Source organism: Aphis gossypii, unplaced genomic scaffold (genome assembly GCF_020184175.1).
Source record: "Aphis gossypii isolate Hap1 unplaced genomic scaffold, ASM2018417v2 Contig00089, whole genome shotgun sequence".
Lineage (NCBI taxonomy): Eukaryota > Metazoa > Arthropoda > Insecta > Hemiptera > Aphididae > Aphis > Aphis gossypii.
Genome location: NW_026083010.1, coordinates 9006 through 81094, shown reverse-complemented (window position 1 = coordinate 81094; position 72089 = coordinate 9006). Strand labels below are relative to the sequence as shown.

The 72089-nt window shown below is 28.0% G+C and overlaps 6 protein-coding genes and 2 pseudogenes across 6 annotated transcripts; 6 read left to right on the top strand and 2 right to left on the bottom strand.

The window, feature by feature from the left end:
• Positions 1 to 6096: 6096 nt before the first annotated feature.
• On the top strand, positions 6097 to 7619 carry LOC126553177 (uncharacterized). The gene is made up of 2 exons (XM_050208344.1): positions 6097 to 6247; positions 6560 to 7619. Exons 1-2 carry the CDS (start codon positions 6097 to 6099, stop codon positions 7531 to 7533), a joined length of 1125 nt encoding a protein of 374 aa, XP_050064301.1. The 3' UTR covers positions 7534 to 7619.
• A 28021-nt stretch (positions 7620 to 35640) lies between these two features.
• LOC126553176 (uncharacterized) lies at positions 35641 to 36048 on the bottom strand. The gene has a single exon (XM_050208343.1). It carries the CDS (start codon positions 36046 to 36048, stop codon positions 35641 to 35643), a length of 408 nt encoding a protein of 135 aa, XP_050064300.1.
• Positions 36049 to 36930: 882 nt separating this feature from the next.
• LOC126553175 (uncharacterized) lies at positions 36931 to 42768 on the top strand (annotated as a pseudogene).
• Positions 42769 to 43948: 1180 nt separating this feature from the next.
• On the top strand, positions 43949 to 45680 carry LOC126553174 (uncharacterized). The gene is made up of 2 exons (XM_050208342.1): positions 43949 to 44114; positions 45517 to 45680. Exons 1-2 carry the CDS (start codon positions 43949 to 43951, stop codon positions 45678 to 45680), a joined length of 330 nt encoding a protein of 109 aa, XP_050064299.1.
• A 1633-nt stretch (positions 45681 to 47313) lies between these two features.
• Positions 47314 to 48091, top strand: LOC126553173 (uncharacterized; annotated as a pseudogene).
• An 890-nt stretch (positions 48092 to 48981) lies between these two features.
• LOC126553172 (uncharacterized) lies at positions 48982 to 49614 on the top strand. Its single transcript, XM_050208341.1, has one exon. It carries the CDS (start codon positions 48982 to 48984, stop codon positions 49612 to 49614), a length of 633 nt encoding a protein of 210 aa, XP_050064298.1.
• Positions 49615 to 50443: 829 nt separating this feature from the next.
• On the bottom strand, positions 50444 to 50995 carry LOC126553171 (uncharacterized). Its single transcript, XM_050208340.1, has one exon. It carries the CDS (start codon positions 50993 to 50995, stop codon positions 50444 to 50446), a length of 552 nt encoding a protein of 183 aa, XP_050064297.1.
• Positions 50996 to 69576: 18581 nt separating this feature from the next.
• LOC114123578 (zinc finger MYM-type protein 1-like) lies at positions 69577 to 70734 on the top strand. The gene has a single exon (XM_027986607.2). It carries the CDS (start codon positions 69577 to 69579, stop codon positions 70732 to 70734), a length of 1158 nt encoding a protein of 385 aa, XP_027842408.2.
• The last annotated feature ends 1355 nt before the right edge of the window (positions 70735 to 72089 follow it).

Sequence of the window (72089 nt, the reverse complement as noted above, 5' to 3'; positions counted from 1 at the left end):
GTGGTGGGAGGGGGGAAGGACGAGACATGACGGTGTAGAAGGACGAGACGTGGGCGGGGTAGGGGGGGAAGGACGAGACCTGACGTAGTAGAAGGACGAGACAGGTTAGGTTGGGGGGGGGGGGGGGAGGTGCGCGGGGGCAGCAGAACCGCTATTTATATCCTACTGATGAATAATGAAATATTTAAAATATAAATTAATGCATACGTATAATATGAAAATATAAATAAAATGAATAAAATATAAAAAAATAAAATTGGTTGAATTCAAATTCAATATTTAATATGTATAATAAAAGTTGAAAAACACGATCAGATTAAAAAATATATGATATAAAAACAAAGTTAAAAATTATTATTTTATTTGAATATTGTTTATATCATTATAGATTAATTAAGCTGCTAGTGAATCGGTTAGTCTTAGTGAACAAAATATATAAAAGATATGATCGTATTTATTTATATATTTTTTTAAAAATAATAAGTTATGTGTCTATAAAATATTTATATTATTGATTATAAATAAATATGTTTTAATAATTTACAAAATTTCAGTGAAATAAAAATCAAAATGAATTATGAAATATTTAAAATAAAATGAAAACATACGTATTATATGAAATATAAATAAAATGAATAAAATATAAAAAAATAAAATTGGTTGAATTCAAATTCAATTTTAATATATATTTATATATATATATATTATATAATAAAAGTTAATAAATATGACTTATTAAGTATGGCATAGTAAAACACGATCAGATTAAAAAATATATGATATAAAATCGAAATTGAAAATTATTATTTTATTTGATATTGTTTATATCATTATAGATTAATTAGGCTGCATGGTGAATCTGCTAGTCTTAGTGAATAAATATAAAAGATATGATTGTTTTTATTTTTTTATATATTTTTTAAAAATAATAAGTTATGTGACTATAAAATATTTATATTATTGATTATAAAAAAAATATGTTTTAATATTTTACAAAATTTCAGTGAAATAAAAATCAGATGAATAATGAAATATTTAATATCAAATAAATTCATATTACGCATAAATAAAAAAAAATAAATCAATAAAATATATAAAGTACATTCAATAATCTAAATTTTATATAAAATAAAAAATTATGAAATCAGTATTTTATTTTTATTAAAATATATTTTAGTAACATAGATAAAAATAATACTATGATACTATTAATTGATGTTGTTTAATTACAGGCAAAAACCAAAAAATAAAATAATTATAATTGATTTTGAATTCAGCAACTATCAACGTACAGATTTAATACTTATTTCTGCAGCTATATCACAGACTCACGTAAAATCTGAAATTATTCGTCTACGAGGTCGACCTTTAATAATATCACCTGATGGAAGAATAATATTAATGAATAATTATTCATATATAAAAACTAGAGATTTGCTACTAAAAATTTTTGAAAAGAAACCAGATCAGCTTCAAGTTATATTAAACGAATTACATTTAGCTATGAAATCAAAAACGTCGAACCTAACTACAAGCTTTTTAAAAAACTATCTTGATTTTAATAATCAAAATGCAATTATTTTACTATGGAATGGTAATTCAGATAAAAATATTTTACAAAGATTAGGTTTTAATACAAATATAATGTTGAATATGACTGCATATGATACTGATAATAATAGAGTATTTTATTTAAAATTAATTAATTTTAAAAGTAATGAAATTATATTAAACTATAAATTAGGTTATATAATTAAAAAGATGCTCGGAATATTGGTACGGTCTATAAAATTTATAACAAAAGAAATCAAAAACGCGGAATACTGGTACTCTTCAAAATTTAATTTTCAGGGGTCCTAAAATATTTACAAATTTACAATGTTTACTTAGGGTTTTGATAAATTACCATCGTCAACAAGTTAAATTTAAATAATACGTTAAAAACAAAAAAATAATGTTTTTTACAAAATGAACAAAACACACAAATTTTCAAGTTCATACAAAATAGCTTACAATTAAAATAAATATACCTACAATAAATACAATATATAATTTATGGTCAATAAAATAATAAAATAATAAATTAATAGTCAATAAATATAAACTATTTCGTACACTTAGCTATATTATTCAAAAATTGTCCTATATTAATTTCTTTATTCAAATAGCTCTCACATTCATTATGTAGTTTGTCTTGCAAACTATTTTTTTTTTTTTTTGAACTTTTAGGCATTAAGGTATTGTTTGTATTTGACTCAAAGAGTGTTCTTTCAATCCACGTTGTGGCTTCATCTTGTTGTATACATTTAACTACTAACCAAAATGATGGATTATTTGTTCCAACAAGTTTATTAAAATAGCTATTCCAACCTTCACAAAAATTATTTGTTCTGTTGCCATTATTTAAAGTAATTTCATGCACATTCCAAAAGTGGGGAGAAAATATTGGGCTCCCAGACTTCCCACTAACATAAATTTCATCAAAATATTTTAGTAATGGTAATAATTGTATAGGTATCGTTGTATATAAATAAACCATTCCATTATTACTTCACTAATGGGTAAAAATGCCAAAGCATTAATCATACCATAACTTATTCTTAAATCTATGTTATTTTTGTATAAAGAACATATGCCTAATTGTTAAGCTTTTCGCCATATAGATTGGCATAAATGAAAAATACACCCTTTGATTTGTACAATATCACCAAACACGTCATTTGTTGCACTCATAGCAGCAATTTCGAAATCCATAGTTACATATTTTGGTTTAGGATGTCGAGAAACTTGAATACATTTAATAATAATTTGTTGTAAAACAGTTGTATACGATTGTTTTGTCTTATTTGATAAAAACGCGTAGACGCAAGTAGATACTTTACTTTCATATTCTCCTCTTATCACGTAAAGTTGTTGAAAAATATTAGATGAGCACTTAAATGTACCATCCATAAACCATGATTCAGATTTTGCTAGAATATCTATTGCAAAGTCAGAAGCAAATATCAAAATTCTTGAATCAGGTTGCTTACGTTCAAATATCATGAATGGCCGAGGTTCCGCCCCCATTGTAGTTTTCCACTCTTCAGGAATATTGAAATCAGAATTCATTGGTTCTCTAGGTAAATTTTTATGCCGATAATTTCGAATATTTCGTTTTAACGAAGAAAAATTTCCGACTGCTACAGCTAGGTACCTAACCTCTATACAAATATAATTATAAAATTAAAACGATATTCTATAAATTTTTAAATAATAAAATAATTATTGTCTAACTTGGAATATTGTGCACGATAGACGACAATATTTGACTTGGGGTTTCTCATGTTCCTAAAGACTTATCTTTTATACTTTTTTTCACAACAATTATCTCCTCTATTTTATTATTAGCTGTGTGGTTATGTGGAGTTTCATTAGAATAATTTATGTACTGTAATTTAAGTTGTTTCCGTAAATATATAAATAAAAATATATTATAATTTAATAATATTATGACTTACCGGTTTGATCAAATTCGTTGTTACTTTTCCCGGGCATTTAAAATGTGTGTTTTGTGCGCACTTCCACCTTATAGAATTTTCATTTTTCCTCAAAACCACATATGAATAATTCTTATATACTATTAATTCACTACCTCTTTGACTTTCAAAATTGTTCATTGTATAATATGTATTAGTAAAATTTTTGTTTGAGTGAAAAATAGTACGTACTCAATCCACTATTGCAAATTATATAGTGGTGTACATAGTTCATGATATTTACTGATTAATAGATATTTATCGTATCTTATCATAATCTTATTTTATCGTACAATAACGATTATTTTCACTCGCAAAGTCATTCGAGGTTTCCCATCGATTGCCGGTAATATTAAAAATAATCGTTCATATTTTAGTCTTTTTTTTTTTAAGTTTGGGAAACCTTGACTATCGTGGATCGTACCAATATTCCGCGTTTATAAAGACCGTACCAGTTTTCCGTTTACCAATTAAAAATGGTAGATTTTTATCGTTGAAGGAAACTCGTGATTCAATTTGTAATCAAAACCATGATATAACTTATATACAAGACGCAGTTAGTGATGTAAAATTAACGAAATGTATTTTCAACTATTTATATGTATAAAAAACAATTATCAGTTTATATTAAGTAAAATAATAAAATAATATAAGTTCTTACAAAATACTAATATTGAAAAATTAACCTCATCCGTTAAAAATAATTACAATCGATTTTGATTTTAACAAATATTAACATGTCGATTTAATACTTAATTTCTACAGCTATATCGCAGACTTACATTAAATCTAAAATTAAACGACATTGAGAACGACCTTTCATAATATCACTTGATGGATGAATAAGATTAATGAATATAATATATATATATAAGCCAGAGATTCGATACTAAAAAAAATTTTGAAAAAAAACCAGATCAGCTTTAAGTTATAGCCTACTAAGTTAATTATTTATGTATAAAAAAGCAATATTATCAGTTCATATTAAATAAAATAATAAAATTATATTGACTTATCTTTAATAACAATAGATCGTTATTAGTAACACAGTAATATTTTAAAAATTAACCTCGATCGTTCAATGGTCAACGATATCGATTGTAATAATAATAAATAATGACTTAATAAGCATAAATGGTTAATACGTTTTTTTTATTTAGTAATAATAATTTATTTATTGTTATTTAATGGTAAATTTTATATTATTATTATTATTATAATTTATTTATTTTTAATTACAGTAAAATACAACGAAATGTAATATCAAAAAGAACACGTATGAACGTAATTGGAAGCGGACTTATTCAATTAAATCGGTTTAAAAAATTTTCAAAAACGTTTGTTTTAAAAAACGATTTTAATTTCATAGACTTTAATCAATTTTTTGACTACGGTTTTAAATGATTGTTTGTAAATTAAAAAAAATGACACAACAAACTAGTATTAAATTTAACTTATATCTCGACTGTGTTTATGTACATGTGTTAACACAGGAACACCGAGATATTTCATTTAAAACAGTGAATGTGTTGGCATATACAAATTCAAATTTCGAAAATTTATTAAAAAAAATGTTTGATAAAATTAACAAAGAGGAAAGTAATTTTGTAACTAAAGGAAGTGGTTGGAGTTTATATTCAATTGATGCATTACAATTAAGAATCAATATTGTAAACCCTTTAACCGGATCTTCTTATGTAATTTTACCAGAATGTATAAGGAATAAGAAAGCTGTTATAAATGTAAAAAATAATGATAACAAATGTTTCAAATATGCAATTTTAACAAAATATAATACTCGTTCAGATAAAACTAAATTTAGTAATCAATATTTTAAAATACTTGAAAAAAAAGTAGATTAAATTTTCATTGTATCGATTTTCCGACTCCAGTTAATCAAATTAAATCATTTGAACGTTTAAATAATGTATCAGTTAATGTTTTTAGTTTAGATAATAAAAATGTTGTTTTCCCGTTATATATGAATAATGTGGAAAGTAAAAACCATTTTGATCTGCTTTTAATTAATAATGGTATAACGTCACATTTTTGTTTTATTAATGATTTTTGTAGACTTATTCGTAATCAAAAGACGAAACATAAATCTAAATTAATTATATGTAAAAGATGTTTTACAGTTTTTAGTAATATTCCTTGTAAATTCAAACTATGGGGTATTGATGGGTTAAAAAAACATAAAAAAATTTGTGGAAAACATAAACTTGGAAGACCTGTAATGTTTGATAACGGTGATGACGATACTATTTATTTAAAAAATTTTAAAAGATCTCAACTAATACCTATAGTAATTTATTCTGATTTCGAATGTTATTTAAAACCTATAATAAACAACCAAGACATTTAAACTAAGACATTGATAACTCATAAACATAAACCAATGAGTTATGCATTTTACGTAAAAATAGATTATGACATTATACCTAAATATTTAATAAAAAAATATAAAATTCCAACAAAACTTCATGTTTATAGGAATCGTAATGCAGCAAAACATTTCATAAAGACAATGATAGATATAGGTTCAAAAGTGTATAATCTTTATAAGATAAATATACCCATGGACAAATTAACTGTTGATGAAGAGCATAAATTTCAAAATGCTAGATTATGTGAATGCTGCTTCAAATCATTTAAAAACGATAATTTATTTAAAGTAAGAGATCATAATCATTTTACAGGACGTTTTAGATCAGCTGTTTGTTTAAATTGTAATTTTGAATTAACTAATGTTTCATTTATTCCAATATACTTTCATAACTTAGTCTATGACAGTCATTTTATTGTTCGTGAACTTGGTTGTAATGAAAATGATATTCATGTAATACCTAATTCATCAGAAAAATATATATCATTTAGTAAAACTATTCAAGATAAATTCAATATAAAATTTATTGATACATTTCGTTTTATGTCAGAGTCTCTTAGTTCACTAGCTGATAATTTATCTGAAGACAAAACTAGATTTAGAGAAACATTAAAAATATTTTCTTTGTCGACATAAAATTTAGTTACATGAAAAGGTGTGTTTCCTTATGAATATATTGACCATCCTAATAAATTAAATGAAACTTGTTTACCACCAAAACAGTTTTTTTATAATTCATTAAAATATGAAGATATTAGTGATGAAGATTATGCGCATGCTCATAATGTTTGGAAAAAATTTAATATAAAAACATTAGGAGAATATAGTGACTTATACTTAGCAACAGATGTATGTTTACTTTCTGATGTTTTTGAAAATTTTAGAGATCTTTGTTTACAAACACTTAAACTCGATGCTTCACATTTTATGACCGCTCCAGGATTTGCATTCGATTGTATGTTAAAACATACTAATGTTAAATTAGAACGGCTTAAACAGTATGATATTCAAATTTTTCTGGAGAACGGATTACGTGGTGGAATTTGTCATTCAGTTAAAAGACATGTAAAAGCTAACATTCCTAATATTCAAAATATTAATTATGATTCAAACAAACCTGTAACGTGGTTAGCTTACTTGGACTGTGTAAATCTATATGGAAAATCAATGCTATCTGCTTTACCTCATAAAAATTTTGAATGTTTTAACGATTTGACAATAGATATAACACAAATTGAAGATGATGCTGAATATGGTTATATTTTAGAAGTAGATGTTATTTATCCAAAACAATTACATGACAATCATAATGATTTCCCATTTTTACCTGAGAATAAATGTCCTCCCAATTCAAAAGTAAAAAAACTATTAACAACATTAGAATCGAAATTTAATTATGTAGTTCACTATAGAAATTTGAAACAGGCCATCGTTAATGGATTAAAAGTGAAAAAAGTTCATAGGATTCTGCGTTTTTCACAATCTCGTTGGATGGCACCATATATAAATTTATGTACAAATATGAGGGTTAAGTCAAGGAATGAGTTTGAACGACAATTCTGGAAACTGTTAGTGAATAGTGTCTATGGAAAATGTAAGAAAACGTATGTCAATGTTTCTAGTATCTAACGAAAAAAAAGCACATCGATTAATGTCGAAAACAACATTTAAAGATCGAACTATATACACAAAAAATTTAATGGCCATTCATATGAATAAGGAAAAAATTAAATTTGATAAGCTTATTTATGTAGGATTTGCAATATTGGATATTTCAAAGTCGATAATGTATGATTTTCATAATAATGTAATGAAAAATATGTATAGAAATAAAATTAACATTGTGTATTCAGATACTGATTCGTTAGTTTACGAAATAAGAACTTCTAACTTTTTCGATGACATAAAACGAAAATTATTTTCTTACTTTGATACTTCAAATTACCCGAAAAATCACTATTGTTCTAGTGATCGTAGAAAAAATCAACCAGGTTATTTTAAAGACGAATTAAAATCTGAAATCTTATTAGAATTTATTACTTTACGTCCTAAACTCTATGCATATAAAACAAATAAAGATGAAGTAAAAAGAGCTAAGGGTGTTAAAAAATATGTTATTAATAATCACATGAAGTTTGACGAATATTTAAATATATTAAATGCATATATCAATAATTCAGCTAGTCAACAATTATGTAAATCCATGAATTTTATACAATCAAAACACCATTTTGTTTATTCTAAATCTATAGATAAAATTGCTCTTAGTGCGAATGACGATAAAAGGATTATTATGCGTGATGGTATTAATACTGTTGTAATGATAGTAATCATATAAACAGTGATAAGATCTATCTTATCACTGTGCAAGCATGTGTATAGTGTGTAAGATTTAGAAAAGACAGAATATTTATAAAATATATATTAAATGTAATGTTAAAATAATAAAGATATAATATAGTAATAAAAGTGACTTATATGAATATATAAAACAAATACTATTGCATATGGTCACTATCGTTTAAAAAAATAGTTTATTTTATTTTTTTTAATTATGTAAAATTGATATAGTATTCAATAAAAATAATAATATTAATAAAATAAAATATAGGATAAATACAATTTAAAAAAAAAACAAAAAACGTTATTTATTCATTATTTTTATTTTTATTACTAAAATGCATGTTTAAACAATTAGCTAAACAGTATAACATTTAATTTTTCAGAATGAACAAACCTAGAATATTCATTCAAAACCTATAATTCCAAATTAGAAATCGATATTGAAAATCTAAGTGAACTCTATTTTATTTTAGACAAAGTTTTACATCGATTGCCAGATTAGTAGGGATATGGTAATAAAAAAATTAACGGATTTAATTTAATTATAACATTCGGTAATCAATTAAAAAATAAATTAACATAAAAATGAAATAGATCCAAACATTGTAATAATAAAATGGTTTATACAATTAAAATAATAAATATTGATTGATACATTTCGTTTATTTACTGTTTTAAACTTTTAAAGTATCGTTTACATCAATCCACGAATTATGACTGTTGTTAAAACCTAACCATTTAACATATAATTTGTTTTTATTTTTTTTTATAATACGTTCAATGAGAAAGGTGTCGGGAAAAAATGTTTTTTTTTAATTCTTGTGTATAAAAACAGCCTAATATATATTATTTGAACTATCTTTTAGTTGATAAGTTAATGGATCTGTATTTAAAATTTTAGAAATAGTGAACACTTCTGTTGACCAATTTGGTGTATAACCTTTACTGAAATTATGTTTATACTTAGATATTCTTACTTTGTCATTAATTTTAAATTTAAGTTTATTTGATGTATTAATTTGTAATGTTTTTCTTTTAATTGTAACCGGGTTGATCCGAGCTTCGTGTGGTGAACATTTTATTGTTGAATGTTTTGTATTATTATAATTATATACTAATTTAAAAATTGAATTTATCCAATTCCATGAACCTGTTGATGTAAAATATTTGTAAATTTTATTTTTTATTGTTCTTATAACGCGTTCAACCATACCAGCCTTTATACTGCTGTATGTTGAATAATGTCTAATATGATACTTATTCATTATACTTTGAAATTCATTATTGTAAAATTCTGTTCTGTTATCTTTTTGTAATAATTTTGGTTGATTTTTTTTTAATATTTTTATTATACCTTTTGTACACTCTTTTGCTGTTTTATTTTTTAGTGCTTTTACCCACACAATATACTTGGTAAATGTATCTATAATAATTAAAATGAATTTAAAACCATTATTTTGTCTAGAACGTGGTTGCATGTCTATTAAATCAGCTTGCCAGAGATCATCTTTAAACCGTATTACTACGCTTCGTCTAGGAAATATGTTTCTCACTGGTCCATGTAACTCCTCAGCTAAACTGGTTAAGATTGTCATTATACTATAATATTTCTCTCGCGTAATTCTTCTAAAATTGATATAATTTCATTATTGACACCAGTATTACCAACATTTTGTGATGATGTTAGAAGATTTAATCTAGTTACTAGTTCATTCGGATCGTCATAATAAACTAATTGTGTTTGAGGTATTACATCTTTATATAAACCAGAACCTCTCTTAACCTTTGGGGTTGCAATAAAATTAAACATTTTTTCATTCTTTGGATCTGTAGTCATAGAACTGTTTGCTGTTGGACGAAATTCAAATGGATCATTTGGTATAGTTGTATTATTATGAATATTACTACGTTTAGTGTTAGATCTAGATAAATGATCGGTAATTTGTGCTAAACTTAATCGAGGAGTTCTTGAGTTATTTAATTTATCTATTTCTTCGTTTAATTGCTTTTCCTCATTTTTCATTCTATCGTATAGAGGTTTTACAATATTCGTCCATTTATGAAACTTTGAGGTTTTAGGTTTCCCATCTGCTTTTAAATGAGCTCGTGAAGTTTTTAAAATATAATAAGATTCCATATCTTGTAGAGTTGTATTTTTTGGTTCTTTCTCACATAGTAAAGACCATAGTCCTTCAGTCCATGGATAGTATTTATTAAATAACTGTAAGTTACCATGACTAAAAGTTACAGAGTAGCCTCCTATTTTATATGAATAACTGGCTTTATCATAATACATACCATATGATTTATCATATCGTTTTGATGTAGGACGTTTATTGGAAAAATTTGAAAATGATGAATTTAATTCGTTATCATTATCATCATCACTAACGTCTGAAGTTTCCGGTTTTATTTCATCAGCCGGTTGTGTATTCTTTTCTGTTTGGTTGCTCAATGGTTCTATTATTGGTTTAAATGCTTCACGAAAATAGTTGTCGGAACCTATGATACCACGTTTCATTTCCATTATTTTTCGTTTTATATTTTTTTTTGAGGTTATTAAATTTTCCAATAAAACTTTTTCTTTAATCATTTCAAATAATAATATGAATATAACTGTATCGTATGACTATTGACAACACAATGTATATAATTTCAGTTATACTTTATATTTATATTTATACTTACATTTATTTTATTTTAATAAAAGTATGAAAACCACATCTATATCTTCCTTCATTCATTTCCCGAGTTTTATCAATAACCATAAACCCATAATCACTATGATTCCAACATAAATGGGAAATTTTCCGAAATTCAATGAAATCCATATCTGTAGACGAATGATCATTGAATATATGTCGTAAATTTGTATCGTCTTGTTTTAGTATTATTAAAAAATTTGAGTTATCTCTTACTAACTGTTTTGGTATTTTAGAATATGTTTGTGCTAAATAAAATACTGAACTAGCACCTGAATGTCTACAAATTGAGAAGTATTCTCTGATTACTGACTGCGGACCACATATAACGTCATCAAAAATTATAATGGAATTTTTTTTAGTTAAGTTTGGTTTTATAACTTTATCAGCACTTGTAAAAATGAAAAAATTAGCACCTTTTATATCATCTATTATTTTTTTTAACAAAACATATTTTTCTTGATTTGAGGTTTTAGAGTATAGATAAATATTTTCAAATCTTAACCCGTTTTCGTGGGTAATTAAATTATACATTATATTTGTTTTTCCTGAACCACTAGGACCAACTAATATAGCACGTATGGTATCAGGTAATAATGATCCATGTTTTGATGGTTTTTTTTCTATCTGAACATCAACATTTGTAATATCTAATTTATCTTTCTGCTCAATCAAGTTCATTTTTTCGTATAAATACTCATGCATTTTTACTTTATAATCAGTTATAAATGATACGTTCAACTCATAAGTGTAAATCAGGTAAGACTGGTAAAGGATTTGTAAACTCACTTATAAATAGTCATCCGTTTGAAGCTCGTATTTCAAACTATTAGTATTGTTGACATGGTGCAAAATTAAAAAAAGTGACTAGATTGTGTTGATAAAGGAATAAACCCGTTGGATACTGCATGTTACGATCACGATATTTTGCATGCAACTAGAAAACATTTAGAAGATAGACATAAAGTGTTAGAACTTCGGGCTTGGGAAAGATTTAAAGCAAAAGATACACCTAGAAATAGAAAATCGTTGCGTACACCGTAATAAACGCAATGAAAGCTAAAAGAAAAATAGGAATGGGTTGTAAACGTAAACGGAAACGTACTACAAAAATAAAAATAAATGGTATACTGTTAGCGGAAAAAAAAAAAACGTTAAAAAAAAAAATGTTGGTAAAAGGTTGATTTTAACACCAGGTCAGACAGGTGGTGCAATTCCCTTAATACCTATTTTCGCGGGGTTATCAGCTCTCGGTAGTTTAATGTCTGGGAGTGCTAGTGTTTATAATGCGATTCAAAATTCAAAAATAAAGAAAGGTAGCAGATTGAATTTAATCAATAATGGATCAAGGAAAAAAAACTGATAAAAACGTTACCTGACAGACCACTCACATCTAGAGAAAATATAAAATGCATTGTAAAGTTTAATATCAATCATTTCCGAGGAGTCTTTTCACAAGATGACTTACCTAAAAAACCACGAACAATTGAATGTGGTATATTAAACTTAGACGTATCTTCAGGTGATGGAAGTCATTGGGTAGCATTTTACAAAATTAAAGATAAGGTTGAATATTTTGATAGCTTCGGTGATTTACCTCCAACGATTGAACTACAAAACTATTTTAAAGGAAACAAAATTAAATATAACTACACAAATTATCAAGATTTTAATTCATTTAATTGTGGACATTTATGTCTTAATTTTTTACAATGCAAGAATCAGTTACTTTAAGTTTATCTGGTAATACAACCACATTATCTGTACATTATTGTCCACCAATTGATGTATACGATGACTCGGAAATTGCTTTGTTAAATTTGCAAACATATAATACATTTGCAAACATAAACGAAACTAATAACAACTTCGAAATATATTTAGAAAACCAAGATCGTTTACTAAATAATAATAAATTTCCAATCTGTTCTATCACACTGAAAAAGGGGTGTTACGATATTAAGGATATTAAAAATCAAATTTTGACCCAAATAGATGACTTTAATAATGATAACGATTACTTTAGAATAAAATCGACAGAGAAAATAACTTTTAATATCGGGATTGATCAAATAGATTTTAGAACAACCATATTCAGTAATGGTATAATACGTTTTAACGTAAAGAACAGTATAGGACCTTTATTGGGGTTTGAAAAAAAAAGTTATGAACCACACATGCACATTGATGGTCATCGACCACAGAAAGTGACAAATTTAATCAGTGTTAACTCAATAAAAGTAACGTGTAATATAGCTCAATGTTCATTCAACAACCACATGTCAAGTCATTCAATTTATGAGTTTTCCCCTAGTGAGAACATAGGGTCTAAGCTGATTCAAACACCAAATAACCTAATATATTACAAATTAAATAAAACAAATATCGATTCAATAACTATACAATTAGTTGATCAAGATCATAATCCGATAAACAATTTAGGTGAGAAATTAATAATCAAAATACATATTAAACGTTACGGATCTTAATATGGGATTAAAATTTAATATAAGCCCATTACATAAAATAAATCTTGTTAGTCAAAAGACTAAAGCGGTACCGGTAACATCGAATAAAGTAAAAAAAATAAAAACGAAAAATAAAACAATTTTAAAGGCTTTAGGTTATAAATTAAAGCAGAATGCCTGAAAGTGATATTTTAGATATAAGTTCGCCGTTTGAAACCGATTCTAAAATTACGAAAATCGAATATCATTCATATACACCGTATACAACTTCATTTAATAATAGCGATGAAATACATATATCAATTCAACAAACAGATGTTTATCCATATCTGAATGAAAGCTTTATATATTTAGAAGGTCAAGTATCAGATGCTGGAAAAGTAAAACTTACTAATAACGGTTTTTCCTATCTCTTTGATCAAATACGACTTGAAATCAATGGAATAGAAGTAGATATTACACGTGTACTTGGTATTACCAGTTCGTTAAAAGGTTATCTATCAGGTACACCTGATAATTATAATTGTTATGAAAATGCTGGTTGGATTTTTAAAAATAGTTCAAACCCAGCAAATAATAATGGAGAATTTAGTGCATGCATTCCGTTGAAATATTGGTTAGGTCTATTTGAAGACTTTAAAAAGATATTAGTTAATTCTAGATTAGAACTAATATTAACTCGATGTCATAACGATTTAAACGCTCTAAAGGTAATAACCAGTGCAAGTACAAATTCTGGAAAAGTTGATTTGAATAAAATAGTTTGGAAGGTTCCACATATTACTGTTGATGATGAAGAAAGGTTAAAATTATTAAAACTTATTGAAAAAGAAAAAAGTTTGTTTATCCCGTTCAAATCTTTTGAAACTTTTGAATATCCTGAACTCGGAACCACAAAAAAAGTAGTGTGGAACTTGAAGACAGCATCAAAATTAGAAAAACCACGATTTATCATAATTGGATTACAAAAAGGAAGTAAAAATTCGTTAGAAAAAGATTGTAGTATATTTGATCACTGTAATATAACAAACGTTAAAGTATTTCTTAACTCAATAGCTTATCCATATGATAATTTGAATTTAGATTTTACGAAAAATAATTTCACCTTATTATATGATATGTATATGTCGCATCCATTTAGTGAAATCGCTCATTTTATGAAGTGGACATCCACTTCATGAAATGTATCCATTTAGTGAAAACGACTTTTTACTACACTATATGGACAATTTTTTAACCTTTTCATGAATTGGATGAAATTCATATTATCCACATTGTGAAAATTACTACTAGACATGCGTATTTTTGGTATTGGGTAATTGTACAATTTACACTAGGTAATTGTGTTTAAAATAAATATAAAAGTTGCTTGTTATAATTTATATTGTGTTTCTAGTTTTTAAGACATTATAATCGTTAGTTATGTGAATCGTCATTTATTAAACATTCTTCAAAAAACACGAGTTGTATACTGAAGTGTGTGTGTGTGTGTTGGATACCGTGTACCGCACAATCCGCAGTACACTACAGTGTCGCCAACACCACATCTCTCCCTACTTAATTTAACAATATACTTTTATAACATTAATAACATTATATAAAATAGTACAATGACAACTCTTAAAAGAATATTACAAATAATAATAATAATAATAATAATAATAATACAACAAATCATAATAGAAAAGAAAATGAATACATAATTTTAAATTCTTTAAATTCTAAATATTAACATATGATATAATGATAGGTAGTATAAAAATTAAAAAAAAAAAGAAAAAAATGAAACAAATACAAATATATAATTAATTTATCAATTTAATTATTACAAAAACTTTTTTGGTTTATTAATATGTCTTTTAGATCGCCTTACTTTCATACTATCACTTATCTCAATTTTTTTTTTTTTTTTTTTACTCCCATCTCTCTCTTTTAATTTGTATAGTAAAAGTTGATCAACGTGTCTCTTAATATGCCCATACTCAGAGTCCACAATAAAAATTACTTTTCCTACTTTTTCTTTAATTTTTCCTGTAATCCATTTTTGTCCTTTACTATAATTCCTTGCTAACACAGTATCACCTATTTTAAAATTTACCTTTCTTTTACCTCCAAATATTTTTTTTGTTGTATTCTGACTTAGTTCAACCTTAGTTTTTACATCCAAGTTATTATTTATGTATGATTCCTTATTGAACTGTTTTATAATTAAATCAAATTTACTATTTAATTTTCTATTCATATGCAATTCAGCTGGGCTCTTACCTGTGGTACAATGAGTAGTATTTCTATAATCTAATAAAAATTTACAATACGCTTGTATTACATTAGGAGTATTATCTAGTATTTTTTTCATTTTATCCTTAAAAATGCCTACCATATTCTCTGCTGCCCCATTGCTTTGTGGATGATAAGATGGTGTTAAGATGTGTTTTATACAATTATTTTTAATAAATGTTTGAAATTCTTTAGAGGTCCACTGTGGTCCATTGTCAGTCACCAAAGTTTGACAAATACCATACCTAGAGAAATATTCCCTCATAATGTTTATAGTATTTAATGAAGTAGTTGAAATCATTGGTATTACTTCTGGCCATTTAGAAAACTCATCTATTATCACCATAAACATTTTTTTATTAAGTTCCAGAAAATCAGCATGTATCCTTTCCCCAGGTTCATTTGGATATTCCCATACATGTAATGGAGATTTGGTAGGTTCTTTTCTGTATTTAATACAGGTACTACATGAAGCTACTAAATCCTCAATATGTTTGTTTAGTTGTGGCCACCAAAAATAATTCCTAACCATCATTTTTAACTTAACAACACCAAAATGAGTACTGTGTAGTTCATTTAAGAAAATTCCCTGTAAACATTTTGGTACCACTAATCTGTGACCTAGAAAAATACAATTCTGTTCAACAATTAATTCATGTTTTTGTAAGTAGTAAGATTTAATTGGTTCTTGGATTACTTTAACCTTAGCATTTGGCCATCCTGTTAAAATATATTTTTTAATTACACTCAATACCTCATCTTGTTCAGTTTCTTTTTGTATCATAGTTTTATTTATACCTTGAAAATAGTCATTAACAAAATGGATTGTTGGCACATCCATTTCAGTATCCTTTGTATGTGTAATTGCCAACCTAGATAATGCGTCAGCACTTTGGTTATTTTCAGATTTAACATACTGAATACTATAATCATAATTCGCTAAGAACAAGGCATATCTCTGTATCCTATTAGTTGCCACCTGAGGTAAACTTTTTTTTTCATGAAAAATGTATGTAAGAGGCTTATGATCCGTAAATAAAATGAAATGTCTCCCATATAAGTATTGATGGAATTTTTTAATACAAAAAACTATAGCTAATGCCTCCTTGTCTATCTGAGAATATCTTTGTTCAGCAAGATTCAACGTCCTAGAAGTATATGCAATCGGCCTTTCTTCATTGTTTGGTAAGATATGCGAAATTACACCCCCAATACCATATGCACTAGCATCGCATGACAATTTAATTTTGTAATTTTGATTGAAATGTGTTAATATTGGGGCTGAAATTAGAATTTTTTTTATTTCATTAAAAGCATTATCACATTTCTTATTCCAATCAAATTCATTCCCTTTTTTAAGTAGGTTATATAATGGATATAATATTTCAGTGCTATTTTTAATAAATTTAAAATAATAATTTACCATCCCTAAAAAAGACTTAACTTGTGTTATGTTAGTGGGAATTGGTGCTTCTACAATTGAAGCGCTCGGCCGAACAACGGGACAAGCGCCAGTCTCGGCATTATTGCGTTTATCGGTGGAATAACGGGGCACGGGTATAATTTATTGTATATGTTCACTATCGCATTGAAATTACAAAGAAATAGATTAAAAGGCAATATTAAGTTAAGTTTTAAATCGTGGAACAACGTGACACGTGTCAAATTGTATCATCTATTTATATGGTACCTAGTTATCTTATTGTTGCGCAATATGTGGAAATCGTGTTATTACTATCAAAGTTTTATATTTATATAAACATAATAATCCATTATATCTCTCGCATACTTCGTGTTAGTGTTTTTTTTGTTTGCGTAGTGACTAGTGACAATGTCTTTAACCGTCAAACTTACTCAAAGTGACGAAATACGACTAAATAAAACGCGTAAACTTCTATTAATCCATCTGAATGGGCTGCAAATAAAAGAAAAAGATTGCGCGATTCTGGTGAATCATACACATCAAAGCGAGGAGCTATTATTCCTGGAAAAACTCCACCAACTGAGGTACTCGAGCTTGTTATGTAAAATAAAAAATAAAAATTATCAAAAACTAGGGATGTAAAAAATTTATGAGTTTACATTTTATAATATGTGTAGTTGACAGTAATATATTTTTCCGATTGTTTTTTTTATTTATTTATACAATATATTTTATTTACCAACAATACGTCATATATATTATTTTCGGTGAATAAATAGATAGACCTAACTTTTTTCTATGCATTTTCTGCTACCTACCCAAATCATTCACATTTCTTTCATCAGTTGAACTGCATACACTCATTATATATTTTACTATACATTTATAATAGAAAGTTTAATTAAATAGCAATATTATAGTTTTTTTACGTAAATATTACAATTGCAGGCACGAGTATGTAATGCGGAAACTTGTCCTAAACGTGGTTGTACCGATTTAAGCCTTCCAACAAAAATCAGATTTTATAATAATTACCATAATATTACTTATGATGAACAGTCAGCCTTACTTAAGTCACTAATGAAAATTTCAGAAGTTGGTAGACGTAGGGACGGTAGGAATGATGCAACGTCACGTCGTACTTGTACTTTTAAATATACCATTGACGATCTCGAAGTATGTCGCTTAACGTTTATTGACACATTTCAAATTACCAAGCGTCGGGTCGAAACAATTCAAAATAAAATAAAAAATAATATCGATACTCCGATTGATGGTCGTGGAAAACATAGGAATAGACCTCATGCAATCCCTAATTTGGTGAGACAAATGATTAGACAACATATAGATAGTTTTCCGAGACAACTTTCTCACTATAGTAGGAAAAATAGTGAAAAGGAATGTTTAAGCCCTGATTTAAGTCTATCTAAAATGTATAGCTTGTTTATTGAACTAAACCCTGATGTAAAAGCAAGTAAGACACTGTATGAAGAAGTTTTTACTAAGGAGTTCAATCTCCGGTTTGGTGTTCCCCGTTCAGATACGTGTAAGTACTGTGACATGAACTACATTAAATTGATTTCTGCAAAAACTGAAGAGGAAAGGAAGTATATCGAAATACAGAGTAATTTACATCATAGCAAAGCTGATCAAGCGTACAAACAGTTAAAACAAGATGCAGATACAGCCCGTAAAAATAAAAATATTATTGTGTTATGTGTGGATTTGCAACAAGTACTTTTTTGTCCAAATCTTACACATTCCTCTATTTTTTATCAAAGACAGCTAAGTAATTATAATTTTGCTATCCATGATATGGGGAGTAATGATGTTACCATGTGCCTCTGGCATGAGTGCCAGGCAAAAAGGGGGTCCACTGAGATAGCCTCTTGCATATTGAAATACGTAGTTGATCGATTTACTATTATGCAACCTGGAGAGCAAAGGAAATTAATTATTTGGTCTGACCGATGTGTAGGTCAGAATAATAATTGGCGTGTCTTAAACTTATACGCTCTTCTTGTTCAGTCTCGATATTTCTCTGAAATAAATCAAAAATTTTTATGTTCTGGGCATAGTTTTCTTCCCTGTGACAGAGACTTTGCCCTGATCGAAAAAAAAAAAAAATTCAAAGGTGTTCATTCCTGGAGATTGGAAGTATATTATCGCTGAGGCAAGGTTGAATAAGCCTTTTTTTGTCATCGAGATGCAACAAAATGATTTTAAAGATTTCACTCCAGTAGAGAAAGCACTGATAAGGAATACGAAAATGAAAATCACAGAAGGTATGTGGATGAAAGTGACTAGTGATGATCCCACAAACGTATATTTGAGGAGCAGTCATAACATACTGAAACCATGGAGTATTTTTCAAATATACGGGAGAAAAATAAACTTAGCTTCATTGTGCAACTTGCCAGAAATTTACACAGAAGTCATACCTATCTCAGAAGAGAAGAAGAAAGACTTAATTGATATGTGCGATTATTTGCCACAAGAAAAAAAACAATTTTATCAGGACTTACTAAACTTTTGATGGTTTATTATTTTAAATCAAAAAGATAAAGAATATTTTACATGACAGTTTCATTTTGTATACTTAATTTTTCCTTTTAATATTATACTCAAGTTTGTCAAAAATAAAAATAAGAATAAAATAACATAAATATTAAGTGAAACATTTTTTTTAAAAATTTAATATTATAAATCAAATATTTAAAATTTTAAATGTATAAACAATAAAATGAAATAATAATAGTTTTGCGTATTGTGTTTCATTTTCGTATTTATACTTAAACATAAATATTATATTTTGTCCGATTAGTAGACTCAATGGATATTATTACATTAAGGTAAGTTGATTAAGAAAAGACGGATGGAACAACGAGCTACGTGCAATGTTCAACCAACACGGACAGAAATGGTCCGTAATATTTTAAACGCGTCTATTGTAAAATGCGCTCAGTGGCGCTTGTCCCGTTGTTCGGCCGAGCGCTTCAATTGCTTTAATTTTTGTTTCACTTGTATTTAATCCATGTTTATTTATTTTGTACCCTAAATAGTGTATTTCAACTTGAAAAAATGCACATTTTTCTTTTCTAACTGTCAAACCACATTCTTTTAACTTGTTAAAAACTTCATTTAATTTATTTATGTGTGAGGCTACACTATCACTATGAATTAAAATATCATCTAAAAAACAAACCACATTTTCTATTTTCCTAAATAAGTTTTCCATCTCCCTCTGAAAAATCCCTGGCGCTGAAGCAATTCCATACATTAATCTGTTTGGTACATATAATCCTTGATGAGTTGATAAAGTCAGAATTTCTTTAGAATTTTCTTCAACTAATAATTGTGTATATGCTTGCGATAAATCAATTTTTGACCATATTATACTACCACTGATGTTAGAAAATAAATCTTCAATTCGTGGAAGTGGATACCTATCCACCTTTAAGAAAGGGTTGATAGTTACTTTATAATCCCCGCAAATACGAATAGATCCATTTGCTTTGATTACTGGTACTATAGGAGTTCCAAAATCACAAGTTTCTACTGGCGTTAATATACCCTCTTTGACTAACCTATCCAGCTCCACTCCTACTTGGTCTTTAATTTTATATGGTAAAGATCTGGGTTTAAAGAAAATTGGTTTAAAATCTTCTTTCAAATACAATTTACATTTATTTTTATTGTAAGTACCTAATTTATCAGTAAAAACTTCAGGAAACTTAATTACTAATTCTTTAATTTGATTTGAGTAATTTTGACTTGTAATATTATTTATTTCAAAATCAATATTAACCTTAATACCTAAATACTTTAACCAATCATTACCTAATAAAGGTGGACCACCATTTTCAACAATATATAATTTTAATTTATAATCTTTTTCATTAAATTTAACTTTTACATTTATTAAACCAATTGGTGTAATACTATCACCCGAGTAACTTCTTAAATTTAAATTTGTTTTAACAATAGTTAAATAATTAAAATTATTTTCATAATCTGATAAAGATATTGCTGAAATGGCTGAACCTGTATCTAATTGCATATCAATTATTTCGTTTTCAATTTGAACTTTAATTGTTATGTTATTATTTCTTTTGTTCACTGCTTCTATTTGAAATAATGTGTCTATGTCTAAATTATCTGATTCCAAAAAATTATTTGATTTATTTATTTTGTTTCTAGAAACCTTTCTATTCATTGTACCCATATTATTTTTATTACAATTCTTATTTTTAGCATCTGCAAACTTAGATTGAACCTTGTCAGTTTTGTTTTTATTCAAATAACAAACCTTTTTTAAATGTCCCTTCCTATTACATATTTCACAATTTCGATTTTTAAAATAACAATTACTAAATACATGATTCATATTACCACAACATGTACATGTGCCGTCAGCGTTTTCACCATTTTTCCCCATTTTCCAATTTGGTTCCTTCCATTTGTTTGATGATTTTTTTTTGATGAAGTTAACTTCTCCTTTCGTAGCCTGTTGAAAATTCTCCAGGCTTTTCTCTGCGCCCTCGTGTGCTTGACATATTTCTTTAGTTCTTCCATAAGTTAAATCCGGTTCTTCGCATAATTTCTTTTTTAGCATACGGTCGCTTACGCCATGAACTATTTGATCCCGTAATGCTTCCTCCAAGTTATTTCCAAAACTACACAATATTGATAATTTTTGAAGTTTTGTAATAAATTCAGTGATCGTTTCATTATTTTCTTGTAAACAATTACGGAATTTTGAACGTTCAGCAAGAATCGAAACTTTCGGTTGCAAATAGTTTTTCATATTATTTACTAGCTTCTCATACTCGACATCTTTTGGTAATTCTGGAGTACAAAGAGATTTAAGTACTTTATAACCTTCACTTCCAATTAAGGTTAAAAATATTGCTGCTTTATTCTCTTTTATTTTATTCACAAGCATATATAATTCTAGTCGTTCTACCCAGGTTTCGAAATCTTCTTGCTGTAATTTGAATTCTTCTATATTACCGATTTTAGCCATTTTTTTTTTTTTTTTTATCCGTTTTGATCCGTGTGAATTCCGGTGTGAATTGAATAATAACGCTTTTCAATATCCCATCTTCGTCGCCATTATTGTGTTTCTAGTTTTTAAGACATTATAATCGTTAATTATGTGAATCGTCATTTATTAAACATTCTTCAAAAAACACGAGTTGTATACTGAAGTGTGTGTGTGTGTGTTGGATACCGTGTACCGCACAATCCGCAGTACACTACAGTGTCGCCAACACCACATCTCTCCCTACTTAATTTAACAATATACTTTTATAACATTAATAACATTATATAAAATAGTACAATGACAACTCTTAAAAGAATATTACAAATAATAATAATAATAATAATAATAATAATAATACAACAAATCATAATAGAAAAGAAAATGAATACATAATTTTAAATTCTTTAAATTCTAAATATTAACATATGTAATGAATTGAATAATAACGCTTTTCAATATCCCATCTTCGTCGCCATTATTGTGTTTCTAGTTTTTAAGACATTATAATCGTTAATTATGTGAATCGTCATTTATTAAACATTCTTCAAAAAACACGAGTTGTATACTGAAGTGTGTGTGTGTGTGTTGGATACCGTGTACCGCACAATCCGCAGTACACTACAGTGTCGCCAACACCACAATTTATAACTCGTACATTGTATAAACTAAGGGTCCTTTTCCACGAGCGTTTTTAAAACGCGCGTGTAGCTAAAGCTCAAAACTCAAACGAAAAACGCGCGTAGAGGCAAGACCTCGCGTTCACGCGCGTTTAAAACTCACGCGCGTTGAAATGGGTACGCTTGTATTTCTTCCAATGCATTTCATAAACGCGCGTCTAAACTCACACTCGTTCGCGCGTTTTAAAAACGCTCATGGAAAAGGACCCTAATTCGTCAGTCGATCTGGTAATTTCAAGATAAGATATAAAATGATTGTTCAGATATATAGTAATATACAGATGTACAGATAACGTATGATCCCGTTGACAATTGTCTACCAGTCTGTCTTATATACCTGCAGTTGTTGGTAGTTGTTGTATTATTAGTACGTTATTTTATAAAATAATAGAATATGGAAAAAGTATTATTTTATGAAAAATTACAAGAATATTATGTTACGAAGCCGAAGAAAAAACCTTTTAGTCAAGAGGAACAAATTCAAATGATCGCCGAAATTGAAGCTGCTAAAACTAAAACGTAAGAATTTATTTAATTAAATAAATAAAACAATAAAAATTTACTGTGCATAATTATAAAAATTTAAATAGATTAAGCCATCGTCAAGTTATACAAGTAATTAAAAAATAAAAATGTATGATATAAAATATAAAAATAATTGAACATGAAAATATAAGAATAAAACACGAATTACAAATTACAAAGAACAAAAAATAATTGTAACTATGTATTTCTGATATTTTTGAACTTATTTTTTAAACACCGGTAATTATTGGTATACCTACCTACCGAAAATATCACCAGCCCTATTATAATTTACAGCTAGCTTAAAAAGAGTCAAAATATTTCAAAAAGTTACCATTTGTGGAAAATGCTAATATAATATTAATAAATAATAATGCACTGTGAGTACATTAGTGTAGTAACTCAAAAAATGACAATTTTAAGTTATACATGTGCAATGCACTAGTGTATTATATCGTACTAGCAAAATTGAGAGCGTTAAACAATATAATATAGTATAATATTAGAGGAAACAAATAAATTCAATCCATGCAGTAGTGTATTATTTTAAGTTATTACTATAATGCATAGACGTATATTTAAAAGTATTTAAAAATATTAAAATGCAATAGTGTAGTAACTAAAAAAAAATATTATTTAATTGATAAAATAATTGTTTAATAGTATTGAAACACAAATAGTTTTTTTAAAAACACTTAATATAATTAATAATATAATATATACCAAAGTTTCAAACATTTAAATAAAATACTTTTTATTTTATTAGAGATTTAAGATATTAAAAACTTAAAAATTCGATTTTCTCAAAATCATACATTTTTAGTTACTACACTAATGTACTCACAGTGCGTAATATAATAATAATATCATTATTATTATTACTTTTATCTATATTATATTGTATTATATCTTATTGTGAATTGGCCAATATCATCAAACTTTTTAGTAAGAACGTTATCAATTGTCTTGTCGGTTTTTTACGATATTTTAATTTTTAAGTAAACTATAAACATTTTTAAATATTAAATATTTTTCATACTCTTATTTTTTAATATTTAATGTATTTTTTAAAGTGATCACATACATAATATAAAACTGAATACATTCTTACGCTCAGCCCAGATTATAAAACGTAATATCTATGTAATTTTTATACACAGTAATTTTTTATAATTATTATACTAGTATTTAATTGCTTCAACGTTAAAAAATATGCTTAATTGAATTGATAAAAACTATAAATGAAATTATATATATTTTTTTATCTTTAGATGTACGAAAACACGCCGAGAGTATTATTTACTCGCAACATATACAGTGTTTAAAGTTGCGGGCCAAAAGTTTTTGATATACAAACCTACAGAAAATGAAGAAAATATTAGGTAATATAATGACAATACTATTTCATAAAAAAATATAATTTTTAGTTAACTTAAATTGCATTTATAGGTTAGGTTAGGTTATATTGTGAGCTATGAAGATTTATATGACAAAATAAAAAGCTTTCATATAAATACTGGACATGGTGGAAATGTCAAACTTCGTATGGCAGTACAAAAAGAGTACTACATTCCAAGACCAGCTATCGAAATTTTTTTAACAGTATGTCAAACTTGTAGCTGTAAGAAGTCAATGAACCGCAAACTCGTTATTAAACCTATTACGTCAAATGATTTTAACGAAAGAGGACAAGTGGATCTAATTGATTTTCAGTCTGTTCCAGACGGAAAGTATAAATGGATATTTAACTATCAGGATCACAATACAAAATTTATATCCCTCCGTCATATGGAAAGTAAAAGGGCAATAGAAGTCAGTACTCATTTGCTAAGTATTTTTCTAACATTTGGAGCGCCAAGTATTTTACAAAGTGATAATGGCCGAGAGTTTGTTAACTGTGTAATCGATGAATTAAAACAACTTTGGCCGGAGTGTGTTATTGTACATGGACGTCCAAGGCATCCTCAGAGTCAAGGTAGTATTGAGCGGGCCAATCAAGACGTTGAACATATGTTAAGAGCATAGATGCAAGACAATGTGTCCCAGAGATGGTCGATCGGTCTTCAATTTGTTCAGTGGCAAAAAAAATTGTTCATTTCACCGTACTATTGGTAGAAGTCCATATAACGCGTTATTTGGAAATGACCCAAAAGTTGGATTGACAAGTTCAAGACTTCCAAATAATTTTGTTAAAACTATTACGACTGAAGAAGAAATTGAAGAGATTCTACAATGTTCAACGGTTAGTTATACATGTGATGTATGTAAAATTGAAATAAATAAAGTGGAAAATCAAGATGAAGCTGGATCTATTATGTGTATTGTGTAACTTATGTAGAAAAAAAGAACAGATTAAAATGCAACGAAAAAAAGGCTCTGATGGCATTAAAAAATTTGCTGAAAAAATGTTGCAGGTAAATTTTTAAATAACAAAATTTTAAAAATAAAATAAAAATATTTATAATTCTCTTTTATAGACTAGTCACACAGCTGTTCTAGACCTTGAAGTTAATGATTGTGTGGTAATGGCTGTTCCAAAAGTCGACAGAGGGCCTACAGATCCACCAAATATTATATGTCTAATCGTTGAAAAAAAAAATAAACTGTATAAGCTAGGAACTAAACATGGAATGATTAAAGGATGGTATGGAGGAGATTGTTTAAAAAATGTGAGGCATTTTTAAAGAAGGACGAGATTGTGTTGGACAAAGAGCGAACTGTTCGAGAAATTGTGACAGTCATATCAGGGGGACAAGGTTTTTCTCCTTGTTCATGTAAATCGAAAAGCCCATGTCAAACATCAAGATGTGCCTGTTTTAAAAAAAAAATGTTGTGCAATAGTCGTTGTCATAACTCTCAACCTTGTAAAAATAAATAATAAAATATAGAATAAAGCTTAAGAAAATATATAGTTTAATTTTCATATTTCATTATATTTAAAGTCTATATTATATTATACCATATTATTATACTTATTAATAGTAATTTTCACAATGTGGATAAAATGAATTTCATCCAATTCATGAAAAGGTTAAAAAATTGTCCATATAGTGTAGTAAAAAGTCATTTTCACTAAATGGATACATTTCATGAAGTGGATGTCTACTTCACGAAATGAGCGATTTCACTAAATGGATGCGACATATACATCGTTTCAAGAATCGTACTATGAAAAAAATATACGAAACCCCTTATTAAGTCCCACTACTTTTCTATCGAACGCTCCAATTGTAGTTATCGATACTTAAAAACAGAACGATTTGGCTACAGCATCATCAGTAGATGTGCAATTGGAAATTGAAGCATCGGAATCTCTTACAGGTGTAACTGCTTATTGTTTATTAATTCATGATCGCATTATTGAATATGTACCTTTTACTAGAGAAGTAAGAAAACTAGTGTGAATAATATTAAAAAACTGATTTATTTAAAATACTTGATGTTAAATACTATTAATTAATTTAAAATAAATAAACAAAATGATAATAAAAAAAAATGTTTTTATTTATTTCAGAAATTTAAACGAAAATGATTCGTTTAACTAATAACTAATCATGTTTTATTTTCAGTAAAAGTAATAGAGAGATTTTTTATACTGAAAGAAGGACATTCCGCTTAAAACATTTTTTGTGTCCTTATAAAAATGGAGCCAAACGCCTCATGGTTTCCCTGAAACAACGTGGGGCGTCTGACTCCATTTTACAGCGGGAATTTCTTACACTGCAAGGGGACAATACCCCCTCAAACTTTTTTCATCTCCGCTGAAAAATGGAGCCAGACGCCCCATATTTATACTACTCGTTAGGTTCGTTAGGATCACCAACTCACCTAAAATATTATAATACATTATTTTAAAACATGACACATCCAGGGTAAACAAACAGTACTTATGACAGAGAATATGACCCGTGGCTCGAGATCGAGACCAATAATAAAAAAAATACACGATTGTTGCGTGCCAGTATTAGATTTAAATCCAGATGGTTATTTTGAACAAAAGTTAAACTCAATAACGAAATATGTCTTTATTGCGTATAAAAGAAATACATGTAACAAACAAAATAAGTGGCTGAGTGTCGTGAAAGTGCTCAGTTGTTGATAGCTTTGGTACATCTGCCGTTGCTGGTCTTCGGGCTCCCTTATATATTGTGGTGCGTCTCTTGTTTACGTCGAGTTGTCGCCTTCTGGGTGAAACCAGGTGTCCTTGTAGTTGTTGTTGCAAACCTAACCTAACATCTCAAATGCATCATTAGTGCATTATAATTATTGATGCGCTTACTATCCCGACACGTGTCATGGTCATAGTAGCATCCGCATTATCCTCGACACGACGCATGGTCATACTAACTTAGCCTTGATCTCTCGTAGATATCTTATAGATATCTCGTAGCCCATAACACGATATACCTAATGCAATTAACAGAGTATTGAACACAGTCAGTAGATGAAAAACGTGAGCGGAAACCATAGCGGCTCCACAAAAACCTGCGACCCGTTCATAGTAGTAAACAATATTTTGAAGTACCCATTCAATCGTTCGAAAAAACTCGAGAAAAACGTCATAAGCCGTATTTGTTACCGGAATGCATTTTAACATACTGCACCATGTTATGGACCCGGTATCGATTTGATGCTTCTGATTGGCCTATTTTAATTTGCCGCCTTCAAGTTCACGATCATAATTAATAATGCGATTATAATCTTATCAATTTATCATAATATATGAAAATATATTAATTATAATAATATATTAATATATTACAATATTGCATTAGAATAGTGACGGTGGTATTATGTTATGAGTTAAGATTTTTAAATTATATAATTATATAATTATAATTTAATTTATAATACTACCTATATACTTAAAGAGTGCTGAGTTAGTTATTATATTGTATTACTCATTTTTCCCATAATGTATCCTCAAAGCTTTAATAATGAAGCTGTTTCTGAAGATAAAAATTATATTGAGGAAGTTAGGAGTAACTTACAGAGTATGGAAGACATAGATAAATGGATATCAGAATACCAACAAATAACTAATACTAAGGTTCTACCAACTATAGATAAAGTATGAGTTAACTATCTTTTAGATACCGTTATCCAAGACATTTATTATATTGATTATCAATGTGTGTTCTACAAATCATATTTGTGTTATGAATTACTATCTATTGGATTGTTAACCTGTAGTTAAAATACATTTTTAATTTGTTATTCTTTCCATGATATTGTTGTATTATCAGTAATAAATATAGTTGATTATTGATAATAATTAAAATATCATAATCTTAATTCTTAATATCGTAGTATCGTACTAACGTCTTTTAAAAAATTAAAACTGAACTGGTTACCTACCTAATTAAGATTTTTATATTTTTAATATATTTTATTATTAAAGTTATAAATTAAAATGTCGGCAATCAAAAATAAAGATAAATCTCGGTCAAAAAACTTTACTAGTGATGAAGTAAACAGGTTGATAAGTTTGGTGGAGAAGTATAAGAATGTCATTGAAAACAAAGAAACTGATTCAGAAACGTGGAAACAAAAGGATAGTTGCTGGCAAACGATACAAAATGAGTTTAATGTTAATGTGACTAGTGATTTTAGATCGGTTAAAACATTAAAAGATAAATACAATGGGTTGAAAAAGTGTGCAAGGAAAGAGTATGCTGAAGAATGCAAAGAGTTGTTTAAAACTGGTGGTGGTGAAAAAAGAGTTGTGAAAATTAGTGATACAAAGGATTCACAAATTGATATCAATTTCAATTACTAGGAATCCTAGTGAATTCAATAACGATCAAGGTAACATTTATTTTCATTTATTGCACTGATTAATTCACATAATTGACATTTAACAATGGTAAAGTAACAATGTAAAATTATTATTAATTTAAAATGGATAGTTAAATAATAATTATAATTAAAAACATATTTGAAAATTTATAGATCTTACTACCAGAAATGAAAATAATGCTCCTGACTTTGGCTTGGTTGATACCATGAATAATTCAGAAACTTCACATCACGAATACAACAATGAGTGTAAATTTTTAGTGCTTTAACATAATAGGTTCCACAATTAATAACAATGTGGGAATAATTACTAAATAGCCTAATATGATACATATCCAACCAATATTCTATCTGCACATCAATAAGTATACACACAAATAAATCAACACACTAAATTTGATGTTACTAATACAATACAACTATATTTATGCATGCATAACATTTATACTTATATAAGCTTATTATTCTTATTGATCTGTTATTTTTTTAGATAGTATTGGTTTTTTATTTGAATTTTTTCCTTCTCTTATTTTTTAGATTAATTTTTTATAGGCTATGTTCATTTTTAATAATTTATCAGCATTTTCTAAGGTATCTAGCAAAAAGTTGAATGTATTAATTAAACAAAAACGTCTCACGTTAGCTTAATATAGTGTTTTAATGATAAATACATTTTACACCAAGGTGAATATTTGGTTGATTTTATTTTTATGACAGCTAGCATCATCGAAGGTGGTCCTGTGCCCAAGTTACTAAATGTATTGTCCAGGGATGCATGTACAATTCAATTTGGAAGGCTATTGAACTTTCTGGGTGTATATCCCCACCCAATATCCACCTTTGAATATACAACATTGATATCATATACTTATTAATTCTTTTTTAATGTAGCTATAGCTTTGCATTCTTCATTTATGCAATCAGATTTACTGGAGCATGATAATTTGGATTTAGCTGATCTTAACATAGATAATAAAGAATGGATAGGCCATTCCTATACTTTTAACGTAAAGTGCCGCGATCCTAGAGAGCAGATATATCTCTGTCTCATAAAAGTGCTTATACCATAATGGTTACTGTGGTCAGCTGTGTGGTTAATAATCATTTTTATAATCAATGTGATAATATTGTATTTATTATGAATGATAAAAATATTGTCATTTTAGTTTAACGTTATTTACAAAACTAAATTTAAAAGGACAAATTTTAAATTCAAATTTAAATATCTGTAAGATATTATTTTTTAAATTAATAATTAGATATTTGTTTTGATTAATAAACTCTGTCATTCCATATGTAAGTATCATATCATTCACGAGCTTTAATATTATTATCTATTATTTATTTAAAATAATTTATATTATTATAGGTTTCCAAAAGACGCTGCATTGCGACAAAAATGGATGGACAGTGTAGGTCTGACTACTGTTTCTAACTGGCATCAGTTATGTTCAAAACATTTTGATATAAAATGTTTCAAAAATATAAATGGTTACAAACGTAAACTATGGTCTACTGCTGTACTAAGTTTATGCACTACTCAATTTGAAGTGGTACATCAAAATTGTATACCTGGTACCACAAACATAGATGAAAATGTTGTAAGTAATGAAAACCCAGAAGAAAATATAAATCTATGCTCTACTCAATTAGAAATAGTACATCAGAATTGTATACCTGGTACCACAAACATAGATGAAAATGTTGTAAGTAATGAAAACCCAGAAGAAAATATAAATCTATGCTCTACTCAATTAGAAATAGTACATCAGAATTGCACACCTAGTACCAGAAATCTAAATGAAAGCATTGCAAATAATAATGAAAATTCAGAACATAACATAAGTTTAATGGACACTTCTTTCAACAAAAGGTAAGTAACTTTATAATTTATGTTTTTTTAAGTTTGTATTCTTGTTACGAGTATGTTATTTTTTATTTTTTTAGTTTTTCTGATTGCTCTATGACTGCAAATCCAACCAAAAAAAGGAAAATTTTGAATAGTACACGAATTGGTGACCTGTCTATTGAGAATTTTTCAACTCCAAAAAGGGCGAAGAGACATTTAAATGTTATCAAATGTACTATATCATGTTTACGACGCAAAAATAAATTGTTAAATCAGAAAAACAGAAGGCTCCATCAAAAAGTTAATTCATTTAACGGATTACTTAACGTGTTAAAAAAAAAAAGTCTACTTTCAGAAATTGCTGCTGATAATTTAAAGGTACCCTAAATTCAGTGAATTTCACTTAAGAAGTCCAGTGACAATTTTTAAAATTTCACTGGGCATCCTAATGTCATTATTGATCAAAGCTGGGCAAGTTAGTAATTTTTTTTAGTTCAAGTTAAGTTTTTTTTAACATTGCAACTAATTAAGATGAGTATAACTACTTAAGTTCCTAACTTATTAGTGCCCAGCTCTGTCGTTTATTAATTGAATAATATAATTAACAGTTGATTGGAATTAAAAAAAATAAAATCCTGAACCAAATTTTATGTTTGTATATTAAATTGACCTTAAAATTATATTTATTGATTCCAACTAATTAAATTAATTGTTACTATTATATTATATATTATAAAAATTGTTATTTATTAGTTATTACTGTGTAATTACCATATAAATAAATAAATAAATAAATAAATAATAATTATTACAATCAAACCATAATTTGTTTTATTTATTATAGGCATTAGGTTCTGATGTTTTAGAAAAGTTAGTTAAAAATGGATTATCTGGGACTAAACAATGTTATTCAAAAGAACTAAAGCAATTCTCAGTTACATTACAATACTATTCACTTAAGGCTTATTTATATGTTAGAAAAACTTTTAATAATTTACTTCCTAATCCTCGGACTTTGCGTAGATGGTACATGGTAGTGAATGGAAGTCCAGGGTTTACAATGGAATCTTTTGAATCAATTTCTAAGATGGCTAAAGACCGTTCTATTTGTTGTAATCTTGTAATTGATGAGATGTGTATACGTCGACATGTAGAAATAGATAGTCAACTTAAAATACATGGTTATATTAATATGGGAGCTGAATATTCATACGATAATGACAATATACCTGAAGCTAAAAATGCTTTGGTATTCCTTGTAGTTGGTATCAACGGATACTGGAAAATGCCCATTGCTTATTTCTTGATTGATGGTTTAAATGGTAAGGAACGGGCAAATTTACTAATGAAGGCTATTGAACTCTTACGTGAAACTGGTGTGACATTGTGCTCAGTTACTTTTGATGGTGCAAAAGTTAATTTAAGAATGTGTACAGAATTAGGAGCAACTTTTAATGTAGATAATCCAAAACCATTTATACTTAATGGTGAACAAGATAAATTGTTTTGTTTTTATGATCCTGCGCATATGTTAAAATTAATACGAAATGCTTGGAATAATAGAGTTATTATAAAGAATTTTAAGGGAGAAGAAATAAATTGGGAATACATTAAGAAACTTTATGAACTCGAGCAAAAAGAAGGGTTACGTCTAGGAACTAAACTTACAAAAAGACATATTAATTTTCATAATGAAATTATGAATGTTAGATTGGCTGCACAAACCCTTAGTAGTAGTGTAGCAGATGCATTGACCTACCTATCGCAAAATAATGATGAATTTATTAAGGCAGGACCGACATCAGAATTTATAAAATATATTAATAATGCCTTTGATATTCTCAATAGCAGAAACAAATTTTCTACAAAACCTTATGGCAAATCAATATCAGATAACACAATACTATTTTATACAGATTTTATTGACAAATTTATAACATACATAAAGGGATTAGAATTTTCTGATGGAAAAAAAATTATCAATTCTAATAGAACCACTGGTTTTGTAGGTATGATAATGTCACTTAAAAATGCAGTAGAAATGTTTAATGATTTACGATCAAAAGAAAAACTAAATTATTTACTTACCTACAAAATTAGTCAAGATCATATAGAAACTACATTCAGTGCTATCAGAAGTAGACTAGGCTACAACAACAACCCAACATGCAAACAATTTCAAGCAGCATACAAACGCATATTAGTACATAATGAAATAGTTGGGTCTGAATTTGGCAACTGTTCTATATTGGATAACACTAAAATGTTAACAGTTAATTCATATGTAGAGGAGAAACAAATTGATGATACTTGGAAACCAGAGGTTCATCTTTTGGACCATGATTATTTTGAATCTTATATGAATATTACAAAATTTGTTGAAGATACATCACAGTATATTGCTGGATTTGTAATAAAAAAAATATTAATATCTATCACTTGTCCTACTTGTCAAGCTTCACTAGTTACCAATAGTTCAGATGATAATAGAAATACTTTACTTACTATAAAAAATCGTGGTGGTTTAATCTTCCCCAGTAAAAGTGTAGTACTAGTTTGTCAAGAAACAGTATGATTAATCCGAAGCTATCCACCAACTTATTTCAACAATATTAAAAACAAATTATATTTGTTGGTTAAAATTAAACAAAATTTGTACAAGTATAACAGAGAACTTTTTTCAAACTGCCCTGATCAGGAATCATTTTTAGATACACACAAGAATCAAATTATAAAGTTAATTGTTTTTAAATATGTAGACATTCGTGTATTTCATGAAGTTCGAAAAGTGAATGATACAAATATAAAATCAGGCCGTTCAAGAGCTAAATTTACTAAAATGGTACTCTTCAATCATGAATAATGACAAAATAATTAATTTGTTGGTATTACTTAATATTACTTATTAGGTACCTATGTCGTTATTATAACTTTTTACTATTATTATTTTATTATATTGTATAATTTTTTTTTTTATTATGATTTTATTAAATATTAATACATGTGTATTATATATTGTACGTATGCACAACTATTGCATAGAAACATTGTTTATTTATTATTTAATTTTGACTATATTATAATAATTATACATCATATTATTATCTACCCATTTTATATTTATTGTAGTTTTGATAATTCCCACTTTTAAAAATGAGTGGAATATTAGAATAAAGCTGGAAGTAAAAATTTATTCATGGAATAAAAAAAAAAGGCACTTTTGCTAAAATGTGTTCGGGAACGTGTGATAAGGGAACATGGCCTATCCATTCTTTATTATCTATGGATCTTAACCATGTAATTATGGACTATTGCTATTTTTAGAATTGTTTTTTATTTTATTTTATGATTCTTGTATTGATATTTATTATTGTATTTTGCTATGCATAGTTGGTTAATAGTAGTGAAGGGCCTGTTGCTATAACTGTGCCACTAACAGATGTGTCAAATGCTTCCTTTGAGAATTGGTCTCCGGCATCCTTATAAACTCCGCGCCATCCTTTATTAGTTCCACCTACAAATCCTTCAAGCTATACTCCTGTTATCAAAAGTAACTTTATATATATTGTATTATATTTCAACTTTATAAACTATATAATATGAATATGTAATGAAAGTGTAATCTTCATTCTGTTTTTATTTGGTAAATGGTAATGCATTTCCCTATATACCTATTTAATACTTGTATAATAATAGATACTTTAATTTATAATTATTAAGTATAAATATTGAAAATGTTAAATGCTTACTGGCAACTTTCATTCTATAATTTCATTTGCATATTTTTCAAAAATTAAGGAATTGAACCGATTGGTATAAAGCAGAATCAACTATACAAAAGTTGCATCGGACAATTTTAGTTGAACAATTATTAGTAATATTATTAGTGAAACATATGTAATGCAGGTATTTTAAAAAGTCGTGCAATGTATACTGAATAAAATTTATTTAAAAAAATATCAATTAAAATATTAAATTTACAGTTCTTAAAAATTAAAATTAAAAATATGACAACTATAAACTCCTCCAAATTGTTTTTAACTATATATTATGAACTAAATTGTAAAGTAAACTACTTCTGTACAATGGTTTAATTTTTTTGCATATTCATAATAATTTCATTCATATTATATAATATTATTTAATAATCATTGTAATAGTATATATTATTAATAATATGATTTATAAATTTATAATGTGACAAATTTAACACAAACTATGTTATAATAGGAATAAAAAAAAATACAACTTATAATAGCCATAAGAAACTATTCAAAAGTTCTACTTCTACTGATCAAAAACAGATATCAGCCAGCACTACAGAAATGCTTCATAGTAAAAAAGAACTTATAGACCTGCAAAAAAAATATTTTCAACAAATGATTGACTACAACAAAGAAGAACATAATCTTAAGATACAATTTTTAAAAGAAGAACATGATTTAAAAATGAAAATGCTTCAAAAATAATTGATCTAATTTAAATTTTTTACTAACTTAATAGTTCTTTTTGGAATTTAATAATTTTAAGATATAATTATATAATAATAATAAAATAATATTTCCTAGTATACATTTAAAGTTAAAATATATAAATATATTTAGTTGTTTTAAATATTCTTAAATTTTAAAGGTTTGAAAAATAGTCTCTAATTAAACTCGTTCTAACAGATGTTTTATTATTTCCTCTTTCTTCTACAGCTAATGGTGCATTCCACTCTTCATGTATAGGTTCTTGGTTCATAATATTTGGGTCTATTGGAAGTATTGATTCTCCTAATACTGAAGCCAAATTATGTAGTACGGCTGTAGCTACTATTATTGCTTGAGCTCTATCTGGTGTTGTTCTTATACCAAGTGAGAATATTGGGAATCTCCTCTTCCATCCTCCAAACAAACTTTCTATTGTATTTCGAGTTCTTATTTGAGATTCGTTGTATAATAATTCAGCATTTGTATTTGGAGAGATTAATGGAACTAGTATATATGGACGACATTCATAACCTCCATCACCTGATAAAATATTATCTCCCATTTCGTTTGTTTCAAATTTAAAATGTATTGTTGAGTTGTTAAATATGACTTGGTCATGGGTCGAACCAGGCCATCTCGCAACTATATCAAGAATCTCAAGTGAAGGTCCTCCGACTACTTACTTGGACATTTAATGAAAAATAACCTTTCCTATTTCTATACACTTCTGCTATATTTCCTCCTAAAAATATAAACAAAAGTAAGTCGCCTAATTTAATATAATTTAAAAATAAATAATGAATGAAGTAGTTCAATAAATTACCAGGTGATTGAAGTTTGACATGAGTACAATCAATGGCACCTATAATTCTTGGAAATCGTGCTATATTATAAAATTTTAATCTAGTTTCCTGAATACTACAATGATGGTCTGGCATTTTAATATACAACGGTCTTAAAAAAGCTATAGCTTCAGTAACTGTTCGAACAATATTACAGGCTGAAGTTTTACTGACGCCCACAAAGTCTCCAGCAGCAAGCAAAATTGTCCCTAATGCGTAAAACCTAAGTGTCAATAACAATTTCGTTATAGGCAATATGGCACGGTTTCTGAAAAGTAAATTAAAACAGAATTTTAATTTATATTTTTAATATAGAAACATATGAATGCCCCCCCTCCCTCAAACGTTTAGCCACTCTAGAGCTTTAACCACCCTAACACGTTGACGGACACTTGGAAGTACCATTTTGTTCAATAGGCATGCTTTAAAGTTTAAATTGACACATGGAATTACCATCATGTGATTATGTGAACCTATATATAAAACGGAAATAATTATCAATAATAATCAATAGTGCAAAATGCGCAATAATATGCTTAATATGGGCAACTCAACTTTTTTTTTCATAAGTAACCATTGGAAATATTACTGACATAACAGTAATGCCACTTTTTGGAAGGTATTTAGAATTCTGCTATAGCAGTAATAATATTTTAAAGTGTCAATATAGATACGAATAGACGATTACTATTTAATATGCAGTAAAATTAATCGATTGTCAGTCAACGTGCTAAGTGCTAACCTAATGTGAAAAATTCCCGATTTTATAATTATAATACTGCCTAATCTGCTCTTGCTGATGGCTAATTTACTTTAGAAATAGTTAGGTATAAATATACCTATAACAATAACTTCATATAAATATATACAATAAATTACTTACCTGTTCGTTTTTGACTTTAAATTAAATTCAATTTTAGATAAAAGTTCAATAACTGTGGTTTTTTTTAGTCTAAATCTCATAAAAAATTCATCATCATCCCACATTTCTAAATCGTCCATTCGATTTCGAAATACTTTTTTTTCGTGGTTTCGGCAAATCTTCAATATTGTATTCATCTTCATCAGATATAATATCAAAATTACAAAACATTTTTTTTTGTTAAAAATGATTATAAGCTTATATAAGACTCGAATTTAAACTAAATCAATTTTATAGTAAAACTCTATAGGTATTAGGTACAGTTTTTATAACATCTCTTCACAATATGATAATAATTCGATATAACCATAGATTATCCTCCAGATAAAATACTTATTCAGTAGTAATACTGTTTGACAAGTTACCAATAACTTTACCAACAGCTTCAGGGATAACTAGACATTGTAGAACGGTATAAGTCAAATTATCCGATGGATAAGTTTAACTATGAGTTATCTAAAGGTGGTAGAACCGGCCCTAAATGGAATGTTCGGAGATCATTACCAAATGGTAAAAAGATTGTAGCATCATAGGTGTTATTTACTTAATACACATATATTTTAATTCTAATAACAGTAATAATTTATAATTAGTTCTAATTAGATTAACATTTTTACTGGAACCTATTCAACAATTTAACAGTAGTAGTATAACTAAATGAGTACATTTCATTAAAAACAAGCTATAGCAACATAATACACTATTAACTTTATTACTAGATATATATTATTACCTACACCTACATACAATGTATATTTAGTTATTTATAATCAATAGTATATAACTTATAAGTTGGATCATCATTTAAATGCATTAAACAGTTCTTTAGAAAGCAAACTCTTAAATTTAATTAATGTTTTGATTCGAAAAAAATTTTCTGGTAGCAATAAACTTGTGTAGAATCCTTAAAATGAATATTAACAATTTTTATGAGATAAAACATTTTAAATTTTATTTGAAATACAAATATTTAAATGACTTTGAAATTGTATATTTTTGATTTTAATATATTATTCTGTGTAGGTACCTTATTGTAAATTGAATATAAAACTACCACAAGTTATCAGCTTATCAAAGTGCTGTGAATATTTGCAAATAAATATATTATTATTGTTATAGAGTAATGTAGTATAACCTAACATATTATTAGTAACCTAATATTCAACTTATGTATTTATTAAAAATATCAATGAAAGAATAATCTAATATTACTGTTATAGATAAATATAATCATTATATTTATTGACATTTGTATTTGATATTGTTATTAATTATAAATTTCTTGTAGAATATACAATTTATTTATTTAATATACCTAGGTACCTACCTAATAACAATGTGTTATTTTATTAATTATTAATAACCATAATTTTATTTTTTTTTAATTTAAATAAAAATATGGATAAATTTTAATAAAATTAGAAAATATTTTTAAGTAATGCATCAACTACCTAAAAGTATATTACAATTTTAAATGAACTTAATTTATTTCAGTAAAGTGTATATTTGTCATCATAGTAGTTACAGAAAAGTAACTAATAATGATAATAAAAAAGGTTTATCTAAAAATTTAGATTGCTCTGCTTCTATTGCCATCACAATAAAAAAGAACACAGCTTCTACTAGGAAAAAAGACTCATTTATAAAGGTAGAAATCAAATTACATAATTGTAAATTTTGAAAATAATATTTCTATCTTTATTTAAGTATTAAAAATAAAATATATTTAATATTATATTTTATCTATCATATTATATTTATTACAAAGAGAATTGTTTGCTTATATTAAATTAAATGAAAATCACAATCATACACTGGATACTGCAGCAACACTAAGATTTTTACCAGCAGATCAAACAATTAAATTAAAATTTGAGGAAGTATTAGTGATGGAATGAGTATAACTGAAGCTAAAAACACCATAAAAAATCTTTAGAATTAGAAGATAATTTCTCACTGAAAGATTTGGCAAACGGATTTAAAAATCCTACTTATCTGACACTTCAAAATTGGCATGATAAATGGAGGTTAAAGAATTTGGTACCAAGTACTGGTCAAGCTTTAGTTGAGGTACCTATAGATAAGTCATTAATTATATCTACTACAAAGTTTAGACTATAAGTTATAGGTATTATATAAAAAGGATCTACAACAAAGGTATTTAAAGGAAGATTACACACACTTATTGCATAGTAGGTATAAACAAAATTGAGAATTTAGTAGGTAAGTAGGAGTCATGTAGGTCAAAATAGTTAATCAATCATCATGGATGTGTTGAATTTGAATTGAATTATAAATATTTAAAAGGATTTTGAGTAGTTGTGGTCTTTTATCTTTTTTATCATTAATTTATACTAGTGTTATAATTTTAAATTATTATTACAATTAATTTGACTTTAGGCTTTTATATTTGTTCAAACTCCAAAGTCCAAAATAGGAATATAATACCTAGGTACTATGGTACTTGTTGGCGCGGCAAGTGCCTAATTACACATAATAGGCTGGCTTGTTCGCCTTAAATAACATAAATAAATGAGCCTTATAATAATAAAATATAACAACAATAATTCATATAACAATGATAATAATATAATAATAATTTATGATAAAATAATTCTGATTGTGTAATAACAATTTATAATAGAAAAATGCTGAATATATAATAACAGTAAATACAAAATATAATAATGATTTATGATAAAATAATGCTGGCCTTATAGAGGCACACTGAATACAATAAAACTATAGAATAAATTAACAATGAAAATATGTGGCCCATACGGCACACAATAAATAAATATGAACTTGATACAACTTGATACAATAAAAAATAGTAAAGACAAAATATGTGGCCCATACGGCACACAATATAATAAATTGAAACTTAAAACAAATTAATACAATATGATATAATAATAAATAGCCTTTGGCGGCTAGGCCCGTCGGTCTTAAACAATGAAAACAAACAAATATGGTCGACCAATACTCACATAAGATTGTGATTGATGGCGGATTTTATCCCAACGCGACAGTACCTGAACTTTGATGAACCTGCCTAAGACGGCACACCGCAGTATTATAAATTAAAGATCACGTAAATAACACTTTGTTGTGTTCTGCAGCCCAAAAACGATGACACAATTGACAAAACAACGTTATTCACAGGCGACCGCTGGCAAACTAATAAACAATGAACAGTTTAGACGCTGGACAATATTAAATTGCCTCGAACGATACTTTACCAGACGGTCGATTCACAAAAACAAAGAGGTGACAAAAACGTGTTTTTCAATGAGAAAATGGCTGTAGACACAGGAACATAAACGAATTGATGTGGACACCACGAGAAGTAAGCGACAAGAGAACGACGGTGCCGACGACATTCACCACGAAGGCTATGCCGCCGGACACTACAAAATGAAGATAAGTGTCTCAGTGCCACCACACAAAACTGGACAAACACGCAAACTTAAGAAAACTTGTGGCACTGAGAGCATGACTTTAACTTTTACTGACAACATAACCGAAAATTCAAAATGTTAAAACACAACGAACATTTAACCGGTCTGTCGCACACGGAGGCTTATCGCCGCCTCCGACAATGACCGCGGCTACGCAACGCACCGATACGCAACGCAGTGCATCGCACGAAAACAAAAACGAATGCAACACCATGACATATAAACGCGAACAGTACTAATGTTAAATTATTGCCATTTTAAGTGTTAATTTGTATTTAATTTACCAAAATAATAAATATTTTTTTATATACCTACTAAACATACTATAGTGATTATTTTGAATTGTAATAATTTGAATACAATTTTAACTTACTCAATTACAGCAAAATAATGTTGTTAATCAATACTTGTGCAAGTATCTGTATAATAAATATGTTTAATTTTGGTTTTAACTTAGTACCTAACATTTATAAAATAATAATAATAATAATATCTTTTTAAATACTTATTTACATTGTTAGTAACAACATTCACATAGGTACCTAATATTATTTTCATTAATAATTTAAATATAATTGATATCTTTATGATATTATTTAATTATTTAGTAAATACTTTCTTATTAATAGATAATATATTATAACACAATAATTTTAGAAACTTGAAGAAGAGCAAATTATTTATGAAAAGCAAAGTATTTCTATAAAATTTTTAAAAGACCCATTTTCTGTTGTTATTATTACTCCACTTATGAAAAGAGCACATAAATTAAAGACCTCAGGACAAATAGTATTTGTGGACAGTACAAGTGCTTGTGATGCAGAAAATCACTGTATCACATTTATGATGGCACCATGTGCAGCAGGTGCAGTTCCTTTAGCCATTTAATATAACCAAAGGTATTTTACAGCAGTTTTTAAAGTTAAATAATATATCTATAATTTATTAAATTAAAAAAAAAAAATAAACAAAACAATTTATTTTAAATATAGGTTAAAGTTACATTTCATATAGTACAGGTTTTGGTTTAGTGAAAAGTTTACTGGATGATTCTTTTGGTGGAAATGGTTACCCTCAGCTATTTATGACTGATTGTGCTACTGCCGAAATTAACGCATTAGAAAAAACATGGCCTGAACGTAAAAATTTGCTATGTATTTTTCACGTTTGTCAAGCTGTATGGAGGTGGTGTTGGGACAGTAAACATCAAATAATAAAAGAGGATAGAATAGAATTAATGCGATCATTTCAAAATACTGTTTATGCAGAATCCAAACCCAAAGTGTTGGCTAAAGAAGCATTTGAAAAAGCAATATATACCTAATTCAAAATATGAGAACTGGACAAAATATTTACAGGACCATTGTTAGACTCGAGAAAAATGGTGTATCGCATGGAGAGATGTTTCTTGTCATGGACATCATACAAATAATTTTTCAGAAATCACCGTACGAATATTTAAGGATACTGTCTTATCAAGGGTAAAAGCATATAATGTGATTGCTTTAATTGATTTTGTATGTACCACTTTAGAAGAATATTATCGTCGTAGATTGAGAGAATTTTCAAACTTCCGAAGTCATAATGCACACCTTTTTTTGAAAACTCAAATAAATAAAGTTATGGAAATAAACAAAGAAGACATACCAAAAGTAAAGGACTGTGAATATACTGTTCAATATAAAGAAAAGTCATTCAATGTTAACATGCAAATTGGGATTTGTTCTTGTAATAAGGGTAAATTTGGACAGTTTTGTATTCACCAATGTGCTATTTACATGCATTTTGATACACTATCACAAAATTTTCCTGCTGTAACACCTAGCGTTAGATATAACATTGCTTTATTGGCAGATGGAGATAAAGCTCTACCGGAAGAATTTTTTCAGTCATTTCTTTTGGATTCTAATGTTGCAATTACAAAAAATATAAATAATGAAGAATCTGTTCAAATTAACAATATCATTTCAAACAATACAACCTTAACAAATCAAAATATTATTGCAGCTACAACGAACACAACTAATTCACAACAAGTACCTCAAGAATCTATATAATTTATTTATTCAAAGAAATTCATCAAAATTGTGGATCATCTTCATCTGGCCTTAAAACATTAGAAACAAGATTAAAAATAAATAAAAGTAAAGGTAATTGGGAATCATTTTTACATACAGCAGGAAACCAAGCAGTACAATTGAGGAATAGGTCAGGAGCAGCAATCAGAGTACAGCCAACTACAATAGCAAGATGTTTACCATTAATAACCAGAGGTAGTAAACGTTTACCGTCAGGAAGACCGGCTAAAAATGAAATAATATTAAAGAAAAGGAAACGAAATCTTGGAGAGAATATAAAAAAATCAACCTATAGTCGCGGCCAAATGAATGTGCGGTTGGTGACTCCGCCCACCGCTAGGCGATATCACACTGAATAGTACAGCTGTTGGCGGTATATATGAAAATAAAGTAATCGTATCATCGTATTTGATACATTAACCATATAACCTTTAACACAAAGGAAGCCTGCGTTAGGAAAAATTTTTTTGAATCAAAACTTTAAAATTTAAGAGTTTGCTTACTAAAGAATTGTTTAATATACCTAGTTTAATATACTGTTTAATATACCAGTAGATATAAATAGACAGTTCAAACACCACCAACGCCACCCACCACCCGAACCGCCACCCGCCACTCGCCCAAGGTTCCACCACCGCCACATTACCACCACCATCCGCCCAGCAATAGATGTCGCAACCGCAACCAGTCCCGCCATTCCTTCCTATATATATGTATACGTACTAAATATAACCCCCCCCCACTAACCCCCACTAACAGTTGACACATAACTTACAGAACTCAATCATCCCCCACCATTCATAATAATAATAATTTTAATGACGATTAATAATTAAGCGCTAATATTCAGTCATAGTTTTGTTTTAACAGTGTCAAGTTGTAAATCTCGGTTTAACTTTAAGGTGTGATTCCTTAGGATGCGATTGTAGACGCGCGACTCGTGCGGCTGACGCAGTGCGACCGAAATTTCGGCACTGGTTTGTCCATTTTCATATTGTTTAGTTTCCCTACACCGCCGTAGCCGTGCGCGACAATCGCATACGACTGACGACGAGCGATTGCGACCGCTCCGGAGGCAGTCAAAACGCACCAGCCGCGCGACTGATGACCACTCAACTTTTTTTTCGATATTGTACGTTTTGCAATTTTTTTTAAAAAAATGTCCTCGAAAATTTCATTTTCTTTGGAAGAAGACACGGTTTTAGCTGAATGTGTAAGTCAACATCCATGCTTGTTCGACTTAAAACTCCCAGAATATAAAGACCTACAGGTGAGGGAAAATATTTGGAAGGAGATAATATCATCTGTTTTAAAAACAAAAAGTGGTAAGTGGTATTTTTTTTTTTGCTAAATCAATTTATAATACAGGGTGATTCTTTTATCAAACAACACTCATTATTTCTAAAATTATACATGTTTTTACATAGTTTCAAATTGTTAAAAAAACAACATTTTTATACAAAAATTATATTTTTAAATATTTTTTATCCTTATAATTTTTTAAGTTTTTTACTTTTTTGAATGACAACATAGATTTTTAATTTCATATTCCAAAGCAGAATAATTTTCTGAGTAATTCGATACCTAAAAAACAAATTTAGGGTGAGTAGTTTATGAGTTATACTTATTCAAAGTTTTGACAAGCGGAGTAGTGGACAAACATTTTGCGGGGTAACCCCGTACCACTCCACTCCGCGTAGCTAAACTTTAAATACGAACCAATATCGACGTAAATAAATTTACAGTTTGCATCAACTATAGCTAGTAAAACAATAGAAAAAAAGTCTTTGTAGTTGAAAAATAATGTACCACTCTTTCCTGGACAAAATATTTGTATATATTTCCCATCGATTGAACCTACACAATTGGGAAAATTCCATTTTCCCAAAAAATCACGAGCAATTTGAATCAAATCTTCTTTCGATGGAGATTTTAATAATATACCAGGCAATCGTAAGCTTAAACTTTTTAAGACCAACTGTATAATACGAGTTATATAACTCTGAGATATTCGAAATGCAAATCCTAAAGATCGTAATGATTCTCCTGTAGCCATATATCTGTTAAAATTAAAACAATCCATTAATTATATAATTACAGAATATATAAATATGAAGTAGTATTGCTATAAGATCGTCTGATTTACATTTTTTCCATATTATTCTACGGTCTAAATTTAAATATAGTACACAAATAAATACTTGATTTTATAAATTATAAATATACGATGTATATCATATAGGAAATTCCTAAATACAATTCATTGTATGACAAAAATAAATATGATATTTTACATTTTATATGGAAAATTTTCTTGTCTTGACGATAAACAATGTATATAAATAATATATATATAAGGAAATTAACGTAATAATAAATTATGGAATAAGACAATAAAAATGTGTGTTTTTTCGTGTGGATGGGGATTTTCAAACGAAGTTAGTTAGGGGTTAAAAATCAAAATATTTCTGTGCTTCGCCAGAAATTGAAGCCTACTTATACGCCACTGCTCAAAGATCTAATATTTTTTTTTTTACTTAGCTATTTTTACACGTAGTTTACGAAGGGTTTTTGTTGTGATATCATTAAGTTACACAGTTAAAATGGACAACTTCTGCTTTTCACACACCGTCGTGTAGTTATTATTATGTAATATGTTGTTTTTTTTTTTTACTCGAACTGGATATTAATTTAGTTTTTCATCGACATTTTTTGGTTGTCGTATAGTTGATGATTGCAAAAAGCGTTGGCGTAACATAAAAGATACGTACAATAGAAAAAAAAGAAGCAGAAATTTGAGTACTGGATCAGCTGCAAAAAATAAGCCCACCAAGTGGCAGCTCGCTGATATTTTATCTTTCCTTGACGTGGCAGCTTATGAAAGACCGTAAGATATTTTTTCACCGAGCTTATCTAGCTAGGTGCAAAGGGATTGATAAATAATAAAAATTATTATTTACAGGAGTGTGTCTAATATATTATTAAATGAAGAAGATATAGACGAAGACGATCACACTGATGCTGCTAACGAAACAGAAATATTTAATGATAGTATGCTGAGTGAAAAAAACGTTGAGGAAAATGAACCACAGCCATCGTCTTTGATGCTTGAACATGAAACCACCAAACAAAAACTGACCACTGATTCAAAAACAAACAAAAAAGTGAAGCGAAGTGATGCCTTAATAGAAGTTTTAAACAAAAGAAGCCAAGAAAGGAACAAGTTGATGGAAGAACTGACAAAAATTGAAGACGACGATCCAATCGACGCCTTTTTTAAAAGTATGGCGTTAACAGTAAAACAATTTTCTCTAAAATTAAAAGTAAAAGCAAAATTGGATATATTAAGTATTGTTAGTGAACTAGAGCTAAAAAATAATTATCAAAAAGATAATATGCCAGCTTCTCAAGTTCCAACTCGGCCTTCTACAAGTTATGAATTTCCAAAATCTGTGCATCTTTGTCCTCCAGAAAACCGATTTGAAAATTCATACCTCGGTATAGGAGATTATTCCACATGAACATCATTAGATAGTGAATATACGGATCTATCCGGTGATTATTGGCCTCAATCATCAAATAATTGAGATTATACCAAACCAGTAATTTTTTTTTAATGTTGGTATTTTTAATATAATACAATAAGGTATTGATTTGTTTTGTTTATTTTATTATTTTGTATTGTTTTCGAAAATTTTTAAAAATTTAACTTTTGTTTAATTACATACATTAATATTTTTTGTTTTTATTTATTATTACAAGTTGTATGATGCGTTGTCATTAAAACATTATTTTTTTGTTTTGTATTTTTTAATTTTTATTATTTGTAGGAAATGTTATGAAGTGCATACATTTCCATAAATGTGATTATACATCATTTATATAACATGTTGTTTAAAAAAAAAAGGGTTTATTTCTGATGGAATAATAGTCACATAATCTTACCTTAATGTAATTGATAATTTTTCGCCTGGTGTAATGGGCTGTCTGACACGATTGCTAGGATTGGTTTTGATATCATCAACAATAATATTTAAAACATAGTTAAATTGATCGTAACTCAATCGAAAAAATTCTCTAAATTTTTGTTCATCTTTAAACAAATGTTTTTCAATTAAAATGCTATAAAACCCTTCAATTTTTCTGGTGAGAAACAAATCGTGGGTATTTTTCGTGTTATATATTTTAATGGCATGTTCGAGTATTGTTTCTTCTTCGTTGATCTCTTCTAAAAGAAGTAGTTTGATGAGCATTTTTTTTTTCGACTTCGTAACATGTCTGGTTTTATAATAAAAATATTTCACTAGTATGTATTACGTAGCACTTGTTAACTGATCACACGTGCTTGGACGAATGTTGGACTATCCGGCAGCCGCGCGTCTCGTGCGTCAACATTTGTATTGTAGGGAATCCGTCATTGAGCCGTGCGGCTGGTGCGGCCGAAATTTCGGTCGCACTGCGTCAGCCGCACGAGTCGCGTGTCTACAATCGCATCCTGAGGAATCACACCTTAACGGTATTAATATGGCAGGGCCAATAAGTGAAATGAACCGTTTGTATAAATATGTTGCACCTACATCGCCGTCCGAACTCATCGATTGTAAAAATTTCACAATTGACTTTGAAAATCGCAAGTTTTTAAGATGTTTGATGATTATCCGATGTGGATTCGATCCAAAAAGATAAATTTAATATTGTGTTGAGAATAATTACACCGGCACCGTATGTAAATATTTCTCCAGACTTCTTGAAGCGTATTTATTCATTGATGGGTAATATTTTATCCCACATTCTCAATTCCGCTGTGAAATATAAAAAATTCACTTTTTTGGAATGTGAATCGGTTTTGATCACAAGTATGGTATATAGGGGAGAGCATGTATTAGTCGTAGAGTCTAAAGAAACAATCGGATGTAGAATTTTATTGAATAGAAGAGATCTTATGACAATTCAAGATTTAGAGTGGATCATTTTTGAAACCGTATCAAGAATAATAAATATAGTAAGACTTAATATTTTAAATCGACTTGAGCAAATATCCGAATACTTTAAAACTGATTTTAATATTGATAAATCCGCTACACTCGATGAAGTTATTTCAATAACCAAAGGAATTCATATTGAATTAATCGCGAAACATATACCAAAGAACAAACAGAGTTTTTTAACCCAAGTAATATTATTTGCAACTGAACAGCTTGCAATCAATTGGATAACAAAATCGAAGAATTCGTTAAAAGTAAGAATATATTTTGAAATTATAATAAAAATATTTAACATATGCATTAAATTAGATAGTTGATACCCCGTCAGAATTTATTTCACCAACCAAGAGAAAAGAGATGCACGATGTTGAGGAATTAATGGTGAAACATATTATAAACATTTTTATTTCAATTACTGATTTTTATTTATTTTAGTTTTATACTGAAGTCTTTGATATAGAAATGCTACAACCTTCACCACCAAGATACTCAAGTATGTCTCCGTTGCTAAGATATAATGAAGACGATCCATCACAGTCACGAGTAAATAAATTTATTAAATACATTTCTATTCTATAAATAGAATCAGAAAAAATATTTAAGTATTACATTTTATTTTATTCTGAGAGTGTTGACGAGGAAAAGCGCCTCAGAGAATATTTAGTAACACATTCAATGAATCCATTAGAGACAGTATGGGCTCCGATTCGGAAAACCAAACCAAGGCCAATACGCGTATGTCGTATATAATTTTTATGAAAGAAAAAAAAAAAATGTTTATAATTATATTTTATAGGCTGTCGATGAAAATGATGGTCCTACGTATTTTAACAGACAGCCATCCTACCTACCATCTCTTTCCGACTTCATAGACGGCAAGTCAGCTGAACTATCTACTCACTCCATTACAAAAGTCTTTTTATAATTATTAATAATAATATCTTGTTAATGATAATAAATATTCTTTTATAACATAATATTTGTTATCCATACCCCCACTATGTTTCGTTCCATAACCCTGTTGTACATCATATGAGTTTTTACTCCCATCCTGACTAAAAAGTAGGAATTCATCCCCGCTCTAAACAAGCGTTCGATAGCACTGCATAAAAAGGATGGCACGATTTTATGACAAGTCAGTCGTAACCCGCTCTTCAAGTTGTAACAATTTCTACGCTTAACCTTCAGTGTTTTTCAGCGTTTCATAATGGTTAATAATCTGATCGACTGTAACACATTCTTTATTGATAGCAATGTTTATATACATATTGACTTAGATCCGGAACTTTTGTTTAATTATTGTGTTGTTTGTATTACAAGTAACTCTCAATGCGCGAAAATGAGTGTGGAATTGTTTCAATCCCTAAATACACTTCTTAACACCGCAAACTTTAGACTTCCATCGCACTTACTGTTAAAGGAATTTAAATTGATGGCAATAGAGGAATTCAACGGTGTCAACATTCTGTCAATCAAATGCTTGCAGCAAGACCAAAATGTGCAGTTAACTAAGGAGAATGTTAAAAAGATTTTACAATTGAGCGATGCCATGGAAGAAGTTATTCAGATGAAAAATATTTATGTCCGGTCTGCTTCATTGCTTCAGGCCTGTAAGATTTCAATGTTTCTGGGGAAGGAAATGCCGTTACCCAAAGATACAAAAATTAGCGATGCTGAGGATTATCTGGAGCACATTGAGGTCAAGAAATTAAAAGAACGTATTTCAGTCCAAGGTACTTGCTTAAAAGCAGATATAAAGATTAAAGCACTCAAACAATTGGCAAGGGGCTGGTTATCTTCTTCACCCGAAACCGAGGTAATACTAATATATTTTACATAATGTTGTATACTTAAACCACATTTTTTTTTTATGCTGAAGTCAACAGACCGAGGACAAGAGTATTTGTAGCGCGTGAAAGGGCAAAGGCAAGCCGTAGATTAAGTTATCTGAAATAATTAATTATATAATATTTTATTGTAATATAATCAGAAAAAAAAATGTTTATAATTATATTTTAATATGGTGAATAATTAAATAAAAACAACATCATATGTTTTAAAAAAAAAAAATTTTTTATTTTTACCAATTATTTACAATTTTCTTTCATCGCCATTAAACGGGTTATAAGTTATAATTTGATCGTGTAAAATGAGACAATAAGCTGCGGTTTTTGCTGGAATGGCTTTGTCTGTTTCGAATTCAATTCGTAAATCTACAGTCGATGATTTTACGTTGTCATTCTGTCGTGATAAATCCACGACTATGATTGGTACAAATTGTTGAAAAATATTTTTAGGAAGTAAAGGGTCACTATACTCTCTCTCTCGTAGTACGATTTCTGGAATTCATCATATTATGCCTTGTACAATATGGCAGTAACGTTGTTTGTGAAATCTGCACGAAAATCTTCATATGGATATACTTCAGAGTTTAAATGTACTTTTAGGTTTTTCAAATAGCAGTGATCTTATCGTCCTGATGGATTAAATATATTATTTTTTCGATCGGTTTGAAGTCCAATTAATGCAAATCTAGGTTTCTCCAACAAACTGCTTGATTTTACCGTCCATGAATGAGAAGTGTTCTGAGGGAGAACTGGATACTCGCTCAAGTCCCAATTTCTGAACGCACACGCAACTGGTTTACGAGAGTATAATACTTTTAACAGTTATATTTTTTCTTTATCACTAACTCTGATGATGGGCATCTTCCAAATAGTTTTATTTAATTCAATGGCTACTTTTTTAAGTTTTTCATTAGGAATTGTCGCCAAAACGTACATCGCATCAAAATCTGTAGATGATCTGTTTAAAATTATTTGTTGATTACAGTTGAGTAGTATTTTTTTATAGTCTTCACAAAATCCAAACAAGTGTTTGAGTGGGATACAACCAGTGAATTTGTTATTTAACATGAAATGTTTATTATCACTGGCATCCATATCTACGTCCCAAGCAGCATTTTGTAGATTGTTCAATTCACTCGGAGTGAGTGAGCAAAAACCTTTAAGACTCGAAGATATTCCAGGAGATTTTAATTTTTGTATTTCCACTCCGTTAATTTCATATCGGATTTCAGAAAATAAAAACGCTAAGCCATTATTTGTAAAGTTGAATTCACCCTTCTCTGCTGTAATATCTGCAGGTATATTTAATTTTCCTTCAATGTAAAGATAGCTCTCGCAAGGCGTCCATATTTTTAATAGATATTCTAATTTCATCGTTATTGGATAAAGCTGTAGTCGAATACAGAAGAAAAGAGTGGTACTGCATTTGAGTTATTTTGCAATCTTCTTCATATCCGCCAGCTACGTCCAAATACATTTCATCCATGATTATAGAACTTTTAAAGAGCGTAGAAATGATTGATTGCTTTTGGTGAGTTTCTTTACAATCGGTGTACGTCTTGACGTATTATTGCTGCATTTATTTACATGCTGCAGCATGGATTATCATTGGAATACGGCGATGTCGAGTATGGATAAATACAGAAACTATTTCAGTCATTAAAATTCGATAGAATTTACGTTAAAGGTTTACAGAAACAACAAATTATCTAAAAGTTTATGCCACACGCTACAGTCTTCAACTTGAAAAACTTAGATTGTTCATGGCTTGTCAATTGAACGGAAAAACACTACCATGTTGTATTTTTCATATGGATTTTAATCCACAACAATGTACATTGTATAAATTATTTGCCTTAAAAAATGGTATCTTCATCACATAAAATTGTAAATATATCATATATTTTTCCCCTACTATGTATACATTATATAAAAATGATACCTTAATTACATAAAATTATGAATATCATATACAATATATATAAAATATATACAATACATATGATTTATATTACTCCTAAAGATGTGATTGTATTTTACGTTTTTCACCATGACTCCACTCAGTGATATATAAGGACATGTATACAATAGAAATAATGGTATAATAGTATATACTATAAAAACATTATTAAGAGTCTGTGGCATCCTTAGACTATTTGTTAATTGAATAAATATCCTAATGATAGGAAACTATCAGAATATAATCAGAGCTATAAGTGAATACATTAAGCAGATGATGCGAATTTGTAGACATTTATTTGAAAGTACTAAATATAGGCTAGGACACAGCGTTAATGTATATCGGGGCTAATGTGTCTACTATCAATACATTCTTTACAAATTTGATTATTTAATACTTTCGAGGCGACAGACTATATTGTTACTCTACAATATGCTTATTATACTATAATTTTTCAAATATAAGTGGTGATATACCGGTAATATGTGATAACATTTCTACAACAGGGATAGATAGCGTTATCTGATAACTGTTGAATATATGAGTACGGTAATATGGTACATGTACAATAATTTGATAATATTAGTTCTTCTGCGTGATGACTCGAATATAATATCACAGAATAGAACAATCAGAATGGACACTGATTAAAATGTATACAGGCAGCATAGGACCATATACCTATAAAAAATGGACCACGCATAGAGAAAGATACGTGAATCAAAGAGATGTGCGAGAGAGAAAGCGCTATGTTAGAAATACCAAAGACGATATAAGCAAAAATATTTTAAATAGTCTTTGAAATATTTTATTTTTGTGCCATATTATTACATAATATTATTATTGAACTAATGAAGTCGTTCTATTTCTGTATACCTATATTGTTTTGGCCGTTTTGGGCAGTATTATATTTTAATCTAGTATTCTAGTATGTCTGTAATCATTGAAGTAACCTACTACTACTATAATTATTATATTATGCATTTATGCGGTGTACATTCACACAAGTAAGTAAAAATGGTACTTTATTCTTTAGTTATTAATAATAGTTTTATTTAAAAAATTAAAGTTTTATAAACTTAGTTAATATATTATTTAGTTTAATAACAAATAACAAATAAATAATAAGTGTAACAAATTTATTTTACATTGGTGACAATTGTTTAAAAATAAATCTCACTACAATAATATTTTAAAACTAAGTGTTTCCTTGCGGTAGATTTTTTCACTGGTGTTGAAGTGGATTAGTTTTGTAAATAACCTTCTTACTCTTTTATCTATTTTATTTGAAGTTGTGTTAATATATAAATGTTTTATGTATTAACCTAATCATCTGTATCAAATGGTAATTGAGTGGTTCTTGATCCATAAAGTGATTTGTTAAATTAAAAAAATATTTGTCAATACTTGTGTGGTTAGAATTTATGGAATATTCTCTGACTGTACGTTCTGCAACCTGCCATATACTAACTACATCAGCATTGGCCATTGTAAAACCACCTCTATTTTTTTTATTCATTTATAGTGAATTTGTTTCATGTGATTTTATTTCTTTAGCACAAACTTTAAACTGAATACGTTTTAAAATGGATCTCACCACAAATCCAGCGATATATCCTCTACATCTTTAATATAATTGGAATTTTGGTATACTGTTAATAGTTCATCTTCATCTTCTAAAATATGTTAACTCCCAGCTGCACATAATAAATCAAGTACCACATCTTGGCCTTCGGTTGGTGACTTTTTTTTTAAACTAGATATTTTTAATATACATGTATTATCTCGTGCAAGACAATTAGCACTTGTGTTCGATTTAATTTCAGCGTTGACTAGAAGTGCTTTATATGCAGCTTCAAACTGTGTCACAGTCGGATTATTATTGAAGCCTCCTTAAGCTCTTATAGCAGAAAATAACATCTCCAAATGGTCTTGGCTGAACTTGTAGCTTAAATTTACCTCCATTAATAATATCGTAAGTTAAATGTGTTAAAGATTTAAGGTATAATATTAATCCTTCAAATCCTGTCCTTCTATTTGATTGTAATATTAATTTTATCGTTACTTCATTATTTGACCTTATTTCTAGACATTCTAATTTTTCGATGTACATTATTCCTTCATTCATGAATTGTTTAATTGATTGTTTATTTTTTTCATTAATAGGTTTGTTGTAAGTGTTTTTACTTAAAAAATTTCTAGTATTCAGTACATCAAATATATTGTTTATTAAACGGCAAAATTTAATTGTTGCTTCTGCTCCTTGAAACTCTGATAGTTTCAAATCATTCATACAATATTCAATGGAATCTGCAACACTATTACTGAAGGAAATACATGTGATTTAGTAATGAAACTTATTAAAGACTTCAACTTTTGTCTGAACACACGTGCTGTAATGTCATGGCGATGTATTGCATTTTGGCCAGGCAGTAGCAAAGATGTAATCTCTGGCCATTTTGGATTACATGTGAACGTGAAAAATAAACATGGTCGTCCATATTCGCGCATGTAAGTCAGAGCATCCTGTATATATTCTTGCAAATGACGTGGACTGCCTACGTACGATGATGGTAAAATGACATGGTTACCAATTTCGGCGACGTCGGCGTTGTTGTTGATAGCGTCTCGCAAATGAATGTACTCTTCCGCGCGCAGCTTTTGTTGATTATATCGTAAGTATCGTAGTCGTTCGCTCTCAATCTTCGCGTACATGTCGACCATGAATTGTTGAAAAAGCTCACGACATCGTAAAATGACGTTGTCCAGGCCACGTCTAATCATTAATCGGTACGCATAAGAATCCTTTTGAGCTAACGTTCTTGTTTGTTTCAACTCCTGTAATATTTGTTCATAAAAATTAATTTAAATTTATTACGTTCAATAATTTAATTGTTTTGTTAAATGATTAATGATCAAATTAATAATCAATGAAGTACCTGATACGGGATCTCGTTGTTTTATGTTTATGCAATATCCGTCTTGTCCCTTCCAGAATATTAGCGGATATTGGAGAGCGTCATATGAACGATGTGTGTCAGCATTGAACTGAAAGTTATTATTTCTTCTACGAATCACAATTTCTCGTGCAGCTGTATAATCGCCAACCATGATTCCAGCAACATCATCAACAACGGGTGCAATCTACGAAAATGCTCTCCAGCTGGTGTTTTATCAGGATTAATGACGATAGCGTGATTATCGCTTTGTAATTGGTGCATATGTGATTTGGATATTTTCAACAACTCGTTGTGCTCGTTCAAAAGAGCATCTAGCTCGCCGACGATGCGCCTGGCATAAAATGAATCAAGGTTATTATAATAACAACGTGCATTCACGCGATTGGCAAGTGCGCTTCCGGAATCATCGCCGCTCATAAAGTATATTTGTAAGAATTTATGTGGTTCGTTTGGCATTGGTAGCAGTGAGCCCATTTTATGATAAACTTGGCCTCTGATTTTGAATGTAGAATTGAATTGTTGACCATTTGCATTAGTATTTCGAACTATTTCTGTTGCTCCGAACGATGTCATTTGAAAGCATGAATTGAATCTTCGAATTGACTTCAGGAACTCGTTAGAATCTGGATCCGTGCCGATGAATAAGCCGATCAATGGTTCAGGTGATGTTTCAATTTCAGGTAGTTGCACTTTTCCTGATGCGCAACACATCCCAGCTGGCTCATTTTTGAATTTCAGAGCATGACAATGCGGACATTCCTTGTCCATAGCACTAATTATCACTTTTGAATGAGCATAATATTCAATATCGGGCTCATACTGGAATGCTAGACGTGGGAATGAATCAGATATAAATATCATGTACTTACTATCTCATCATTTTCTAGCCGTGGTTTTTTGAAAAACTTTCGAATGTCCATTTTGATGTTATTTCTAACGGCGTGTTTGTATAACACTATAACTAACGTCTCACTGTGAGCTACAATCGTTGTGTATGAACTATGATTATAAACAACTTACTTTTAAAATACCCGAAATCCGTTATCGTGTAATCTCGTGTTCTACTAATTGCGGTCGAATAAAACATTATTGTGCGACGTGTATGCTCTATATTTATATTCATACATTTATTGTCATTATATTTTATCGATAACGGCAGCGATTACGAAAGTCGATAAACAGCAAACATGAAGACAACACTATATTATCTAATATATAAAATTCTCGTGTCACAGTTTTCGTTGCCATACTCCTCCGAAATGGCTTGACCGATTTTGATGAAATTTTTTGTTCATATTCAGTAGGTATGATAATCGGCTAACATCTATTTTTCATACCCCTAAGTAATAAGGGTTGTCCAGAAAAAAATAATAGAAGTGCTCAAACAGGGATTTTGATAATTTACGGTAGAAATAATTGTTTATAAATGGTTGCTAAGGTATTGGTTATATATATAAAAAAAAAATAAATAAATAATAGATACAACATACAAAAATACTTACAATCCTCAATTTTTCCTTTTAATCAGCTCCTTTGCGTTTTATTGGCATTGTTCATCGTACAAAACATACATTATGTACAATTGTCAACGTTTACTACACTTGATGCATAAAAAATATGTATGGCAACGAAAACTGTGACACGAGAATTTTATATATTAGATATTTTGTACAGTGAGCAATTCCAAGAAAACGCAAATGGGCTGATTTGAGCCGCAGTACAAGTAAAGCTCAAAACTTGCGAAATAACAGATCCGAAAGAACAGAAGAACAAATCCAGCAACAAAATACTGATGCACGTGTCAGAATGGTGCAATTGCATCAAGAAGAGCCAGAAGATACACGAACTGAACGCAATGAAGTCAGAAGATTAGAACAACGACAATCACGCCGCTTCACAGTCAAAAGACGAAGAACAAATTACCAACAACGACAACAGGTACATCGAGCATTTATATCTGATTCATTCCCGCGTCTAGCATTCCAGTATGAGCCCGATATTGAATATTATGCTCATTCAAAAGTGATAATTAGTGCTATGGACAAGGAATGTCAGCATTGTCATGCTCTGAAATTCAAAAATGAGCCAGCTGGGATGTGTTGCGCATCAGGAAAAGTGCAACTACCTGAAATTGAAACACCACCTGAACCATTGATCGGCTTATTCATCGGCACGGATCCAGATTCTAACGAGTTCCTGAAGTCAATTCGAAGATTCAATTCATGCTTTCAAATGACATCGTTCGGAGCAACAGAAATAGTTCGAAATACTAATTTGTTTAGTCTTGCAGCTTCTCACAGAGCACATAAAAACCATTTTAACTTTATAAAACAAAACATTAAGTTATTAACCAAATAAACAAAATGCTGACGCTGGGAATGTTTTTAAAATCTTATCATTCGTTGGTTGTCGTTATCATTGAAAAAATATATGTATAAATATCCCAGGACTACAAAATATTTTGCTTATAATGTCTTTGGAAATTATAACATAGTCTGTCTCTCTCGCACGTATCTCTGGTTCAACAAAATACACTACTGGGATATGATATGCGCGGTCCATTCTTTATAGGTCTATGCATAGGACGTAGGCTCGAGTCAGTCACTGCCGGTCCGCAGTAGGGCCAGTTCATTAAACAGTTTGACCAGTTATATACAAAAAATAAATATGGGATATCTTTATACGATAAAATAATATGCTATTTTAAAATAATAAGTTAACTCTTCACAGACAATCATAGACGTATTTAATGAAAACCTCCTTGGCAAATTGGAAAATTTTAGTTATTACATACTACATTTTATACTACATCTATACCTACCTATATTTGTGACTCTTTTCTCAAAGTATTTAGAATTATAATATAAACACCTTTGATGATTTTGTTATGTAAATATGTTAACATCTAAAATTTAGAAAATCCCTGTTACTTACTATAAGATATGTCAACTGTCAAGTTAAATAAATTCTAGGACATAAAGCAAACCATTAATGTAATTTGAAACTGAAATAAGGTACTTACTCATTAAAATTGAATAGGCGTGAAAAATATACAATTAAATTATCATTATTAAAAATGATTTAAATTGAAAAAATGTTTGTGTTGTAACAAATAGGTTATTAATGAAAAAGTGTAAAAATAACAAATAATACAATACAATAAATCAAGGGCGCCGTTTCAGGTTTTAAATAGGGGTGCCAACATTTTTAAGACAGGCCAAATAGATTTTCGCAACAGGCTACTTTGAGTATAAAATTAAAGTTTAATATTTTATGTTGGATTTTTAAATTTATTTAGTACCAAAAACTATAATAAATAATAATTTAATAGACAATAGTAATTATATTTAAGCAAATATATTTAGTACATAATAAGTAATTCATAATTATTAAGCTGTACAATAACTAACAAATAAGCAAAGCTGAAATCTACAAAAAAAAGGTTAAATTAGTGGGAATCTCCTATTCTTCATTTTAGCAAATTTGTCAACAGCCTTTTCTAAGTCTATTTGACTTGCTTCATGTTTCTGAACTTCTATTACTATCAGATCACTTAATCTTTCATCCCCTGTTGTGGTTCTTAAATAAGATTTAATTCTTTTTAAAGAGGAGAAGAATCTTTCATTTGAAGCAGTAGTGACTGGAAGTGCTTTGATCAAATGTAAAATTTTTAAAGTTTCCGAAAATGCTATGGGAATTTTTTTAAGTGTATCGACTATCAAATCAAAATCAGGATTCAGCATTTTATTTTGTATGAGTAATGATTTTGCTGATAAAAATTCTGATGAAATTTTTGACAAATCAATTCCAAAATATTTGTAGTGTTCAGCAAAAGTTGACAAGAATGGACATTTTGAGTTGAAACAATTAACACTAGAATAGTTAAATATTTCAAAGAACTTAAATAAGTTTTGGTTCTTTTCTGAAAAGCGAGTTTCAAGTTGTGCAACAAACCTAAAAAGTAGAACTATGGTTTAATTATATGTTAAGTAAAAATATTAACAAAGAGCATATTAAGCAGCCACAGTGCAAATTATTTTCAAAAGTAATATAGAAGCTACAAAAATATTCAAATAAAAAATTAATACATACCTGTCTAAAACTGGAAAAAATATTTCAGTTTTAACATTATTCACAGATATAGGTCCATGTGATTTGCCAAGTGTTGAGTCCATTAGATAGTCATTAAGATTTTTATTGAATGCTATGTTTCTTTTTGTTTTAACATTTATTAATTTATCTTCATTTATTGTGAAATCATATTTGGAAGCACACTTTTTGCATTTTTCAAATATTTGATTAAAAATTTCATCATTTTTTAGGTTATTGAGATCATTTTTTGTCGAATTTACCTAATTAATTGCTGGAGGTAATAATATTGATACACATTGTAGTTCAACAAATACACAATTTATACATTTCAGAATTTTTTTCATAATACGCAAAATAATAAGAAATTTGAATGATGACATTTCTTCGAGTATTCCTCGAGCTCTTGCAGATTGATCGCTTTCTTCTGTCAATAAAACTAAGCACTCTCTAATTTCTACATATCTTTTACTAACTTTTTGCAAAGACGAATACCAATAACACCACCTAGTTTCCACTAACCTTTCCAAGTGTAAAACTTTGATATTTTTTTTCTTTTGAATGTTTATAACCCTTTCAGCCCGAGCTAACAAATTACCATCGTAGCAATTTTCACCTATTCTACACTTATGTGTATACTAATTAAATACCGAGCCTAAGTTTTATTTTAGTTCTTATTGTTTACTAACCTACACAAATGTGTAAGTTAGATTTAAAATATTGTATTATTTTTATGAAATATGATACGGGTTTCGTTCCTACACAACACGATTGAGTATGTTACCGATAACCAATCAGAATAATTCCAAAATTTTCTATTTATAATTTAGTACATATTTTAGATTCTGAACGAAGTGATGAATGTATTGATTTTACAATGATGTGTGTGTTTTTTTTTTTTTTTTTTTGTGTCTGTGTACAGCATCACTAGTCGAAATAATGCTCCAATTTCAAACTATGGGGGTGGTTTCCGATGTAAAAGTGAATATCCTTGGTGCATTATAGAGGTAAAAAGTTAACATTTTCCTGCAGTTTTCAAAAAAATCGAGAAAACCAAAAAAAAAATGACGGGAAAACGGCAATTTTTACACAAAACCAGTTTTCGACCAAATCGATTTTTTTTTATGGTTGTAATTCAAAAACTAATCACTGAAAATCCTTGAAATTTTCACCAAATGTTAATGTCAGTGGTATCTGTATATAGTTAAATTTTCAAACAATTTTGACTTTTTTTGAGTTATTTATAGACCACTGAAATTTTCGATTTTTTTGAGAAATTTTTTTTAGTGTCGATAAAAAATTTTTGGATGACCAAAAAGTTTTCAAAATTTAATACAAGGTTCCTTATGAGTTGTTTTTATTGTAGCTAAAAAAAATTAAAAATCGTTTGTCACAATTTTATTTTATAAGCGTTTATAGTTCAAATTTTTACGAAATCTGTCGAAAACGAGAAAATTTGCAAGTAATTTTGAAGTTGAAAAATCATAAAATTTTTTGTGTTCATAACTAAGGATTAAAATTATAACACTAAGTTTTCCATAAGTTTTCCTTCAAGTAGCTGTAAAGAAAACTCATAACATCATTATAGGAAAAATTTTATGTGCGTTTGAATTTTAAATTTTTACGAAATAGCGTAACGATAACGATTTATCCCAAACGATTTTAAATATTTGTTATTATTCAAAAAGTATAAGTCGTAGATACTTGAAAATTTTACCAATTATTAAGATTCGCGTTTTCTTTACGTGATTTAATTTTTAAAATATTTTGAATTTTTTTGAGCTATTTATAGACAACTGAAATTTTCAATTTTTCTAAAAAAATATTTTTGAAGTGTCGATAAAATTTTTTTGGCCCTATAAAAATACTTGAAAATGTAATACAAAGTTCCTCATAAGTTATTCTTATAGTGATTAAAAAATTGTAAGAATACATAGGCACAATTTTTTTTTTATTAGCATTTGAAGTTCAAATTTTGACGAATTTTCGTCAAAATTATGAATATTTGCGAAATATTTATGAAAGTTTAAAATTCAAAATATTCTATAATGACTACGAGTTTAATGAAAAATGGTATGGCTCTATGCCATTATGCTAAAATCTCTGTATTCTAAATAACATTTGTAACAAATAATTAAATAAGAAAATTATAATTCATAAATAAGGTTAAGATATTTTGTTTTTTTTTTTTACTTTGGGTGCTTTAAATAAACTTTTATTTTTTAATCCAATTGATTTTTGTTGTTTGACATCTAAAGCATAACCAGTATTACACCCTGGTACAAAACAGCACTTAACCATTTTTAATGTTTAGGTAAAAAAAATAAAAAATACAAATTATTTGAAACCTTATCATTGTATACATTGTCTATTTATAAATTTAATATTTTGATGAATTCAATAATAAATAATCATATGGAAATCATCTATGTCCATGTGTTTAATAGCTAATTATAATAATATATTTGTTTTTTATTATTGAACCAATTTTAACCAATATCCACCTAATTCTGTACATATGTTTTAGATCTGATCTAAATCATAAAGTAATAAATTATTTGCAAGGAATAATAAATCATGTTTAATTCGAAAAACATACATAATTCCTATTATATTATATAGTATAATAATACTACATGTCTACATGCTATAATTGTAAAATGTAGCCCTCTAATCGAACGACGCGCTCCTGGTGGCAGAATAACCGTGCGACTTTTGTCGGGCCACTTTATAAACGGGCGGTTCATAGTAGTTTGGTCTCCTTATCTCTTATCTTCATGGTTTGAACATTATAATCTATACAGTGGTACCAATATGTAATTTAAAATTTTCGAAAATAATGTTATATTATTATACATTTATAGTTTATACATTATAGGTAGGTACGTGATATTTGAATATTTCACTAACAGTCGCTATGCTCAAATTATTTTTATAGTGTACCTACATTGTGATTATCAAAAATCAAAATATTTAGTTAATTGTAATGGTATAGACTTATAATATTATATTATATTTAATGTAATAATCTATAATACCTCTCATTTCGTCAAGGTATGTTTACTTTTTAAATTTAAATTTGTTTAATAGTGGTTTCTGGTAATCTGGTTATGAATGGAATATTAATTGTAGCCTGCATGTGTGATTTTTTTATTTTATTATTATTATTTTTTTTTCATTGAAATTGTTTTGTCAAAATAAAATATATTTTGGGCAATAAATTATAAATTTCCAACTCCAACCGATGTGATTATGGGCAACTTTACTATGGACTAGACATTTCAATGCAATAATTAAAATAGCACAATGTATACGTAAGTATTATTAACAATGTTATACTCTTTTCGGTTAGAACTTTATTGGTATACATTGAGAGTTACAATTTTTGACACATTTGTCTTTGACTTACTAATTAATATAATTCACCTACATTTTTAGGTCCTATAACCCTGAGGAAGCAGATTTAAAAAAGTGTACTTACTTATTGGTGCATGTCTGCATACGTTATGCTGGCTAACATATCTGCCTGCTTAACCAGCAACTCATTCACAACCAACTAGTCAACGTATTATTAGAACAGGTACTATAACATTTTGTAATTTTTATAAGTAGAATTTTTTTTTTTTTAATAATCCATGATGAATGTAGGTAGATAGGTAGAATGTAAAAAAAAAACTAAAACGATTTATTTATTTATTTTTTTTTTTTATTCAAAACTAATCAGTTCACGGTCCTCCTCCTCCTCCTCTACCTTCATTTCATTGTCTAACCTAACAACAGAATTAGATAATATTTTGTATTTACTATAGTTTTATGAATAGTGTATATGTGATAGGCATATAGTTAAATCAGGCATTTTATTAAATTACATTTTTATATAATTTCACTATCATCACTAATGGTTTTTTTTTTATATAATATATAAATTAATTAGTACTTAATAATTAATAGAAAATATCGTTATATTTTTTAATTTTTTAAAATCATTTAACTAAATGTCTATACTGGTAGTGAAATTGAATAAAAAATGAACTTATTTGATTATTTGTCATTTAGTAAAATGCCTAGTTTGACTATAACATATAATTAATATAATTAATTAATAAAAATTATATTTAATATATTATTTTAGAGTTTATATTGTTAATAAATTATAAATCATTTAAGGACCAAAATGTTGAATGATGGTATTGTGTTTAGCATAATATGAATAGAGTTGAGATCATAAAAAGAAAATAATTAGGATTTATTGACGGGGTTAGGCATAGATAATCAAATAATTAGGTATCTACATAAGATAATAAATATATTTTTAATCTAATCATCTTGATGAGATAATACATACATTTAAATAAAACTACCTAAATAATGCTTATTTAATTTATGTTTATTATAAAATTTATTTAATTTCATGAAAATTACATCAATAATTTTTAAATTATTCATATTAAAAATTAATAATAAATTAAATGTGCATTGGGGCGTTGATATTTTATATTTTGTAGTTTCATTATTTCATTATTGTACAATTGTATTTCAGTACATAAAAAAATGGCTGTATAGAAAGAAACATTGATGGGTATTTATTAAAATAAAAACATTTAAATAATAACTTAATGATTGTTTGATATGTGAATAATATTTATAATACCAAAAGAAATATGTAGAAAATACAGAAAAAAGTAATCTATATAATTTTAAAAGATGACCGTTGTTGTTATTTACATATTATACAAAAAAAAGTGTGTATAATGCTTAACAGTGTGTAGTTATCGTGAGTTAATTCAATTGTTGGCCAAGGGATCCCGTACAGGCATTCATGACATCAGTGACAATGTCACACAGATATATCTTATTGGATAATATTTGAGATTAAAATTAGTAAAATTAATGAATGGAGTACAAAATACAAATTATTATGTCTATACTATTTTGAAATATATTTAAATCAGTTGTTTAATTTTTTGACACTGTGAACTACTTGGAGAACTTTCGATACGTCACAGACCACTATACATTTTAGACTTTGTTTATTCTCATAGCCAAGAATCAATTTTTTACATATTTTAGAATTTAGGTTATGAATAAATAAAATATAGTGAAATTCCTTATAATGATTCCTTATTATAGCTTACATATTTCAAGATTAGAATAGTTCAAGATTAAGTAAAAGTTTTACATTTATCAACAATTTAACACAAATTTTTATTATTAAAAAAAAATGTATATTGTATTATTATTTTTATCAAAAGTTAATTAAAATTACGTTTAAACGTAAATTAATACGTTAATGTGATTTTTGGGCTTGTATTTCCTTTACTAATAAAGATATTAAATTAATATAATTTGTTGAAGCATGACGCGGCACTGCATTGCCATTGGCATCACTGACCAACAGAGACAACTACGGTCTAGACGGCGCAGTCGTGGCGCCATATTTTTCTGCGAAAAACCCACGTTTTCGTGTGCATCTAGACACCGCACGTGTGCGCATTTTTCCTGTCGTCGAGATACGTGTGAGTGTGTACTCTTCTATTCTCGGGATCGTTGCCGTGGCATCTTTAGTCGCTGTATCTCTTCGAAAACCCAGGTTTTCGTGTGGGTCGAGATACACGCGTGTTTGCGCGCCGCTCTTATCGAGACCGTTGCCGTGGCATCTTTAGTCGCTGTATCTCTTCGAAAATCCAGGTTTTCGTGTGGGTCGAGATACACGCGTGTGTTCGCGCTGCTCTTATCGAGACCGTTGCCGTGCCATTTGTTTTGTTTTTTTTTTGTTTTGGATATTCTAAAGTTGCGGTTCGCGACGTGGTGCCATACTGCAGACCTGCTGTTCTGTCTGAGAGCCGTTGATATTATATTCCTGTTATTATATTTAATTGATGTATATATATATACTTTGTATGTAAGTGTTAACTTTTATTATTTAATTAAAAAATTTGTAATATTATATTGAGTAGGAAAGTAATTTATTTTATATCAAATGAATGTTACTAGGTCGAATATTATGTTATATCTGTTATAGAAATATTGTATTTTCTTTTTATGATTAAGTACCTTTGCCTAATTTTACTCTGTCTAACCAAAAATATTAGCAGTATCAGGGTAACAACCGTATAAAGGACTACCTTGATCCAACATAATTAATATAAAATTAAAATATTTGTTTAAATTTTGTAGGTAGGTATGGTTTGCGGACCATAGGTTGGTGGGAACCTCTGATTTAAGTATACTATGGTATATGTATATGACGGGTTTCAAACACATTTAGTTACAGAAATTATTAAAAGCATTTGTATTTTCCAATTTTATTTAGGAATTTAAATCATAATGATTTATAAATATTATTTTTAATAAATTCTATTATATTATTTTTTCTTTTATAACTTCAATATAATAGGTACTAAAAATTAAAAATATAATTTTAATCCTGAACTGGTTCATAAAACGTCACTCCGATATAAATTTGTTCAAGAATTACTTACGACAGCAAATCTTATGAAACATTTTTAAACATCGCAAATTATATTATGCATTTAAAGAAATTCTAATTGTTTGTGTACTAACATTACTTATCCAGTAAAAAAATAAAATATAAATATAAAGTTACGTCAATATTGTACTTACTTTTGCTATTTGAATGTCAATTTTGTCAAAGAAGAATAAGACGTGTCTTGAGTCTTGAGTCAAACTCGAATGGTCCAATTATTTTCGTAATTTAACGTGTGTGCCAAAATCAGAAGTTTATCTCTACTGATATATGTCTCAGGTACCTATCCTTGACAATTTTTTTTTTTTTTTTTTAATTAGTTATCATTACCTATCGTAATTTTTTGCCTGTACTCGCTGTATAATTTTACCAGTTTTCTACCGATGCTGTTCGGTGTGGGTCTAAGTCATAGATAGGTACTATTCATTGTTATATCTAATGTTTTGGCCTTTTGAAATTCCAGCCGTCGTATTACTCGTCTACTACGTCGTAATTGGCGACACTCGCGACGAAATATCAAAATACATTTCTTTTGGACTTTTGAAATTGTAATCGTTATCTTAGTAATTGCTGACACGCGCAACAAAATATCAAAATACATTTTTTTCTATACCTTCCTTTCTACCTATAGTTATTGGCAACAACTATTCGATTATATATTTTATTTTAAATTCTGTAAATTCTGATTTACTGTGTTTTTAGCAATCGATGTGAAAGGGACTTGTTTTCATACACATTAATTATATATCTAATAAATACATTGTTTTTCTGGTGAGTAACTACTAACCACTTAAGTTTATAATCTTAATATCTACCTAGTAGGTTGGTACATACTACATAGGTGCAGTGGTATGTTTACGGGAGGTGATCCGAAAGATATATCATGTTTTAGATCCATACTTTGATTTTGAATGAAATTTATTTAATATTATTATTTGTACATTGTTTGGGCCTCTTCTTCTGCTTTAATAATATTGTAGCCTATAGTAGTGGAGCTTGCTTAATTGTAAATATCAGTTTGCGTTGGTATTTAAAGCTTGATAATACTACACAAAAATCAAATTATAATTATAATTTGGTTTCCATATTATGTTTTTTTATAAATTATTTATAACTATATATTTATACAAATTATTATAAGTTTATGCTTCAATAATTTTCAAATTCTAAACTGAATATTATGCTCAGTAAAAAAAATTGTGAATCGATGTTTTTAGAAATGTCACGAGTCATATATTTTTTTTTTTTTTTGAAATTGAGATATTAGTAAAAACGTATATACCTACTATAATAGTCATATCATGTGTTTTTGAGTGAAAAAACCGACTTTATAGGTGTAGTATTATTAGTAGGTGTATGATATATTTTAATAAGTACTTTTTCTTAAATTAATTTATTTTTCAAAAATATTTATATTATACAGTTTTTATCAATTATCCAAAAGTTTTAAATAATTGACTCATGACGTTTTTGCAATCATCGGATTGGTATATATATATATATATATATTATATTAGTACCTATGTCAAGAATTTCCTCATGTATGAGAATAATTTTTTTCGTTTATCAAGTTGTGTAGTGTGTATTTACATTGTACATTTTATGAATACAGCAATTAACTAAAATTAATCGCTGAAGAAAAGTCCGTTTTAAAAAAAGTTTGACAAAAAGTCCGGATTCAGTTTTTATAGTCGGACAAAAATCCTTAGCACATTATTTAGTTTCTAACAAAAACTCGGAAAATACAAAATATTCTTTATAACTAATATTTTTTTTTCTATTTTCTTATTCTTATTATTTCGTATAACTAAAAAAAATAAAACGGAAATCTACTATAGTTAATTACCTATATATTATATTATATTAAATATCTCTTAGATCGTATATGATCTAAATTCTAAGATATATCTATCTCTATGATATGTGGCTGTATGTCTACATGTTAGCTACCATAAAATTATATTATGTACCTACAAGCAATAATCAATATTACCACGATTATTATATAAAAGAACAAAAATTATATAGATCTAGATTCTAGATAAATACATGTATATTAAAATACCTATTAAAATTGATTAAAATGGATAATAAATTATACAATTATAAATGAAAATTTAATAGAATAATTTGTATTTTCGGACTTTTTGTTTGTTCGACATTAAACATGTGTTCGGACTTTTTTCCCATAGACTTTTTGACTGATTACCAATTAAAAAGTACTCGTATATTATGATTTTCGTGTTAAACAATAATAAATACCTATAATAGTTAAGTATAAATAAAGCTCTTTAATTTTAGATTCTGAACGTTTTTTTTTGATTCCATAAAATATTTAGCATTTGATTATTGAATATTACTGTAATAATTATTTATATTAAACATTTAGATCAGTCAATTTTGCTGATTAATTGAATGGATAATATTATTGTCATATGAATGTGGCTTAAATTTGTATATCAATAGGTTAGTGTAAACTTGGTTAAGTCACAAATCTGAAATAGAGGGATTGATAGTTGTCTAAAAACTTATATTATATCATAATATGTATTTATATCCATGTGTTTTCTATAAAATAATTAAATTAAAAATATTTTTATACCGTTTAACGAAGTGATAAATATATTTGAGAGTAATGAACTTATATTAATTAAGTGAATTTATAACAATTACTCATAATACTAAAGTATGATACTAGTTTTTTATTAAAAACATAAGAACGTGTGTAGAACAAAAAACAGTTTATGTTTTTTGTCTTACTAAGTCGTGCTTGAAAAAAATATTAACACATTTTTTATCATAATCAAATAAGTATAAATTAAAAAATTATATTATTGAACTTATTATTCATTAACTAAATCAATATTCTAATTACTTTTCTTGGCAGTAAAATAACATTAATTTGTTTAAAAAACGATTTATTCATAAGAAATGTAAACAAAACATAATTAATTTTAAAGTTTATTTTTCTATGTTCCTTTTTACATATTTTACTTATTAGATACTATGAGTAGGATATATTATTTAATATTTTAATTGTACCTAATTTTTAAAATATTAGATATATTTATTATTTATTAAGAGGACGCTACCTATGCATTTGTTGTCTGCGTCTTACACACACCCGATATAGCAAAATTTCGTTCACTAGTTTCAATAGTGTGCTGTTCAGGGCCGGTTATAGGCGTAGGCGACGTAGGCACAAGCCTACGGCGGCAAAATTTATAACTATATAGAGGCGGCATATAAGAAAAATTAAATATCTTATTTTTCACGTTTATTTTAGATTTCAAGAAATTTTGAAGTACGATATACAAACATATTTTGTAGATCGATAAAACTCCAAAACAATAGTCAATAAAAATAACATAGATAATTTTTCCCTGAATTGCGATAACGTCTCAAAGCATGTTGTGCCATTACAAGTTAATCGATAATAATTCTATTAGCTTTTTTGCAATTGGTGACTGTTGTGTTTCATTCACTCTCAGTAGTCTCTCACTGTTCAGTGTAGTGTAGGTACATTGTTTATTGAGCTCAGCAATATAATTTTTTTTATAAATCAAGACATATACATATATCAAGACACTTCATTATATAATAGGTAAATAATATAAATATAATATATTTTTAATTTACTGTTAAATTAGTATTTAAATATCATAAATTAAATCATTAAATATTATTGGTAGGTACCTATAGCGCGTAAATGATTCAATAGTATATTTGGAACAAACTTGTTTATTATTATATAAATTGAAAGCCACAAAGTCTAAAACCTATAAATAGTTATTTTAATAGAAATGCTATATTAGTTTTTTCGTCGACGGCGACGGTCGCCGTTACAGCGAAATAGTGCCGTCCTTAGTCTTCTTCATAATTAAATGTATTTTTATTTATTTAATAAATTAGAACACGTTTACTACAGGCATAACAACTTCTATCTGATATTTATTATATTTGTAATTATTGTAAAAATGCAAAAAGACCAAATAATAGACTTTTTATTAACAAGTGGTTAATTAACTATGTAATACTGTAATATAATTAGTTTTTCTTGTTCGCTGTTGTATGGAGTTTATGTTAAATAATTTTAAGTCTCCCCAGAATATTAACTCACGAGCCGCTACTGGTAATATACTAGTAAATTGTTATAATTTACTAATCATATTAAAAATATATATATTTTAAATAAGCTTTCATTTCATAAATATGTATATATATTTTATTATATTTTATTATTTATTCAGACATTATGGCCGATGAAATAAAAAAGCGTAAACGATTGTCAGGTTCGCAATACTTAAAGAAAAGACTAGCAAGGGAGTCAGATTTAGTTAAACAAAAAGGTAGTTAACTGAAATTTTTTCAACAAAATAGTCAAGAAAATGTTATTAATGATTATGATACTGATGACAGTGAAGAAAATTGTGGAAATAAAAATATTGAAGATATAAGCATGGGTGAAGTTAACAATAAAAAAAAAGAACGTGACAATGAAAGTAAAGAAGAGATTGTTATAAGTGCTATAAGTGAAGAAAATACTGAAAATGAAAAATCTTGCAGTGATGATGAAAAGTACACCAATTTTAAGTCTCTTGATCTTGATGACCCTAATAAATGGCCATCTATCGATGAAAAATTAAGACTTTATTTAATAGAATGTGAACCTTGTCAAATAAATATGGAAACATTTCCTATAAACACTAGGGGTAGATCATTTTCATCTTTTCACTATTTTCGACGTTTACCTAATGGAGAACGTATTAAACGTTCTTGGATAATTTATTCCAAATCAAGTGATTCTGTGTTTTGCTTTTGCTGCAAATTGTTTAATATTGGAGTAGTATCTCTTACAACCAATGGTAATAATGATTGGAAAAATATATCAAATATATTGAACAGACACGAGACATCAACTTCTCATAAAAAGGCATATCAAAATTGGAAAGAATTAGAAACAAGGTGTAAACGTGGAAAAACTATCGATAATATCAATGAAGCTAATTTAAAAATTGAGACAGAACATTGGAAAAATATACTTAGGCGAATTATAGAATTGATAAAAACACTTAGCAGTCAAAATTTGGCTTTTCGGGGAAAATCAGATAAACTTAATTCTCCCAATAATGGTAACTTCTTAAAATTTATTGAGTTTTTAAGTAAATTTGATCCAGTAATGAAAGAACACATAAGAAGAATATCATCTCAAGAAATTCATTGTCATTACTTAGGAAAAGATATCCAAAATGAAGTAATTCAACTATTGGCGAATAAAATAAGATTTCGCATCATAACTGCATTAAAAAATGTAAAATATTATTCAATCATTTTAGATTGTACACCAGATATAAATCATACAGAACAAATGACTGTAATAGTTAGATTCGTCTCAACTACTGAAAATGAAACCACAAGTAAAATAGAACACGTTTCTATAAATGAACACTTTATTGGTTTTATAGAATTACACAATACTACTGGCTTAAATATGACTGAAGTTATTCTTCAAAAACTTAGAGAATTAGATATTTCATTAGATGACATGAGAGGCCAAGGATACGACAATGGGGCTAATATGCGTGGATATAAAAATGGTGTTCAAGCCAGAATTTGAAATCTAAATTCAAGAGCTTTTTACGTGCCATGCAATGCACATTCTTTAAATTTGGTTTTGAACGATTCAGCAAATTGTTGTTTAGATGCAGTTTCATTTTTTGATATTATACAAGAAATGTATACATTTTTTTCAGCATCAACACAGAGATGGGATGTTTTTCGTAAATATGTTAAAAATCTTACTGTAAAACCATTAAGTGCAACTCGATGGTCTAGTAGAATAGACGCTATTCGACCAATTAAATTTCAAACTGCTGAAATTTATGATGCACTGGAAGAAATATCAGAAGACACTTCACTTACGAGTGTAACTGGCGTTCGAAGTCGTTCTGAAGCTAAAGGTATAGCTGAAAAATTAATAAGCTTCAAATTTTTATGTAGTTTAGTAATTTGGTATGATTTATTATGCGAAATTAATGTCACTAGTAAATTATTACAATCTATATCATTAAATATTATCGAATCAATCACTCAGATAAACAATACCAAAATATTTTTAGAAAAATATCGTAGTGATGACAATTTTGAAAAAATACTTAAACAAGCAAGTAACTTAGCAAATGAACTTGGTGTACAAGATAGTTTTTCGTTAAATCAATTTCGAAATCGACGTAGAAAAACTCATTTTGATTACGAATCTCGTGATACTCCTATAACAGATCCTAAACAGAATTTCAAAATAAATTTTTTTCATCAAATATTAGACAATATGCTCCAATCAATAAATGACCGATTTATACAACTTGAAGACCATAGTAATTATTTTCATTTTTTTATAATATTTCTAATGTCAATAATTATGAATATTTAATGAAATGCTGTAAAGATCTTCAGTTAGCACTTTCTTCAAATGACGGTTTAAATTCTGATATAAATTCTGTTGAACTTTGTGAAGAAATAAATACATTACAAAGACATTTGAAAAATGAAAATGATCCAAAAGCAATTTTACAATTTATGTGTGAAAAGAAATTAATAGAATTATTTCCTAATGTATACATAGCACTAAGAATTTTATTAACATTACCAGTAACTGCAGCTTCAGCTGAAAGAAGCTTTTCAAAATTAAAAATTGTCAAAAACTATTTAAGATCACAAATTTCACAGGATCGTTTAGTTGGATTGGCAACAATTTCAATTGAAAATCAAATTGCGAATGATCTTGACATTGACGATTTAGTTCAAGATTTTGCGTCATCAAAAGCAAGAAAAATACATTTTTAAAAACTAAACTAAATATTGTATTTTGTAATAACTATTGTAATACCTTACAAACTTACAAACAATCTATGTAATATTAATTTAGTAATTTCTTTTTTATTATATAATAATTAACAAGTGTAAAATGTTTTT

Bases quoted from the DNA above. Each gene is read 5' to 3' on its own strand.
- LOC126553177 (XM_050208344.1), top strand. From the start codon at position 6,097: ATGGACAAATTAACTGTTGATGAAGAGCATAAATTTCAAAATGCTAGA. The intron at 6,248-6,559 runs GTAATTTTGAAT...TTACATGAAAAG, and splicing joins ATCAGCTGTTTGTTTAAATT to GTGTGTTTCCTTATGAATAT.
- LOC126553176 (XM_050208343.1), bottom strand. From the start codon at position 36,048: ATGGGAGATAATATTTTATCAGGTGATGGAGGTTATGAATGTCGTCCA.
- LOC126553174 (XM_050208342.1), top strand. From the start codon at position 43,949: ATGTCCTCGAAAATTTCATTTTCTTTGGAAGAAGACACGGTTTTAGCT. The intron at 44,115-45,516 runs GTAAGTGGTATT...GTTGTCGTATAG, and splicing joins TGTTTTAAAAACAAAAAGTG to TTGATGATTGCAAAAAGCGT.
- LOC126553172 (XM_050208341.1), top strand. From the start codon at position 48,982: ATGGTTAATAATCTGATCGACTGTAACACATTCTTTATTGATAGCAAT.
- LOC126553171 (XM_050208340.1), bottom strand. From the start codon at position 50,995: ATGAAATTAGAATATCTATTAAAAATATGGACGCCTTGCGAGAGCTAT.
- LOC114123578 (XM_027986607.2), top strand. From the start codon at position 69,577: ATGGGTGAAGTTAACAATAAAAAAAAAGAACGTGACAATGAAAGTAAA.